General features: G+C 50.4%; 1 protein-coding gene and 1 long non-coding RNA gene across 6 annotated transcripts; one reads left to right on the top strand and one right to left on the bottom strand.

Annotated features, from left to right (window-relative positions):
• Positions 1–21,884: 21,884 nt before the first annotated feature.
• On the top strand, positions 21,885–60,914 carry B3GNT2 (UDP-GlcNAc:betaGal beta-1,3-N-acetylglucosaminyltransferase 2). 5 transcript variants are annotated; one of them, XM_089326378.1, is made up of 4 exons: positions 21,885–22,352; positions 25,064–25,122; positions 26,976–27,045; positions 58,391–60,914. In XM_089326378.1, exon 4 carries the CDS (start codon positions 58,400–58,402, stop codon positions 59,591–59,593), a length of 1,194 nt encoding a protein of 397 aa, XP_089182504.1. In that variant the 5' UTR covers positions 21,885–22,352; positions 25,064–25,122; positions 26,976–27,045; positions 58,391–58,399; the 3' UTR covers positions 59,594–60,914. The 5 variants fall into 5 exon arrangements, with proteins under 5 accessions (XP_089182504.1, XP_089182505.1, XP_002709896.1 ...); XM_089326379.1 differs by lacking the exons at positions 25,064–25,122; positions 26,976–27,045; XM_002709850.6 differs by lacking the exons at positions 21,885–22,352; positions 25,064–25,122; positions 26,976–27,045 and adding an exon at positions 30,366–30,595.
• Positions 28,854–30,176, bottom strand: LOC149128090 (uncharacterized). The gene is made up of 2 exons (XR_016229337.1): positions 29,530–30,176; positions 28,854–29,324 (listed from the first exon to the last, which is right to left on the bottom strand). It is a non-coding gene; the product is annotated as an uncharacterized LOC149128090 (long non-coding RNA).
• Positions 60,915–70,185: the final 9,271 nt, after the last annotated feature.

The following is a 70,185-nucleotide window of genomic DNA, read 5'->3' as shown; positions in this document are numbered from 1 at the left end:
TGGACTTAAAGTACTGTAACAGGGGCAGGTATTGTGGCACAACGTGTTAAGGCACTGCTTGGGATGCCTGCATCGCATATCAAAGTGCCTGGGATTGAGTCCTGCCTCCACTTCGACTCCAGCTTCCTGCTAATATGCACTCTGGGAGGCAGCAGGCAATGGCTCAGATGTTTGGGTCCCTGCTGCTCCATGCGATTCCTGGATGGAGTTCCAGGATCCTGGCTGCAGCATGGCCCAGCCTTGGCTGTTGTGGGTATCTGGGGGGTGAGCCAATGGATAAAAAATCAATCTCTCTCTCTCTTCTCCCCCCCTCTCTTCTTCTCCCTCTTCCTTCCTCTCGTCACTCTGCCTTTCAAATAAATAAAAATAAACTTTTTTAAAAAGTGCTTTAATAATCTGTGTACCACCCTAAACTAGTGATCACATACGTATTTGGAAAAGATAAAGCAGCAGCTGGGAAGTCAGGTGGCAGCATGAACATTGCCCAGGACATCGGTGAGGACTTGAGTTGGGGAGATCTGGTCCCAGTTTGAGGCAGCCTTGTCTTGGCACTGGGCTACAATCACAGGATTTAAAGTGTCCAAAGGGTCATTTCGTATGTGACTTTTTTGTACTGGATTTCCTTTGAAACTGGTAGCCTGTGGTCATTTCTCGAGGCTGAACAGCAGAAAGGGTTACTGTGTGCTAGGATATGTCTACTCATAACTAGTCGAGGCATTTCAAAGCTGCTTCAGCCAGAGTCTGCCCCTGCTAGTTCTATGTGATGGGCGTGGGCCAGGTTTCTATAGCCCTTAAGGAAGATTCCCATGGTGGTGGTGGGGGCTCTTGATTCTTCTGAAAGGCCTTAGCAGAGTGAGTCAAAACTCCCACCCACTGTTAGGTGTATGTGGCATGATGGCCCTTAAGTAGGCCAGGAGTGTGGGGCTCTTCGGCCCCTGATTCCTGTATTTCTACATAGTCCCTAAAGAATACGCTTAGCTTCTAATATCCAAATGCAGCAGCACTCTTTTAGAAAGCCATCATTTGTCTTTTCCCATATGATGTCTTCAAAATTCAATTTATGCTCCCATATTTTCCATTTTGCTATCTTGTTTCTCAATTACTGAGCTCTTAGTGGCTAATCACTTACATCTTAAAAAGGACTTTGCAGTCCTTCTTTGGCAGTATGCTGGTCAGGGAAGGCTCTCAACTCTCAGTAAATATTTGAGTCTCCACCGTGACCCAGGCATCATGTGAGGACACAGCAGTGGACAAGAGAGAAGACTCCTGCCCTCCGAGGTTAACATACTTTTTTTTGTCAGAAAGACTTTCTTTTCTTTTCTTTTTTTTTTTTTTTTTTAGATTTTATTTATTTGAAAGACAGAGTTACAGAGAGGTAGAGCCAGAGAGAGAGAGAGAGGTCTTCCATCCACTGGTTCACCCCCCAGATGACCGCAACAGCCAGGGCTACGCCAATCCGAAGCCAAGAGCCAGGAGCTTCTTCCAGGTCTCCTACATGGGTGCAGGGGCCAAAGATTTGGGCCAGCTTCTACTGCTTTCCCAAGCCATAACAGAAAGCTGGATTGGAAGAGGAGCAGACAGGACTCAAACAGGCACCCATATGGGATGCTGGTGCTTCAGGCCAGGACTTTAACCCACTGGCCACAGTGCATGCCCCTGATGTTACATACTTTTAAAAATTATTTATTTATTTCAAAGGCAGATGAGAGAGAGAGAGAGAGAGATCTTCTATCCACTGGTTCACTCCCCAAATGGCCACAACAGCCAGAACTGGACCATTCAAAGCCAGGAGCCGCAAAAACTTCTTCTGGGTCTCCCACATGGGTGCAGGGGCCCAAGGACTTGGGCCATCCTCTACTGCTTTCCAAGGCCAGCAGGGAGCTGGATCAGAAGTATGGCAGCCAGGACTCGAACCAGTGCCCATATGGAATGCCAGCACTGCAGGCAGTGGCTTTACCTACTATGCTACAGTGCTGGTCCCACCATATTTCTTTTTAAAGATCTATTTATTTATTTATTTGAAAGAGTCACAAAGAGAGAGGAAGAGACAGAGTTCTTCCATCTGCTGGCTCACTCTCATAATGGCTGCAACTGCTAAGGCTGGGCTGGGCCAGGCCAAAGCTAGCAGCCCAGAACTCCATCCTGGTTTCCTACATGAGTGGCAGTGGCCCAAACTCGGGCCATCTTTCACTACCTTCCCAGGCACATTAGCAGGGAGCTGGATCGGAAGTGGTGCAGCCAGGTCATGAACTGATGTCCATATGGGATGTTTGGTGTTGTAGGTGATGGCTTTACTCACTATGCCATGGTGCCAGCCCTGGTAGCGTTCATTAACAGGAGCATCTCAATATGTGTTTATTCATCAGGTGATCTGGCTGTCTTATTTAGTTTGGGCTGCTGTAACAAAATACCACAGATTAAGTGGTTTAAACACTTACTTCTCACGTTCAGATCCTAGGAAGTCCTAGACCAAAGTGCTGGCTGATTTGGTTCCAGGTAAAGACCCTCTCCCTAGCTCCCAGACAGTGGCCTTCTCCCTGTGTCAGATGGCAGAGAGAGAGAGAGAGAGAGAGAGAGAGAGAGAGAGAGAGAGCTCTTGTCTTAGTCCTACCCTGAGGCCCTTACCTTGTAGACTGCTGAAGAACCCCATCTGCAGCCATCCTCACATTGAGGGTTAATACTCCAACATACAGATTTCGAGTGAGGGTTGAGGGACACAGCTCAGTTTAGGGCACCGACCTGGTCAGATCTCTGCAAGTTTTCAACAGGAGGCTTTGGAGATGAATCTTGTGTGTCCAAAGAAGCCATCTGTGTTGTTTTCTAGAAGGGATAATGGTCATCAGCTGGAGTCTTGGTCCACTGGGAAGTCCTTTTTAAGATGTTTATGTAAGTGATAAGCCACAAAGAGGTCAGTAATTGAGAAACAAAATAGTGAAATGGAAAATATGGAAGTATAAATTGAACTTTGAAGGCATTGTATGGGAAAAGACAAATGATGGCGTTCTATGATTATTGTTGCATTTGAATATTAGAAGCTAAGAATATTCATTCAAGCAAAGTATTATTGTGGATGTTAAATGTAATTGTGGCCATATCTATTTTTCTGCTTCTTTCAATTCATTTTTGTTTTGTTTTAATCCTCCCCTTTTTTATTTGAAAGTCAGACTTACAGAGAGATAAGGGGGAGGTGTGAGAGAGGGAGAGAGCGAACAAGAGTGAGCTTCTATCTATTGGTTCACTCTCCAAATGGCCACAACAACCAGGGCTGGGCCAGACTGAAGCCAGGAGCCAGGAACCCAGCGCCCCCTCCAGGTCTCCGAATTGGGCAGCACTTAGGCCATCTGCTGCTGTTCCCAGGCCATCAGCAGGGAGCTGAATCTGAAGTGTAGCAGCCGGGCCACAAATCAGGGCCTTTATGGGATGCCGGGGTCATAGGCTGTGGCTTTACCTACTGCACCACAATGCCTGCCCCTGTTTTCCATTTTGTTATCCTATTTTATAGCAGAAAACAGTTTAGTGTTAAATTTCTTCAAAGAAATTGGAGTACAGCATAGTATAGATAAATATGTTTTCAAAACTCAGTCTGGAATGTGGACAATGGATGTCTCCTGGAGTGGAGGGCAGGAAGAGCAGGTGTGGAGGAGGGAATGCTGGGAAGAACAGAAAGTTCCCAGAGAGCATTACTGCTGTCTAAGGTCCTGAGCACAGTGTTCTGTGTCATTCCAGACAAAACCGACCTTTGTCTCAAGAGTTGTTTTTTTAAAAGCCAAGTATTTTTGATACATGCAGGCCCTCTGCTCTTTAGATAGCTGAGGTCCATTAATTGTAAGTAATGTGGTTTTACCCACAACTGTCAGTAAATGGAACTTACTGTCCAGGGCTTCATTCAGCAGACAGGAGTTGAGGAAAATGAGTTAGAGTTGGATGTGGGTGGTGACCTGGGAGTCTTCTCGGCAGGATCCAGTGGGGAGGGATGCAGTGTTCTCAGGTTGAAAATCCATCCCATTTGGCCATAGGTGAGCAGGAGCTTTTGTTAGCTTTGTCCTCTTTCTTTGCAAAACACAGAAAGAAGCTGAACCCCTTTTTGAAGATCAGAAAAGCATCTTCTTTGAATGCCATTTCTCTCCCCTAGATCTTCAAGGTGCTGATGTTGAGGCTGGGCTGGACCCAGACCGTGATTCCTGCTTTCCTCCTTCTGTAGAGTTGTTTTCCCCCCTGAGCCAGGTGGTCCACAGAGAGGCTGTGCTGGACGCAGGTTCCTCTCCGGTGCAAGGTTCATCATCCAACACACATCACTGCTGCTGAGTTCTGTGAGCCCATGGGGCTGGGAGAGCTGACTTCAGAGAAAGTAGCTTCCTTTTGCGCTCTAGTCTTGCCTCTCTGTTTCTTCACATGCAGAAGCTGGCTCTTTGCCACACGCAGAAAGAACCTAACTCTTAGCCAGGCATAGAGGAAATGCAAACTAGTTAGTATTGGCTCAGTTGCTTTAAGATCTGTGCTCAGCTTTATTAAAAAAAAAAAGTATGCACACATCTACCAGAACGACTACAACACAGTTAGTGATAATACCAAATTCTAGCAAGGATACAGAAACATAATCACTCATACACTGCTGGTAAGCATGGAAAGCAGCTCACATTTCCTTACAAACCTAAACATATACTGAGCATATGACCCAGCAATTAGTACTCCTGAGAAATAAAACCCTATGCTCACACAAAAACCTGTTCATAAATGTTTTTAGGAACTTTTTTTCATAATAGCCAAGATGTGGAAATAATTCAAATGTCCTTCAACAGGTGAATAGTAAAACAAACCAGCACTTATATATCATAGGATACTATACTGCAATAAAAAGGATTGAATTACTGATACATGAAACAATTGAGATGGATTCAAGGAGTCGAAGAAAGCCTATCCAAAATGATACATACCATATGATTCAGTTATATTCTTGAAACAGAATTACAGCAGTGGAGAAGAGTTGGTGGTTGCCAAGGATTAGGGATGCGGAGTGAGGAGATGGGTATGGCTGTAAAAGGCAACCAGAGATCCTTGTGGTTATGAAACGGTTAGGTTTCTTGACTGTGGTGGTGGATGTACAAATTGGTACATCCATACAATGGAATGTTATAAAGCAATAACATGAAATGAGCTGTTCAAGATGGAGCTGACTCTTCAATGCAAACACTAAGTGAAAGAAGCCAGTCTGAAGAAAGCAGCACACTGGATGAGTCCAGTTATATCACATTCTGGAAAAGACGCAACTGTAAAACTGGTGAAAGCTCAGTGGCTGCCAGCAGTGTAGGGCAGGGAATGCTTGCCTGGGCGAAGCACAGGGGATATTGTTTAGGGTGCTAAAGCTACTCTGCGTGATACTGAATGGTGAATACAAGGCAGTAAACATTGTTCAAAATCCACAGAACTTAGTATTGTATTGCAAAGAGTAAATTTTAATGTATCCAAATTTGGAGACTGGTGTTGTGGGACAGTGTGTTAAGCCACCACCTGGGAAGATATGGGCACCAATTTGAGTCCTGGCTGCCTTTATTTATTTATTTTTTCTAGTTTGGTTACGGATTTTATTTGACACACCAATATTTTTTAAAAATTTATTTTACTTTAAAAATATTTATTTGTTTATTTGAAAGGCAGGGTTACAGAGGTAGAGGCAGAGAGAGAGAGAGAGAGAGAGAGAGAGAGAGCAAGCGATCTTCCATCCACTGGTTCTCTCCCCAAATGATCACAATGGCTGGAGCTGAACTGATCCAAAGCCAGAAGCCTGGAGCTTCTTCCATGTTTCCCACATGGATGCTGGGCCCAAGGACTTGGACTACCCTCCACTGCTTTCCCAGGTCATAGCAGAGAGCTGGATCAGAAGTGGAGCAGCTGGGACTCGAACCAGTGCCCATATGGGATGCTGGCACTGCAGGTGGCAGCTTTTCTCACTACGCTACAGCAATGGCCCCAAGATTTATTTATTTATTTGAAAGTCAGAGTTAGAGAGAGAGATGAGAGATCTTCCATCTGAGCGAATCACAAGTAGAGCAGCTGGGACTTGAACCAGTGCCTATATGGGGATGCCGGCATCTCAGTGACTTTACCTGCTACACCACAACATCAGCCGCTGGCTGCTCCACTTCCAATCCAGCTCCCTGCCAATGCATCTGGGAAAGCAGCAGCAGATGGACCAAGTGCTTGACCTCTGCACCCACATGGGAAATCCAGATGGAGTTCTGGGCTCCTGGCTTTGGCTTGGACCAACTTAAGACATTGTGGCCATTTGGGGAGTGAACCATCAGATGGAAGATCTTTCTATCTGTCTTTCCCTCTCTCTTTGCAATTCTTCCTTTCAAATAAATAAGTAAATCTTTTTGTAAAATGTACACAGATTAAAAAAAATTATTTAGGAGATCGGAGGGATCCCAAGATAGAGTGCAGATCCCAAGGCTATTTTTTGTAACTTAATATAAATCTATGATTATGTCAAGATAAAAACTTAAGAACGAAGCATGTAGCAGAGGAGCTATGTATAGTGGTGACTCAGCCATTGTAGCTACCCTGAGGAGGTTTAATCTAGTGGAGAAGAATAGAGAGTGATAAGGAAGATGCGAGTATGTGCAGGTGGCTGCCTGCTGCGGAGATGAGAGGAACATGGGAGCCAGGGAGGCACCATCAAGGGCTCACTTGAATTGAAGAGCCAGGCTTTCATCATGGGAGTTCCACACTCAGAGGCCACCCCTGGGGAGGCCCTCATTTATTTCTTCTCAGATCTCTAGGTACTGCAGCTGAAGCCGTGTAGGACAGGGATGGAAGCACACTCTGATTAAGGCTAACGCTCCTTGCTGAGGCTTTTTCTCTGTAGCACAAGATGTTCAAAGACACCTCCGTCTCTGACCGAATCACTCAAAGAGTTCAAAATGTGCAGACTGACTTCCTTTACAAAGGACTCCAGGAGTGGTGTTTAAACAGCAAGGGAAAACAGGGTTGTGAATGCTGAAAACATGTTTTAAAAAGATTTATTTACTTATTTGAAAGGCAACGTTACAGAGAGAGGAGGAGAGACAGAGAGAGAAAGCTTCCCTCCTCTGCTTCACTCTGCAAATGGGGTTGGGCCAGGCCAAAGCTAGGAGTTTCTTCCGCATCTCTCACATAGGTGGCAGGGATCCAAGCACTTGGCCTGTCTTCTGGTGCTTTTCTCAGGCCATTAGCAGGGAGCTAGATCAGAAGTGGAGCAGCCAGGACTCGAACTGTTGCTCATATGGGTTGCCAGCACTGTAGGTGGTAGTTTAACCTACTATACCACAGCACTGGCCCCTGAAAACATTTCCTTTAACTTTTAATTTTGAGACAATTCCAGACTCACAGGTGCATTGGTGTATTTCCTTATGCAAACATAAACAAAATATTTTAACGCCCCCTCTCTCCACACACATAGAAAAGCTAGCAGCCTATGTGTACTGTTCTGGACTTGGCGTTATTTAACAATGTAGCTTAGAAATATTTCCAAACTAGAACACAGGAATGCCTGTCTTGAGTTTTGAGGCCTTTGATACTGACCTCCGCCCAGTCCCGCTGCTCTTCACCGTCACCTCCAACATTGTTTATGCTCAGATCCCCAGTTCTCCAAGCATAGTTCATTAGTTCATTCTCTGTGCTGACAAGCCCAGGGCTTCTACGGACTCCAGGCCGCATGACTGCAGCAAAGCCACTGACATGCTGTGCTATCAGAAGCTCAGGGCACATTCAGAAGCAACAGTAGGAGGGTGATGATTGCCTCAGTCTGAGCAACACCCCGAAGAGATCACTCTGGGCCAAGGAGAAGAGATGGTGTGGAACAAGGCCCTGTTGCCAGGCAACCCCAGAGGGGATGAAATTAACGCAGTCTGTTTTTCATGTAACTGCATCTCAAATGAAAGCTGAGGCCAGAGTTGATCCCATGCAAAATTAATAATTACCATATGATTCTTTCTCTTAAAGGGCTATTGCCAGAAGACTTCGAACTAAAGAAAACAGTGTATCCTGTGCCCTTTTTTTAAAACGGATGAGAGAAAGGGAAGAAGAGAAAACAAATAAATTCTGATCTTGTGTTTTTCCATTTGCGTCTGAAGTAGGAGCTCAGACATTTCTCTCCTAGATTCCTGTTGAACCTGCCTGGTGGGAAATGTGCTTTAAAAGCACATCTTAGGCAGACAAGATAATATGTACCAAAGAGCTGGGAAAAGATAATTTTTTAGCAATAAGAGAAAGCTTAGGATAATTGGAGACCTTTTTAATGTCCTTTTCAGAATATCTAAAATGTGCTTTTCTCCATTAGCTTGTTCAGGGAAAGCAAATTGTGGTAAAAATGAAAGTAACCCTCCTGCTCCTGGCCCCTCTCTCTAACCCTGTACTTAGGCTGAAAGGGCACAGCTTGAGATGGCTAGCCCCCCTTGCTTTCTTAGAGCTTATCAATATTAAAAAGGCAAAAATGGGATAGAAAAGAACATTGCACCCCCATCCTGCCTCTGTGGCATTGATTTGGGTCAGTTAACTGTATGATTGCAGCAGAGCAACGGCCCCTCATGGAGAGAATTTTCTGCTTCTGTAGTTGTGCAATAAAATGTAACTCAAAATAAGGCCCAATTTTGATCTAAGAAGGAAAGCTTTCTTGCATGGCAGGAGGTTGGACCCAGACTTCATTCTCGGGCATGGTAGCCACTGAGTCAAGTGTCCACCTCACTTTGTGTGGGCGCCTGAGGGGCAGCTCCTCGCTGCCCTCCTGCCCGCCACCACCCTCACCTCCCACTGGGCCAGTTTGAGCAAACGTCCTCCCAGCCCCCTTGCCCCTGGGAGGCTGGGCTGGAGTGGGTACAGCTAAGCAGAATGTACCAGCACTCAGAGCACCAGATAGCAACAAGTGCAAGCTTGAGTTCTGGAGCTTCTATCAGTCAGGGTCTCAGCAGGAAAGGGATGACACGCTCATTGTGGGTGGTTTGAGCAGTGTTTAATAAAGGGATTGATTGTTTATGAAGGTTGGTGGGGACACCACAGAAGACGGGGGTAACTCTGGGCTGGCAGCATTGGCCTGGAGTCAGTACCGTGTCCGGGCCTGAGAACGGGGAGGCAGGGGAGAGGGCTGTTTCACAGGAGTGTGATGCCACGCACCTTCCCTCTGACTCTGGCCAGGGTCCTCATCTGCCTGAACCCCACTGGAAGTCAGAGGACAGGGAAGCCCTTAAAGGGAGTGCCCACAGGGCAGCCTCGCTGTGTGACGCAGCCGGGAGAGATCAGGACCCACAGGCCACAGCCAGCACTAAGCTTCAGTAGTCTTTCTGGCTCACAGTCTCTCCAGTCACTCATTCAGCCAGCAGTTAATGATCACCCGCTCCGTGCCAGCCCAGCCCTGAGCAAGGAGAGCAGCAGTAAACATCACAGCCCTTGTGCAGCTCGCAGTCCCCGTGGTCTGGCAGGCCTGACAAGCTTCAGATGGCGTCCAGACGGGTGTCACATGGCACAGTCCTGCAGCCTGCACCAGGGCTGTCCTGTGACTTGCCCTGTCCTCTTCCCTCCTATTGGAGGGGAGAGTCTCTGGTTCCCATAGCAGTGGCAGTAACAGGGCGTGGCCATGTTGCTCTGCATTAAGGTATGGGTATCGAATGAGTGCTTGCTTATACAGAAGAACCCAGAAAAAGGAATCAGGGTCTTTGAGCTTCAGGAAAGGCAAGACTGCTGGAAAGCCAAGTTTCAGGAGCCTCAGTGCAGCCCATGGCTGTTGATGTGACCCAGGTCCTGCCTATGCTCTGACCCTGTGCCTCCTCCACATGCGCCCAGATTGTAGCTCCCACTCCCGTAGTTTTGGCCCAGCTCATCTTTCCATGCCAGCAACTCCCAAGGTCACTTCCTACCATAAGGTGGGGTGAGGGGGTGGCCCTTGGGCTCACCCCTGGTCCTGGCCCAGTAAACATCCATTCCTGGGCATAACACAGCTTGGTGTCATCTCTGAGCAGGGGCTATAGGTTGGGCCCATTCCCTCTCTATAGAGGACATTTGGTTTGGCAGAGCCCATAGCTGACATCCCAGGGCTTCTAAAAAGATGATGAATTCCTTGAGGTCGGGGACCTGGGTCTTAACATTAGTTTTCCAGTAGTGTGTGGCATTCTTTTGTGTAAGACAGCCACTAAGTTGCTATTTACTGAATTAGAATGGGTGAGATTGCCTTTCATTACAGTGGGATACCTCAAGCACATGGGTGCATAGAGATCTTTTAAAGCTCAAAGACATTTGTCGAGAAAGACACTGCTGATCCACAGATAGGGAAGGCAGCCTGTGTTGTGCTGATGAGGGGCAGGCTGGCGAGGGGTGCATCCTGCTGCAGGCAATGGTCCCCTCTCTCCTGAAATGCCTCCTAGGTGTGCAGATAGAGTTAGACTGAGAGAGAGACAGAGAGAAAGGTCTTCCTTTCATTGGTTCACCCCTCAAATGGCCACTACGGCCAGAACTATGCTGATCTAAAGCCAGGAGCCAGGTGCTTCTTCCTGGTCTCCCATGCAGATGCAGGGCCCAAGGATTTGGGCCATCCTCCAATGCCCTCCCGGGCCACAGCAGAGAGCAGGACAGAAGAGGAGCAACCAGGACTAGAACCTGGCGTCCATATGGGATGCTGGTGCCACAGGCGGAGGATTAACCAAGTGAGCCACAGCGCCGGCCCCCCCCTCTCTGTATTTCTGACTTTCAAATAAATAAACAAATCTTAGAAAGGAAGAGAAGAGGAAATCTCCGACAGTAGCAGGAGAGTAGGTGAAATGTCTCTTCATGCGTGATGATCCTCTCGTTCTGTTACCGTGATACAAGAGCTTACTGTGGGACACGGATGCCACCCATTCTTCCCTGGGCAAAACTAGTCTTTCTGATGGCCTTCCCCTACTCTGTACCAGAAAGATGCTTTCTCCCTGGGTGAATCTGGGGGATGGACTTCCCTTGGCTGAAAATGAGATCTGTGCAGCGAAAGCTGCTAGTGGAAAAGCCTCAGGACCTTCCTCCATGTCTGGTTCAGAACCTCCAAGGGAGAGAACACCTGTTTCTCTTGTAGGGACAGCGGGAATTTTCTACATGGCACAGTTTCCAAATCAAGTTCGCAGGTCCTTGGAAAACTCATTCACTTGGAAACTCACAGGATAGGAATCAGAAGGCTGTGCTCAGGAAAGAGGAGGCGGTAAAGAACTCCATCTGAGAAACGCCCAAGGACTTTTCAGCTGCTTTAGAATGCTCTGTTCCAAGTTGCTGCAGTGCCGAGGTCATAGCTTCCTCTTTCTGGGACCCAAAAGTGACTTCTGGAAGCAAAATGAGAACAGCTTTTGGCCCCCTACCCTGTAGCATATCAGCCAGGCTTGGGTCTTGCCACTAAACCGGGAAGAAGCAGTCTCTGGTGTCTCTTGGCCGGAGGGGCACGTTTGACCTCAGGCATGCGGCTCGGCAGTCTTGCAGCAGACTGCAAGTTTGGCTGTTGACCCTCTGCTAGGGTCTGCGTCTTCTCCCGGCGCTGGGGATTTGATGGGCAGCCACGTATGGAAAGGCCAGCACTGCTGTGCTGAACACCAGGAGTGGGAGGATGATGGCCCTTCATTACCGTGAGGCCTGACAGAGGGCACTCGTCGGCACTAACGGATCTAAATGCGGAGGAAAAGGGTGTATGGATTTTTTCTGGTGGAAATGCGGTGCTGCATCTTTTCAAACCTGGACATCCCATTCTTCCATCCAGGGAAGAGTAACTGAGCCCCTTCTGTCTGGCAAGCACCTGGCTTGGTGTTGGGGGATAGAGCAGTAAATCAGAGTCACACATTATAAGGACGAGGACCATGCTCCATCCTTCTTTGTTTTGCTCATAGCAGGTATTCAGGTGATATGTCGCTGAGATTAAATCGTCCCCACAGTCACCTGGCTTCCCCAGTGGGCGTCTTCAGCCTGCTCCCTCCTCTGACTGATCTCCCATCTCACCGAGTGAGACAAATGCAGTCTTCCCTGTGCAAGCTGCTGCCTTGCACAGAATCTCACCCTTCAATCAAACCAAAAGAAAACCAAAGGGGAGGGGAAGTAGAAGTGGTTTCCCTCTGAGCCCCACCTAGTTTCCATCCAGCATGTCCTGATTCTAAGTAGCTGCTGGTCACATAGGCAAAAAGCATTTCTCCTTAACCCTTCCTCCCCAAATTCCCATTCTATCATAAAAAAAAAAATTGACATTTCCTGACAATAAAAACAAATAAAACATTGTGCTTGGAAAAGAAAGCACAATGTCCCCATCCCCACTACAGGTGAAAAATGACTTTCTGGGAGAATTTCTGAAGCCATGGTTGGCCCTTCCCTCTCAGGGGTTTCCTGAAGAGATAGGCAAGTAAACTCCTTCATCTCTCTAATTTATGAATTTTTTTTATTTATCTGCACTCCTTTTGAACAGCTGGGAGACAGACAGAAATCTTTCATCCACTGGTTTACTCCTCAAATACCCGCAACATCAAGGACTGGTTCAAGCCAAAACCAGAAACCTGAAACTCAATCCAGGTCTCCCAGACAGGTGGCAGGGACCCAAGTACTTGGGCCATCTGCTGCCTCCCAGGGTGCACATTTTCAAGAAGCTGGGTCAGAAGCAGGAGAGCTGGGACTGGAAATAGACAATCTGATGGGAGATGCCGCTGCACTGAGCAACAGCTCAACTGCACCTCCCACCCTATCTCAGATCCTCAACTCCCTCATGATACCTGGTGCCCAGCGAGAAGCCCAGTGCCTGTGATTTCATGCAGATAATCACAGCTGCCCAGATGTTCATTTTAACCACATTTCACTCTTCAGAGTAAAGGAGAGTCAACCTACCAATCTGCAAGTGGCCACCATGGAGGCCTAAGAGCAGGCCCAAAGGGGCCCCTGAAGCTGAAAGGCATTGCAGAACCAAGTAGAGGGGCTGGTGCTGTGGTGTTGTGGCATACCAGGTAAAGCTGCCACCTGCAGTGCTGGTATCCCGTATGGGTGCTGGTTCGAGTCCCGGCTGCTCCACTTCCGAGCCAGCTCTCTGCTATGGCCTGGGAAAGCAGTAGAAGATGGCTCAAATCCTTGGGTTCCTGCACCCACATGGGAGACCTGGAAGAAGCTCCTGGCTCCTGGGTTCAGATCAGCACAGCTCTGGCCATTGCGGCCATCTGGAGAGTGAACCAGCAGATGGAAGACCTCTCTCTCTCTTTCTCTCTCTCTCTCTCTGCCTCTGCCTTTCAAACAAACAAATCTTTAAAAAAAAAAAAAAAAGTGGTAGAAGAAAAGGAAGGCTAAACTCCTGAAAGCAATGGAAACAAGTGGAAAAAAAATAAATGGGCAGAAGTGGCAGCACTGTCTGGAGACATGGACCCCAGCCTTGGGAAGCCTTCAAGAAAATGGCAAGAGGCAGGTGCTTTGGCACAGCGTGTTGAGCTGCTGCTTGGGTCACCCACATTCCATGTCTGAGTGCTGGGTTTAAGTCCCTGCTACTCTGCTTCAGATCCAGCTTCCTGCTAATGTGTATCCTGGGAAACAGCAGATAATGGCCCAAGTACTTGGGTTCGTGCCATCCACGTGGCAGACCTGAATGGAGTTCCTGGCTCCTGGCTTCAGCCTGGCCCAGCCCTGACTGCTCTGGGCATTTGGGAAGTCAACCAGTGGATGGAACATCTCTGTCTCTGTGTGTGTCTGCCTTTGAACTAAAAAATAAATAACATAAAAAAAAAAAAAAAGACAAGTGGAAAAGGTTGTGGAGAAAGCGTCCAGGAAGCTTTCTCTGGATCCCACCAGGAGCGTCCCAGCGCCCCCGAGGTCAGCAGGATGCCCTGCCCCAGCACAGCTATGGAGAGGAGTGCCGGGAGACAGAAAGGTAAGTCAGGCCTCCGCCCCCTTGTATTTTCTGGAAACATTCTGTTAGGTATGAACTTGAATCTTCTGCCCAGATGTTTCTTTTTGGAGCTGTGTGCTCTCATTCCGGAACTTGATTAAAGTTGACCTTTAGACAAATAAAAAGTGAAGGGGCCCAGTAGTGATATCTTTTTATAATGGGTGTAGCAGCGAGGGCTGACCCATCAGTTTGAGTCTGGCTTTGCCAGTAGCCAGCCGCTACCCTGAGCAGCCCCCTCAGGCTGCGAGCTGCTCACTTACCAGCTAATGCTGTTGATCCAATCCCCTCGAAGACCCAGAAGCTGCCGTGATAACAGCGTTTAGGAAGCAAACGTGTCTTTGGTTAATCTACTGCCTCCCCTACTGTGGCTCTTTGACCTCCACAGCCGCCATCCTGCCCAGCTCTCGGTAGCCAGAGCGGCACCGCAGCCGTTGGGTGAGGACTGGGGCGCCCTGCTTTCCAGCTGTTTGCGCCGTCTTCTGGCCCCATCGTTTTCAGCCTCTGCCTCTGTGAGCCTTCTGTTGTTTTCCCAGTCTTTTATCCCAAAGGAGGCCTCCCACCGGCAGGTTTGCCTCTCTGGTCTGTGGCTTTGTGGGCATGTTAAGCAAATAAGCAGTAACCACCTGGCCGGAGCCAGGAATCCATCCAGCAATCTAATATGGGATGCCAGCGTTGCAGGTGATGGCAATACTCACTGTGCTACAACAGCCTCCCCTTTGGTGCCACTTTTTGAAGAGCTGGGACTCGAACTAGCACCCATATGGGATGCCAGCAGTGCAGATGGAGGCACAGCATCATTCTATGCCATTGTGCGGGCCCCTGCTCCACATCTGATCCAGCTACCTGCTAATGGCCTGGGAAAGTAGCAGAAAATGGTCCAAGTGCTTGGGCCACTGCACTCAGGTGGGAGACCTGGAAGAAAATCCTGGTTTTGGCCTGGCCTGGCCCTGGCCGTTGCAGCCATCTGGGAAGTGAACCAGTGGATGGAAGACCTCTCTCTCTTTGTCTCTTTGTAACTCTTTCAAATAAATAAGTAAATATTTTAAAAAGAACAACAACAACAACAACAACAAAAAAGAATTACAGCAAAGACTATAGGCCTACATGAGAAGGAATGGCTTTTATCAGACCAGAGAGGGGAAAGCAAAAGCTACATTTATTTGAAGAATACACAATGTACACGTATATTGAAACATAACCTGCTACTCTGGGAATAGGTACATTGTTAACAGATCAGTTAAAAATTCAGAAGTTTCAAAAAAGGAAAAAGAAAGTAATTGTTCATTCTCCTTTCCCCAAGACAGTGAATAGCCACTGGCCTTATGTCTACAGAACCAAAGCAACCAATGGTTCCCTCCCAGGACATGTACGCGGCTTTCCTGCTAGAAGGAGGACACTTTGTTGTTCAAAAGATGATCATAATAAAGAAGGACTACCCGGGGCTCCCTGGGCTGGTGGCAGCCGCAGTGTGAGATTTGTGCATCTCACTCTGCCGTTCGGGTGGCTAACCTGTTTGAGGTTTGGTGCCTGATGGTACTACAGTCTCAGACACATGCTCGTGTAGATGGCTTTAATTTGTAGGTGTTTAACTAGACCCCAACAACGAACAAAGTCATTCTCCAGCCCCTTTCGGTGACCACTGTTTTCACACGCTTCTAGGAGCTGGCACTACGGCCAGATTAGCAACAGAGCCAGGGAATGTTCTGGGGGGTGAGGGGGCGGAAGCAGCAGGGCAGCAAGGAGAGCTGAATAAAATGTTAGTTTAGGATTTCTGTGGGGAGCAATCCGGACTAGACTAAGTTACTCGAATTAAGACTTATTCTATGCATCTGCTCTCCCACAATATGGCGCTGGGAGAGAAGTAAACAGCTTCCGCACAGCTGCCTCCAGTTCAACCAATTAACTGTAGGACTTGCTCCTGATTGGAGGGCAGCGTGCTCGGCGTGTGGGCAGCCGAGTTGGGATTGGCGGAGGAGGACTATAAAGGAGGAGAGAGACGGCATGCACCAGGAACATCTATGGGGAACATCTAAGGGAACCCGTGCAGCCCCCGAGAGAGCCGGCCGGCGGTGTGCCGCTCCCCTGCGGAAGTGGGGAATGTGGCCAGGGGGAACTGCCCTTCCACGGAGGTGGAAGGGATAGTAGCCAACCCGGGAAGAACCAGCAGCAAACCCGGGGAGGGCCGGGCAGACGAAAAGAACAGCGCAGGGTCCTGTGTTGCTCCTCCACGAAGAGGGGGAGCAAAATAATGGTGCCGTGACTCGGATAGGAAACCTAGCTCGGATAGGAAACCTAGGAGGGAAAGACCGGGAGGAAATGGGAAAATATCGGAGAGAGAAACTAGCAAAGAGCCTAGGGAAATTACCGGAGAAAGAGACTAGTAAACAGCCTAGGGAAAAGCCGGACGAAAAAGGGTGCCGGAAGAAGCTATTGAAAGCCTAGGCATAGACTCGGATACGGACTACGGGGGGAAGCTGGGAGAAATCTCTAAGGTCGAAAGCGAAAGTGAAAGCTAGAACAAACAGACTCGGATGCGGACTGTGGGGAGAGGCCAGGAGAAATGAGGGAGGAATATTGTTGGAAGAAAACTTAGGGAAACATACCGGGTAGAGAAAAATGTTAGGGAAATTGAAGCCGCGGGGGGCAGGCCAAGGCGGAAACGAAAGCCACTTTGGGATTCTCAAGTTAGCCCGGGAATAGGGGGCGAAAAGTTGAAACCAGAAGCTGAGACGCAAGCCAGGTTGGGATCCGTCTGATTAGCCCGGGGAGCAAAGGACGGGAAGCCAAACCGTGGGGCGGAGACGTACGCTGGGTTGAATTCGCCAGGCTAGCCCGGGGAACTTGGATTGAATGCTAGTGGTGGAGACGCAAGCTACGCTGTGTTACTCGCGGAAGCCGCCGCGTGCAGAGAGAGCACGGGGCGTGAATAGATAGGGAACGCTGGCGTAGGCCGTGGTTCAGACGCGAAAGGGTTAAGCGTGGAGACCGCGGAGCGCGCAAAGCCGAGCCGCGCAAAGCCGGGAAGCTGCGCAGATGAGAGAGGCGCGCGGGCTGAAGCGGCGCAGAGCCGGGAACCCGCCGGCGGGGCGAGGTGCCGGGAAGCTGCGGGGATAAGAGAAACAGAAGTTTGGAAGTGAAGTAAAAGAGAAATGGGAATGCTGGAAGATAGAAGTGAAATGGGAGAGGTAGGAATGCCCGGAGATAGAGAAATAGAGAAAAATAAGGCCTCCCCTCAACATGCCAATTAGAAGGCTTGGATTCGGTCTGCCCGATTAGTGAGGCGATGAGCACCTGGGCGGCTAGCCGCAGGTCACCGAAGACAGGCACGAATTAACATCAGTAAAGCTTCCCCACAATACCGCAATTAGGAGGCTTGGATTCGGTCTGCCTGATTTAAGGCGGTAAGCGCCAGCAAAGCTCGACCAGAGTATGAGCTGCAGGTCACCGAAGATAGGCACGAACCAACACTAATAAGTCTCCCCCACAATAAGGCAATGAGAAGGCTTGGATTCGGTTTGCCTGATAGGTCTTGTAAGTCCCCTGCAGGCAGAGCAGAGCATGCGCTGCAGGGCACCGAACACAGGCACGCATCAGCGCCTAAAAACCTCCTCACAACACGGCGAAGAGAGGACCCGGATTCGGTTTTCCTGATTGATAGGACTTGTAAGAGCCTGTGGCAACTCTAGCAAGTAGAGCAGAGTGTGTGCCGCGGGACACCGAAGACAGGCGCGTATCAACGCTAAAAAATAAAAAGAAAGGGGGATCTGTGGGGAGCAATCCGGACTAGACTAAGTTACTCGAATTAAGACTTATTCTATGCATCTGCTCTCCCACAATATGGCGCTGGGAGAGAAGTAAACAGCTTCCGCACAGCTGCCTCCAGTTCAACCAATTAACTGTAGGACTTGCTCCTGATTGGAGGGCAGCGTGCTCGGCGTGTGGGCAGCCGAGTTGGGATTGGCGGAGGAGGACTATAAAGGAGGAGAGAGACGGCATGCACCAGGAACATCTATGGGGAACATCTAAGGGAACCCGTGCAGCCCCCGAGAGAGCCGGCCGGCGGTGTGCCGCTCCCCTGCGGAAGTGGGGAATGTGGCCAGGGGGAACTGCCCTTCCACGGAGGTGGAAGGGATAGTAGCCAACCCGGGAAGAACCAGCAGCAAACCCGGGGAGGGCCGGGCAGACGAAAAGAACAGCGCAGGGTTCAGTGTTGCTCCTCCACGAAGAGGGGGAGCGACAATTTCCAATGAGACAGAAAAAAATTCGCAGAAACATCTTCTCTCCCTCCCTCCCTTTTGTTTTGTAAAGCCTGTCTTTGTCCAAAGCTCAGTTTGGGATTAGACCCTTGTTGACTATGTCTGTTTAAGTCCTAGATAAAGGCTTATTTATTTGACCTGTGTATCCATAATTGCTTGAACTGCTCATTTTGATTTTCCTATTGTGTTGACTGTGTTGGGAAGCTTGGCAAGAGGCGCACTATGGAAATGTGGAACTGAACAGTTTAATTTGTGTGATCTGGGAAGTTCAACAGATGCCAGGGCTCAGCGGGCTCCTGGCTTGTGCAAGACTAATCCTGTGGATTTTCATTCTTGTGGGCATCATGCCCCTTAAGTCTGAGGACTTGGGTTCTGCATAGCTGCCTCCTGTCTGTCCTACTCTTAAAGACCAGGATAGTGGCTGCTGCTTGGACACGCTCTTGTTTGCTCTCTGTCCAGGAAGTAGAGGAGAGAGACAGTGAGGTTCCAGAGATGATCCTGGTCAAAGCTGCCATACGATGTTTTCTCTGGACATGAGTGTGGACAGGGTGGTTTCCAGGAGGCCCTAATAGACCACCCACCCAGTAGCCATCTCCCCTGTAGTGAATGTCATGTTGTGTCACCCAAATGCACCCTCCAAAACTGAAGCCCCTATTCCCCCATCTGCTAGGAGTGTTGATGACAGACCTGCCAGCCGAGTCCCTCTCTGAGACAGGTCCTCTGCTGTAGAGCCACCCTGCCAGAGGTCGCCATCACGTGGACGGTGGGCAGCCCAGGTCTGATGAATGATGGATGTCAAAGGCGTCGTCCTCTCCCCTCAGTTCGGAACAACTCTGAGGCATCCCAGCACCAGAGCCCCCGAGGATGAGCCGAGGCCTTTGTCCTGATAGCATTGGAGGTCATTTTCTTTCCATGTCCATCCTTGCTTTCTTCACTTCCCAAGGCACTGATACTGAGATTACGCCTCAACAAACTTCCAACATGCAAACCTGTGTTACAGAGCTGGGAAACCCTGCCTGTCACACCTTTTCCACTCTACTTGGTCAAGCCCTGACTGTGTGAAGGCCCATAGCCTCTTCATGCGAAGAATCAGGAGTAAATGCTAATTGGTTAAGCTATTCAGGGTGGTGCTGATCACTTTTGCCAAGGATTGGCTAGGGAAGCGTCATGTGTCTCCATCCCAGTCAATGAGGTAAGAAGAGAAATCTGGTAGGGAACTATGGAAAAGGTTTCCTGGGCCATAAAAAGAGACAAGGGGAGAAACAGTCCTTCTGTTGAATGTTGGTTTTGAGATACCTAAAATAGCTGCAGAGAGGAAGAGACATGGGAAGAAGATGGAGACGAGAACAGCAGAGAAGACCAACTGAGGCAAAGCCACAATCCGCTGGGCTGAAGCCTGCCCTGCCTACCCTCTTGTCACATGAGATAAATTCCCTTCGCCATCACAGAAGGGATTTGTCATGGAGGTGCTTAATAATGGCCTTGCATCCACAACTGGCAATTTTTGTTCTAGGTCCAACTGCCCATTCAACCCTACCACATTTTAGGTGACCTTGCTTTTTGAAATGCTTGATTGTCAGGATTCTTTCTATCTGGGATTCTCCTGGTGACCCAAACACTCTTTTTCCTGATTTTTAATGATCATGAATATGTCTTTGGTGGATCAACCGAACCGCTGTTTTTCTCTGTCGAATTATGGACATGACATTTAGAGAGCCGGTGTTATGCAATGATGTGTATGTACTGCCGGGGATGGAAGATGCTGATTCTGGAAAATCATTTCCTGGATCACCTTGGATGAGAAAAGGAGGAAAAGGTCATGAAAATATTTTCAAATCATAGAGGGCCAGAGCTTGAATCCAAATTGTTAACCCAGTCTCGGATATTTTTAGAAAAACACATTCCTAGGGCTGGTGTTACGGCATAGAGGGCAAAGCCACTGCCTACAACGCCCGCATTCCATATCAGCACCGGTTCATGTCGCAGCTGCTCTGCTTCCAATTCAGCTCCCTGCTAATAGCTTGGGAAAAGCAGCAGAAGATGGCCCAAGGGGTTGGCCCCTCCTAGTCATGTGGAAGACATGGGAGAAGCTCCTGGCTCCTGGCTCCACGTGGCCATTGCAGCCATCTGGGGAGTAAACCAGCAGATGGAAGATCTCTCTGTCTCTGTTACTCTGACTTTGAAATAAATCCTCAAAAAATAAAGGAAAGAAAAACGCATCACCCTTCTCCAGTTGATTTTGAAGTGTCAGTTCATACTGGCAGCGGGGCAGTTGCCTGACAGGGGAGCTGCGCTGATGGGTAGGGAACAATCTTCTTCTCCCCTGGCCCATGCTCCCCCCTGCATAAAATCAGTTGCTCCTTTTTTTCCCCTTAATTTAAATATAACAAATACAATGTCCCAATGTCAAGCAGCTAACTTATGAAAAAGATTTATTTTTTTCTGGAAAAAGTGCACAAATCTGAAGTGTATAGTGTGATGAGTTGTGACAGGAATGCTTGCTTATAATCACATATTTTCCATTGAAAACACAGAACATTTCTGGGATAAAAGAAATGTCTCTCATGTCTCTTTCCAGCTAATTTTCTCCTTATCCCAGAAGGAACTACCATTCTGAATTCTACCACCATGGATTAGTTTTCACCTGTTCTTGAACTTCGTATCTGCTATGTGTGCTATGTGTGACTGCCTTCACTCAACATGTTTTAAGATTCATTCATGTTGTGTATATCCCGATTCCCTTTTAAGACTATCCACAGGGTCTCTTGTTCTGTAATTTCCCTGTCTATCTTCATGTTGAAATTTATATAATGTATTTTAGAGACAGAGAGCTCTTCCCCCTGCTAGTTCACTTTCCAAGTGCTGGCAACGGTTGGGGCTGGGCCCGGCTGAAGCTAAGAGCCAGGAACTCAATCTGAGTTCTTATGTGAGTGGCAGGAACTCAACTACTTGAGCCAGCACCTGCTGCCTCACAGGTGAGCATTATCAGGAAGCTGGAATTGGAGCAGAGCCAGGACTCAAACCCAAGGCCTCTAATATGGGATGGAGGCATCCCAAGCAGTCCCTTAACTGCTGTGCCAAACACACATCTCCCTTTCTAAAAACAAAACAAAACACAAATTACTTGAGAGAGAGGGGCTCCCATCTACTGGTTCAGTCCTCAAATGCCTGTAACAGGGGTGTGGGGGGCAAAGGCAGGAGCTGGGAACTCATTTTGGTTCACCCATGCAGGTGGCAGGCCATCACTGGTGCAGTGTAGGGTCCTCATTAGCACAAATCTGGAATCAGGAGCTGAAGCTGGGAATCAAACCCAGGTACTCTGATGTGGGATGAGGGTATCCCAACTGTCAGCTTGACTGCTAGGCCAGACACTTGCCCCATCAGTTGGCGCATTTGAGGAGTAGGCCCTCCCCTTCCAGTGATGGTTTTACTGGAAGACAAACTTGCCAAGTAAGTTTCATAGGTCACAGTCCTGAAGTGGCACCTCCCCAGGATAATCAATTGTTTCCTACATTCTGGGTTGTGGGGAGCAACTGGGAGCAACTCGGACTAGACTAAGTTACTGGAATTAAGACTTATTCTATGCATCTGCTTTCCCACAATATGGCGCTGAGAAGGGAAACAGCTTCTACACAGCTGCCTCCAGTTCAACCAATAAACTGTGGGACCTGCTCCTGATTGGAGGAGAGCAGCGTACTCGGCGTGTGGGTAGCAGAGTTGGGATTGGTGGAAGAGGACTATAAAGGAGGAGAGAGACGGCATGCACCAGGAACATCTGAGGGGAACACCTGTGCAGCCCCCGAGAGAGCTGGCCGGCGGTGTGCCGCTCCCCCGCGGAAGTGGGGAATGTGGCAGGGGGAGCCGCCCTTCCACGGAGGTGGAAGGACCAGCAGCCAACACGGGAAGGACCAGCAGCAAACCCGGGGAGGGCCGAGCAGACAGAAGAACAGCGCAGGGTCCTGTGTCGTTCCTCCACGAAGAGGGGGAGCGACATAATGGTGCCGTGACTCGGATAGGAAACCTATGCAGGGTTTAGTGTCGCTCCTCCACGAAGACGGGGAGCGACATGGGTGATGATGATGATGATGCTGTGATGATATCAGAACCCTCTGGAAGGAAAACAGAGTGGTTCTTCCTTTGAGCAGCCTAGGACAAATGTTGAGAATCTCAAGGATTCTACGCCGAGATACCATCTGTACTTCATTCTGGTAAGGACTTTGTCCCATGGCCAAGGCCAAGGAGGGAAACATTTATTAAGCACCATGAGTCTGCAGGAACTTGGTCATGAGTGACATTTCCTTTTCCTGGAAACTTTGAGACAGGTGTTACTATCCTTATGAGGGTCACACTTGGCTTCTTTCCAGAGTAGGATTTTTTTTTTTTAAGATTTATTTATTTGAAAGGCAGAGTTACAGAGAGGGAGAGAGAGAGAGGTCTTCTAACCACTGGTTCATTTCCCAGATGGCTGCAACAGCTGGAGCTGAGCCTATCCGAAGCTAGGAGCCAGGAGCTTCTTCCGGATCTTCCATGCAGGTGCAGAGGCCCAAGCACTTGGGCCATTTTCTACTGCTTTCCCAGGCCACAGCAAAGAGCTGGATCAGAAGTAGAGCAGCCAGAACTCAAACCTGTGCCCATATGGGATGCTGGCACTGCAGGCAGCGGCTTTACCCAGAGTAGGATCTGAATCTGGATTCGGAGACTCCCCTGCCATGACTTCTCACCAGATGTAGCCAAGTCCTGGACCACGGCGTCCCCCTGAATTGGCTCATGCAGATGTCCAGGTGGTGGTCTGACCTCACATTTAGTTCTGTCCATGACTGGGCTGCTGCGAGTGTCTGTAGGACTCAGAGCCAGACACACTTCCTTTCTCAGCAGCAGCCAGCTTGAGCTGGTGGACAGTCTTCATCTTCCTTTTCCAGAAGTGTTTTCGCCTTAGCCAGATGGCTTTGACCTTTGATAAAGGTCAGCAGATTTTTGTTATATCCCTTGGAAGTCACTGTTTTGCAACAGTTGTGTTTACAACTGAGACGGTTTCTACTCCCCAGGAAGCTTTACACAGGATGATGCCAGCAAAGAGGCATTAAGTTCTCTAATAGGCTTATGTCCAGATAATCATATTAAAGGCATCATCTCACGCTGGATGCTGCAATTATGCGCCTCTCCTCTTGAACATCATGTTGCAGTTTGATGAGCATTAAGAGTATGATGTTTGCATTTCTCTTTAATGAGGGCTCCATTTCCCAGATAGGCCGATGACCCCAATAGAAACAGCTGTTCTTGCTGACCTTACACAGCACTCACAAGGTCAGGCCATATAGGAGCTGGATTTTACCTATCTGGAGGTTTTGAGTTCTCGCTGCATCTGGACTATGGGCAATGGAAGGAGTCCTCTGGGAATCCCAGCCTTTGTTTCTGGTCTCTGCATCTGCTAACAAGGTGCTCTGTTTTTCTGCTGTTGCAAATCCACAGTAACCTTGGGAGGTGAAGTTTGACTTTAGGAACCAGGTGATTTTTAACCTGGAACTTAATTGTGCAACATTCAAGATTTTATCTCTAGCATCAGGTGTTTGGCCTCCAGAAACTGAGTTTTCAAACCTCTTCTTATTTGCCAGTTCCAAGGGATCTGGAGTAGAATTCTAAGAATTCCATACTTGCCATCAATAATGAGTCTCTCGGCCCCTGCCAGAGGTGGTTGTTCCTTTCAAGGTCCCACCTGGGACTGGTTAGCAGACTGACAAAACACTGCTGTCCTTCTGAGGTTCACAGTGAGGTTCATAGTGTGGCTGAGCTTTGGGGACTGCTGTTGCCGATGTGTGCCTGGCCCCTCAGCATGCTGGGACCTTGCTAGGCCTGTGATAAAGGAGGAGGCACCTGTGGGCCGAGGCACAACCATGGGGCTGGCCCCTGGGGAAAGAGGCCTTCATTCTGAACTACATGCAAACATCTGCAGGGGTTGGTTGGTTGGTTCCAACAGAACCAAGGAGTAGAAGGCAGCTCTCAGCTTGTAGATGCTTGAGCTCTGAGCCAGCAGATCTGTGGGGCCTGTACTGAATACTGGTTACAGGACACACCTGGCTAGTGAAACAGAAGCCGTGAAAACCGAAGGAGGCAGGTGTAGCCCAGCAGGTGCCCTGGGCTAGTCAGGTGAGCCGCAGGCATTAAAGGCTAAGAAGTACATCCAGGTCTGCTTGCTCAAAAGCCAGGCAAAACCCAGATGGGTGCTAGCTAAAGGGGACACAGGTAACTTGCTGAAGGTCAGCCTCGGTTTCCTCACCAGAAAAATGGTGACACTGGAAATCCAAACATGAGCAGCCTGGGAAATGCACATAGCATTCTTTGTGTAGTGCAGGCCGCTGTCCACCTAGGAGGAGCACCTGGCAGGACTGAGAGGGGCTGGGGCTACCAGAGTGACAACAGGCTGGGAATCAGGGTGCGAAGAGAAATCCATGACTTGGAAGCTTTTGTAGACTCAAGTCACACAGTCAGATCCGCATGAGGATATTTGCAAAGGTTCTCCTTGGGGGCCTAAGCGAGCAGTCTGGCACCTCCCACCCTACCTGTTCCAGGAAGCCTCCGGACTTTCCCAATCCTGGCTAATTTTCTCTTTTCTGATCTCAGAGATCTTATTGTCTGTGCTTCACAATTTAGCACTTAAACAGACACAGCTCCGCCTTCCTCGCCAGTTGTTCTGAGCGTGTTTGCCTTGCATCTTCCTCCGGGAGCAGAGATTCAGTCTTCTCGGAGGGCTCCTGAGAGAAACCCAGGGCTGTATTTGGGGGTGCGCGGGGACTGTGACCCAGGGGAGTCACTCACAGTCACACAGGGCTTTCCAGTGTGCAAAGTGCTTGTCCTGAAGTTCCCTCCTGCTCCTTATGGCAGTCCTGCCAGATAGTTGTGCCTTACCACCTCCATTTTACAGATGACAAGACTGAGGCCCAGAGCCCAACAACCTGTTCAAGGAAGAGAGAAGGAGTCGAGGTAGGCTCAGTCCTGGGTTCTCTCGAATCATGACTGTACAGCACCCACAGAGGCTCAAGGCCCCGAGGGAGGACCACCAGGAGAGCACAGGGTGGGGTGGGAGCCTCAGCTTGCCTTTCCTTGCTGGGAGTCAGGGAAGGAAACGAAAGTGGGGGGCATCGGACCCTGACCGGCGACCGGAGGAGAAATCCGCGTGCCACTCCCTCCGCCATCATTCCCTCACACGTCCTCTGCCCTCTGGCATTACACAATGCCCTGCTCTTCCTGGCACCGCCGGCCCTTCTACTAATCCCCCCAAACCCTTTCACGTGATCCTCTGCAACTGCTGATTTCAACCAGCAAACTGAGTTGAACTTCCTCCTTCCATGCCTCCACCCATCCGCCTCTGCTCGGCATTAGGTTCCCCCCTTCCTGACCTTCCCTGAAGCGCTGGGAGATGAGGCTGCTTTCACCCTGTGCCCCGGAGCGCAGAGCTGGGCTGGGCCCTCTACCTGGTCCTCTCCACCACCCTGCACCTCGTGCACGCGCCTGTTCCTCTGGGCAGAAGCCGCTCAGACATCTTCCTCTCTCCTTCCTCTCCTCTTCCTCCCACCTTCTGACTTCCTAGTCACTCCCTCACCACCCGCGCCTAAACTTTAGCTCCTGGCTCCTTGACTTTCACACCATAGCCCCAATTCCTTCTCAGATCTGGGGGTGGGGGAGGGGCTTCACTGTCCTCAACACCCCAGCTGCTCCCCAGCACGTCCTCGTTTTGCCACGGCCTTAGACTGCATTCAGACCTTGGGCCCCACAGACACCTCTCACAGCCGAGTCCTGACCCTTTGATTCTCTATTGCTTGGACTGCTGTCCTTTCTCTCTGACGACGCATCGTGGTAACCTCTCCTTTGCTAAGGCTTGCGATTCCTTGCTATCTTGCGCCAGCAGACCTGGACCTGCACAAGAGGAGGCAGCTGAGCTGCTGGAGGAAACCACACAGGAGGGCCTGAGGGCACGGTCAAAGTTCACAGCCATCCACCTCCGTGGGCTGCCTCACTCTTTCTCTGCGCATCGCAGCCCTTGCAGTCTTGCGCAATGGCTATTGTGGAACTTCTGCCGTTCTCTCAGATATCCCGTCTCTCCTTGACCCATCCCTGCCTCCTCCATGCTACAGAGAAGAAGAGACCAAGTGGGAAGATTCAGCTACCTACAGCCCCTCTCCCCTGCTCCCTCCTCTTCCATCAGCCTCCTCCCGGTCCTGTCTTCCCAGGCATCCTGTGGCTCCGCCCTTCGTGGGCACATGCACCTTTAGGGTCCATTGACCTCTGTCTGCATACCTCATTTTCCTGTCTTTGGGATTCCCTGCTCTGCATTTACGCTCTGCATTTAAACCCACCAAATCCCTGCATCCTACATAATAGTGGCACACATACACAAACTAAGAGAAACCCACTGCCGACCTCTTCCTTGCCAGCCATTTCCAGGTGCAGATGCCTCACGGTCAAGCCTTTTCAGAGTCGTCTGCACTCCGTGGCTTTCTTCATCTCCTCTCTCCTTCACCCCTCGGTCCACCCTGTCCCTCACCAGTGTCTGCTCTGGAAAAGACCTGGTGACACTGAGGTTACCAAATCCAGCGGGCAGACTGCATTTCTTGGCTCTCACAGCCATTTTGATAGCCCCCTACTTACAGACTGTGTTCCCACTCCCCCTCGTTCTTCCTGCCTCTCTGGCTGCTCTGCCACCTCCTCCTCTGCCCAGAGAGTTTGCATCTGTCCAGCCCGTGGATAAGGGCTCCCCCAGGCTTCATCCCAGCTCCTTTTCTGGTCTAAGTTGTATTCTCCCTGACCGCCTCACTCCTGTGGCTTCTTTACCCCAGCCCAGCCTCCCCTTGGAGCACCAGACTGCACCAGCCACCTGCAGCACATCCCCACTTGGACATCTCACAGGTACGGCAATGCTGACCTAGGACCTCGGGAGGTTGTTCAACCCTCTTCTCCCCAGGTCAGTTCGAAATGGCAACACAGTGTACTACCTCCTTAAGGAAGCAGAGGTCTGGGAGCCTTCATTCCTCCCCTTTTCTTCCTCTGTTCTGCTCAGTCTGGACATTTACTTCCACTCTGCCCCTCCCCCATTCCTTTTCACAGTCAGAATGATCTTACCAAAATGCAAATTTCACTTCTTTCTCTTTTCAAATAAGGAGACCATGGGGACCCACCTCCAGAGCTGTGACTCCCTGAGCATGGGACGAAAAGCATGCAAGAGATGAAGTTCTTTCTTTAAAAAAAATTTACTTGAAAGGCAGAGAGAAAGATACGGGTATCTTCTGTCTGCTGGTTCACTCCCCAAATGTTCCCAACAGCCGGAGGTGGGCCTGGTCAAAGCCAGGAGATCAGAACTCAATTCAGGTCTCCCATAGAGGTGGAAAGGGCTCAAGTACTTGAGCCATTACCTGCTGGAACCAGGAGCAGAACGGAGACTTGAACCCAGGCACTCTGATATGGAATGCAGGTATTCAAGTGTCTTCTAAACTTCTGCACCAAATACCCACCCATCAGATGTCTCCTAGGATATAGACTAAGCTCTGTAACATGGCATGCTAACCCCTGCATCCCTTGCCAACTTTCGTCTCAACCACCTCTCCCTTTGCAGCCTGAATCAAGTAGCAACTTTTCTTGCACTCCCATTGACCCATATCATGATTTTAATTCTATAATTTAATGATATAATTCTATAATTCATTTAATAGGTAGGCCTCTCTTTAGGCTAGATTGAGAGCTCCAAGAGGGAAGTGTGTCTACCATGGGCATCCCCTCCCTTGCCTAGCCCCTAGTAGGTGGTCAGCATATATGAGATTATGTGTTGAATAAAGGAATACTGTATCCACCTCTGCTGCTGCTGAACCCTGGTTCCAGTCTCAGAGAAGGCACTAAAGCCAGGTGGGCGTGGACTCCAGCACTGAATGATTCCCCAGAAGACAGTGTAAATGCTGCAGCTACACTCCCAGCTGCATTAGTTAATGGCACCACCGAGAGAATGCCCTTAGTTTTTTTAAGTTTCAGGGCCTGGGCAGCCTTTGGCAGCTGTGAAGGACACAAACTTAATTTCCTTCTTGGTTGCCAGCTGACATTGGAGCAATTCCTTGACTAAAAACTCCTTGGCTGGCAGCCTGCAAGCGTGTCTCCAGCGTGCTCCGAGTACATTTCAAAGGAAGAAGACAGGCACGGTAACAATATATCCATGTGATGGCGCTGAACCTCTTCAGGTGTCTGCCTTGCCCCATCACAGCAATTTAAGGATCCCAACAGTAGCCTAGAGACATCTTTTTTTTTCTTTAGATTTTTATTTATTTATTTGACAGGTAGAATTACAGACAGTGAGAGGGAGAGACAGAGAGAGAGGTCTTCCTTCCACTGGTTCACTCCCCAAATGGCCTCCACGGCCGGCGCTGCGCTGATCCGAAGCCAGGAGCCAGGTGCTTTCTCCTGGTCTCTCATGCGGGTGCAGGGCCCAAGCACTTGGGCCATCCTCCACTGCCTTCCCGGGCCACAGCAGAGAGCTGGACTGGAAGAGGGGCAACCGGGACAGAACCCGGCGCCCCTATGTGATGCAGGCGGAGGATTAACCAAGTGAGCCAGGGCGCCGGCCCCTAGGCATCTTTCTGTAAAGTAAGGAGCAGGACTCAAGATTAATTTGGCACAGAAATTCACCTCCTTTATCTGCTATACTTTCTGTAGAGTTCATAGATAACTTCCAGTTTTTAGCTCTTTCAAAATGTTTTATTAGCATTCTACATCATAAAAGTAAGCAAAACCGGAAAAATACAAAATCCACAGTAGGTAAGTCTACAGTTGACCTCATCTCCTTGCTGGGCCCCAGCCGCACGGCCGCTCGGCCGGCGTGTGTCCGTCCAGGCGTTTTTTCTGTGACTATACAAAAACCCAGCTTGTGTCTTGGACTTCCACGGCGCAGTCTTCAGAGACTCTCGTGAGCAACGTAAAAGCAAACAGGTCTGCAGGCTGCACAACCGCACATTTCCAGGTCTCTGCCCGGGAATTCCGTTCCTGGAGGACAGCACTCAGGGGCTGTGCACATCCAGCAACAAGGTGCTCTTCCTTCGCGGTTCCGAAGAGGGAGGACCCACACGGAGCGGGCTGAGCTGGCAGGGGTCTGGAATGCCTACCTTGGGAATTCCCTCTCTCTGGCTAATTTCGCCTCTGAGAACTTCCTGGTGAAAAAAAAAAAAGCAAACCGTTGGGAATGCAGTGTCCTTAATTCCTCAGTCCCATTATCTAGAGGGGATCCTTCGTGGCCTGGGAAGGGGCGGTGTCTGCCTCCCCGCGCGGCCGCGCAGACCAGGGCCACTTCCCTATCCGGTCGCGCGGGCCTCACCAGGGGCGCCGAAGCGGCGTCCACAGCGGGTTCGGACTCACCTCGGGACGCAGTGCTCTGGAGAGCCGCCAGGGGCGCCGCGTAGCGGGGCGCGGCGAGGGGTCCGGGGCTCTGGCCGGTGGGCGTGGTCGGCTTCCCGCGGCGCCGCGAGCTGCTCGGCCGCGGTCCAGCCGCTGGGGCCGCGCCCGGGCGTCTGCCCTGCCCTTTGGGCCGCGGCGCGGGTTCGCGGCCGGGGCCGTGTACTTTGTTTCTTTGCTTGGCATCACGGGGAGAACCGCGGCACGGCCTCCTCCCCCCGGGTCTCCGACGACTTCGTAAAACTGTCAGTGTCAAGGCCTTGGGCACCCTAGGAGGTGGCTGCAGGTGCTGGGCTGGCAGGGTGAGAGGGTTGGGGCCCCCTTTCGCCCGGGCGTCCCTGTCCCCCTTCCTCGGTGGGACCTTTCCTCACGGGCCCCAGCACGTGCGGAGAGGCGGGCATCCGATCTGGGCCCAGCTGCAAACTGGCTCTGGGCAGCAAAGGTCCTTAGTGTTCAGGCGAAATGCCTGGCGCCCACTCCGGACAACTCGAGGCAGGACAGTGTTTTGGAGTTCAGGCTGCTCTGCTTTTCTGGGGGAGGGGTCTACTTCTAGGGGGCCCCCTCCTCTCCCAGCTTAGCACCTGGCTTTCCAGGTGTGGGCGTGGGGGCTGGCGGGTCCCCGGAAGCCGCAGGCGGCACGAGCCTGGGCGGGTCCCGGGAGCCCGGCCTGCCCAAAACTTGGGGCGCCGGGCGGTGCCGGGCAGTGACGCGAGGGGCGGCGCTGGGCCCGATTGGCGCTCCCCGCGGGGGCGGGGCTGGGCTGGACGCCCGGAGGCGGCGGCGGCGGCGGCGCCGGGAGCCGGAGCCGGAGCCGGGAGTGAGGCGCAGCGGCGGCGGCGGCGGCAACAAGTGCCGGAGGCGAGCCGAGCCGGAACCGGAGCCGACGCTGTCGGGCCGCCCGTCCCGGGCCCCGCGCATGGAGCGTGAGCGGCGGCGGTCGCCGGGCTGAGCCGCGCCGAGCGGCCGGGACGTGCATGCGGCCGCGATCTCCCGCCCCCGCCCTGCCGAGCTGGAGCCGCTCCTGGACAAGGTAGGGCCTGGGCGGGTGGGCGCCGCCGCCGCCTGGCTCCCTTCCTACTCTGCGCCGCCGCCTCCGTGGGGCCACGCGGCCCGATCCCCCTCCCTAACCCCAGCCTCCCCGGTCCTGGCCGGTTCCGGCTCAGTCCTTGCGCGCCGGCGGTGGACACCGTCCCTAGGTGGCTCCTGCCGCATCTTAGCCGCCTCCACCTTTCCCGACCCCGAAGGGAGCCGGTAACAAAACCGCCAGCAGCGTCTTGGGCGCTTCTCGCCCCATCTCACTCCCGCCGCCGAGCCTGGGGACACCCCCTCCCTGCTGCGCCTCGACTTCCGGGGACCCCGTGCCAGGCGATGCGACTTGCGGGAGGGAGGGCGTGGAGCTCGCACTAGCACCCCGCGCCAGCCCTCGCGCGGCGCGGGCCCGGGCGCCGCAGGGGAGATCAGGTGCTCCGCGCCCCGCCCCCACCCGCCGCCGCCTGCGGGTACCCGAAGACGGGTTTCGGCGAAACTTGGGGCGCACATTTAGCTTTGACCTCTAAAGACAGATTCCTCGTCGTCCACCTTGAATGATTAACCAGGCGGCTCCCCTGGGGCCGGAGCGTGGTTCAGGCAGGTGGGCGCGGGGCTGCCCCAAGCGGCGCGGGCCCTCGGAGGGCCGCGCAGCCGACCGCGCGGTGCGCTCCAGGCCCGGCGTTTTGCCCTCGGGGTTGGGGCTCCGCCAGACCCCGGCGCCACCAGGCGGAGACGCGGACGAGAGGCCCCCACGAGTGTCGTGGCGCGGTCATTCCCAAAAGCCGCACGTGTGTCTGTAGCCCTGGGCGGCGACCTCCTGCCCAGCGCGTGGGGGTGCTGGGGCTTCGCTCCCCGCCGGTCGGCCACCTCGAGCTCCCCAACTTCGTAGGGCTGTTTAGAACCGCGGAGCCGCGCCTGCCCTCCCATCCCTCGCTGGAGCCTGGCCTTGGGTTCCCCACTGCGGAGCCGGCTGGCGAAGATGGGCTTCTGCTTGTCGCAACAGATTCTTGCCGTGTAATTACTTGTGGCTGGAGAGGCTCCGGGACGGGTGGCGACGGGGCGCGGGCTGGGAGCCACGGTGGGGACCCCAGCTGCCGTCCTGCCTCTCGCTTCTGTTGCTTTTGAAGAGAGGTTGTGAGGGCCGGTGGGAGCCGGGAGTTTGTGCTCTTCAGCTGGACTCCGTTTTCAGCCCAGAGAAGTGCGGAGCCCTGCTCAAGTCCCCCGAGTCCCCCTTTCGCGCCCTGCCCGGCTGCTCCAGAAGCGGCTGCTGGAGACCAGCTCTTCAGTGGCAACCTTGCTTCTCCCCCTGGACGCTCCCCGTCGCGACTTGCTGTGGGTTTTTTCGGCAGACGGTATCTGTGTGAGGAAAGGCCTTCAGACAGGAGGTTGCCACCCTCACCTTTCGCTTGCCTTGGTTCTGCCGCCTCTGTTCAGCGACCTTGGGCGAGTTACTTGTCCGCAGAGCCTCGTTGTCTGTATCTGCTTAGAGTGTCATAGTGTCTGCTCTTACAGGGTTGCTTCTGAGGACACACAGGACGCCTGCCAACTCCTGGCGCTGCACCATGGGCCTCAGAGCGCCTCATGAGTGGTGGTCATTGCTGTAATTAATATAGAAGTTTCTCCCCCGCAGCTTCCCCTTAGCAAAATGGGAGTCCTGTGGGAGGTGTGCAGATTGGTCGGCTCAGACTGAAAGGTGCCACATTTGGCAGCTGCAGGTTGCAGATTTTTTTTTTTAAAGATTTATTTATTTGAAAGGCAGAGTAGAGAGAGAGAGAGACAGATCTTCATCCACAGATTCACTCCCCAGATGGCCGCAAGAGCTTCCTTTGGGTCTCCCTCGTGGGTGCAGGGGCCCAAATACTTGGGGCATCTTCTGCTGCTTTGCCAGGCGCACTAACAGGGAGCTGCATTGCAAGTGGAGCAGTCTGGACGGGAACCTGCACCCATGTGGGATGCCCGCACTGCAGGCCCCGACAGAACCTGCTCTGCTGCGGCGCCGGCCCCCAGGCTGCAGGTTTTTTAAATCCAAGCAGTTAAGTCATCTTCCGAAGAAAATAAACTTAATTTGCTTGTGGAAAATTATGAATTTTGGGGGGCTTTTTACGAAAGCTTTGTAGTTTTCCTTGTGCTTTAAAAAAAATCAAACCATAACTTAGATTTATTCTAACATATTATGGTTATGCTAAAAATACTAAGGTGGAACTAATAATTCATGGTTGATTCACTTCACTATACTGTGAAATAAATGTGTGTTTTTAGAGTTGTATTAGGAAATGAATGAGCATCCCAAAATTATTATTAATCACCTTACTTTACATGATACGTTGCTGGGTGTAAAGAATTGATAACAGCAAATGGCTGCTTTTATAGACATTGAAATCTTGCAGCCAGGGTGCTCTTTGGTTATGCAAGCTATTGCAGCACACTTGGGGGCGGTGCATAAATTACCAATACTGAGAAAGTCTCCTAATGGTCTTTGGAGCTTATGTGTATATATGCGTGTGAATGCCCAGGGGAAACTAAAGTCATTTCTGTCAACGGTCAGGTATTTTTTGGGTGCTTACAGAGGGTTAAAACATAAATTAGGCTGTGGTCATTTGAAACGGCATAGGTTAAAGCACCTAGCAAGAAAGACAGCAGGTACCGCCCAGCCCAGCCAGCAGGGCCCCAGCTCTCTGCCCCTCTCTCCAGTGGACAGCCGTTACTAGCTGCTTGCCAAAGATGCCTCCCAATTGTAGGATGAACAAATTCCTGTCTCTGGAGAGGCAATTACTGTTTGAATAAGAGGTGTGTGGGGTGAGGCTTTGCAAAAATTGATGTAATGGTTTCATCACCACCCATTGGTGATGAGGCTTTGCCAGTCTGAACAAGGCTTCGGGGAGAATTGTCTGATCGCACGATTGCTGCTGTTGTACCAAGTTTCCTATGTGTCCCACTCTCCCCGTTCTGATTGTTGCACTTAGTGGGTGCCCCTGCCCTGATGAGTTCCATGCCCTTTGCTGCAGCTTTGTCTTCATTATAACAGAATCTGCACATTTGAGCCAGCACCATTGATGAAATTCTAACATGTGTCTTGACATTTTGTGTAGTTTTAGCTGTAGATAATTCCGTGGATAACTCCAGGAACTTCCTTACTATTTCTTTTCTGTGCAAGCATAAACATTGCCTTCTAGCTGAGTTGATTTAAAAAAAAAATCTGTTGCGGCTATAGCAGGGAAATCCCCGGTAGCTAGGAAATCGATACTTTTTCCTCTTTCTGTGGCATTTTAAAACAGGTGTCTTGTTCACATGTCTTCACCCTGTTGTGATAGGTTGTGTGTTGCTTACCAACATGTTTTTAAAAACTGATTATCCAGAGTGATCAGTTCTAGGGTCTGGCTGGGTTCTGTCGGAGCGGGTGTGCGGGGGTTTGGTGATTATGAGCAGGAACTGGGGTGGATCATAGGAGGAGGTTTTTACCTGGAGGTCCAGTGCACTGAGAGTGGGTGTAGACATGTGAACGTGGGTCCACCTCCCAGCTGGAGAAGTGAAGGTTTCCACTACCAGGGCAGGTTCCAGTGGTCCTTTCTGGTCAATAGCCAGAGGAAATAGAGGAAACTGATACTCTTCCTCCAGTCAGCACAGTCACAGATCATCATAGGTGGGTTTGCCTGTCTTGAACTTCTTGTGAATGGAATCACAGAAACCTTGTGTAGCCTTTGTGAAACAGAGCTGGATTTGAATTCTGTTTTTTTATGGCTTGCTGAGTGACACGTAGCTTCGGTCTGAAACTGGTAAGACAAGGCCCTGTGTGATAGACTTGCCAGGGAGATGGTTGTGAATGCCCCAGCGCTGTGCCTGGCGTGCAGTTTCCGCTTCCCCTTTTCGTTCTTTAAAAAGATAAGCAAAGCAACTGTATTTGCTGTGTTGAAATAAGCTATCTCATTACAAAAGTTACGCAAGTCTGTACTGAAAGTTAAGAGGCCAGGTCCATGTAGATTCAACCTCTCTTGGTGTAGCATTCAGCTTGAATGAGTTATTTGTTGATAGCTGGTCCCCTGTTACTGGTGACTGACATTTCCTCTCTAGTGACAGTCACTGAAATGTCCTCTCCCGAGCTGTTTGGTCACCGGTGTGATAAGAGTGCAGGTGCAGAAGGTGTCCAGTGACGAGAGCTGCTTAAGCAGGGCATGGAAGAGTTTAGTTTACACGGGAGTCAGCAGTGAGTGCTCAGGATGCTTGGCCACTTACTGCTTCGTGTTTTGTGAAATAATTATTTCAGAAGTGAAAGCACACAGCCGGCCGGTTGTTTCAGTTGCGTGAGTCAGGCCATTTAAAATGTTTTCAGCTTTTGTAATCCGACTTCATAGGTGATGTTGTATGTATTCAGGGGTGTCGTGTCTACATTTTGTGGATGCGTTTGATTTTTATTTTTGAACCCATTCCTTAGATCTTATTTGGGTGGTATTTGGGCATTCTTTCTAAAAGCAATTTTCTTATGCTTCTTTAGAGAGAAATATTCAAGATAAGGTAAAGGGAATTAAAGTGAATCCCAGCATTTCTGAACGCTGTGACAGCCATTAGTGATTTGATTGGGATGCTGCTAGGCCCTCTTCTGCATCATTTATGCCCTGCTAGAGTGACCTTAGGGGAAACACATCCCCGACACTCAGGCAAGTCTCAGACGGGGTACAGGGGCCTGCAGAGGCAGGAAACGGTGAAGGCCTCTGTTCAGATCCTGCATGCTCTACTCCCTACTGCGCTCTCATGTGTCAGGCATGCTGGGTACACAGTGCCCCGAGGCTGCAGCCGGGGCCTCCGGCCTCCAGATTATATGGTACATGAGTGGGGAAACCCCTCTTTGAGTCTGCCTCCCCCATTGGGACCTCAAGATGGTGTCTAGCAGAATGGATGGCTTGCTCACTTAGCCAGCACGTGTTGATGCAGCACTCAGTGTGTGCTTAGCAGTGCTTTGCCCTGTGTGTGTTCACAGATGGGTCAGGCACATTGCTGCCCCATGGAGCTGGCAGCCTGGAAGGCGCTGACCAGGAACTGGCCAAGAGGGCTCCAGTAGAGGTGTGAGCAAAGTGCATGCTGGGGACAGCCAAGAAAGGCTTGCCAAGGAAGCGGCATATGCTTAGTCTTGAAGGATGAATAAGTAACACTTCAGGGGCAGAGAAAGGAAGGCAGAAGTGGCCAAAGGATTGTGGGCTGAGAAAATGCAGGGCGCAACACAAAGGCTCCTGGAGTAATTTCCTGGGGGACACATCAGGTGAGTCTGTGGGTTTGGAGTGCAGGCGGTTGAGGGCTGTAGTGCATATATGTGGCACTTGATGGCTATGATGGCATTGGGGAGCCATTGAAAATTCTTGCAGTGCAGAGAAGGTCATGGTCAAGTGTGACATGTCATGGTCAGGTTTACATTAAGGAAAATGAGCTGGAGCCCGACAGGTGGAGGAAGGGCAGGTCTGACCCCGGGCCAGGGCCGTCTTACAGTCTCTTGAGGGGCTCTCTGCCACCCGTTTGCCACCGTTGGTTTATTCTCAGACACTGGGCTATCATTAAAAACTGAGATGACTGGAGGTGAAGCTTTCTTCTCTAATTCAGAATCTCCCAGTGGCTCCCTGTCTCCCTTAGAGTAAAGCCAGTGTTCTTAGGTCACGTACAAGGACTCTGTCCTCCTCTCCTTCTCCCCTCAACTCATTGTGGCCACGCTGGCCCAAGCTTCCCCACGTCTAGCCTCCGCTGGGATCTGTGAAGAGAGAATTTCTGATCACCCTGCTGCCGCAGCCTTCCCCTTAACCCTCCTTCCATGCTTTCTATTCCATCTAAGGGCCTATCAGCCTTGTAGCTCCCAGCCGTGTGGCTTCATTCTTCATTGTGTGGTTCTAAACACTGCTTGGTTTAAATGGGTGCTTGATACTTGTTGAATTAGGCCACTTTAGTAGTTGGAATGGAGAGAAAACACTGCCCAAACCAGGACAGGGATGACACACATCGAAATGTGTTTGTGCTTTATTTGAGAGAGGTGAGAGATAAAAAGACTCGGGGTGAGTGGGATGGGATTTGGAAAGGAGTTAAGGGAGGTGTGACAGGCAGGCTGTGGCCCCAGGTATGTTGGGGGTGTGTTTTAGCATATGGTGAGTTGGAGTTGCAACATGCCGGAGGACCTGGGGCTCCAGGCGCATGGGGTAAGGTAGCGCCTGGCACTAGACTTTGGCTCCGCACTGTGCAGGGGGCCCCTCCAGGGGCTGAGGCGAGGAGAAAGGCTGCCAGGAAGCAAGGAAGCCAGGAAGAAAATCAAGGGGCTAGACCAAGGCATGGTCCTGAATGGAGAGTGGGGGTAGTGGCGGTGGCAGCAGTGTGGGTGCCCTGGAAAGCCAGGGGAATGAAGGACCATGAAGGGTACAGGGAATTGAAAGGTCAAGGTAGGACAGCGGGCATGACCAGGCGCGGAGGCCTTTGAGGTAGAGGAGTAGGTGGAGATGCAGTTGGCACAAAATCCCAGGGGAGCGAGGTCTGTGGGGGAGCCAGGAATCCGGGGAGGGAGCATTCCCAGGGTGGGCGTGAGAGTGTCTCAGGCTGATGTGAGACCTTTGAGAAGTAGGTTTTGTTCTCCAAACTGACATCAAATATCTTTGTAACCATGGCAACCCACTTCTGTTTCCCACCCCTACAAAATGGAATAAAACCTGCCCAGAATCAACTTGTTTATTGTTCGAATTCACTGAGATCATGACTGTGAAAGCATGAACACTCTAGTAAGGTAGGTCTATGGACCATAAGCTTGCTGCAGCTTATAACTTGTGCTTCAGGCTTTTTTTTTTAATTGTTTGTTTTCTTTGAGAAGCTTTTTTTTTTTTTTTTAACAGGCAGAGTGGACAGTGAGAGAGAGAGACAGAGAGAAAGGTCTTCCTTTTGCCCTTGGTTCACCCTCCAATGGCCGCCGCGGCTGGCGCGCTGCAGCCAGCACACCGCGCCTATCCGAAGGCAGGAGCCAGGTACTTCTCCTCGTCTCCCATGGGGTGCAGGGCCCAAGGACTTGGGCCATCCTCCACTGCACTCCCGGGCCACAGCAGAGAGCTGGCCTGGAAGAGGGGCAACTGGGACAGAATCCGGCGCCCCGACCGGGACTAGAACCCAGGGTGCCGGCGCCGCTAGGTGAGCCGCGGCGCCGGCCCGAGAAGCTCTTAATGTCCAAATGTTTGTCTGAGTCCTGATCAGGGAGTATCACAATTATTGAGCATGCTTTTAAAACAACCCCTTCAGCTCTGGCTCTGGGTTGTTCAATGGGAAGCCTAAAGATGTTTTCAGGATCAAATGGAGTTTGTTATAAGCGCCATTCTTTCTAAACACAGTCCTGCCTCTGGATCTTCAATTTCTACATCCACAGAGTCAACCAATTACAGATGGAAATATTCAGAAAAAATTAAAATGGTACAAATAAAAAATGTTTAATAGCTATTTGCATATCATTTATATCATATTCCATATTGTCAGTAATCTGGAGATGATTTAAATATGTGGGATGGAGCTGGCCTTGTGCAGCAGGTTAGGTTGTTGCTTGTGATGTCTGCTTCTTGTATCAGAGTGCCAGTTTGAGTCCTGGCTGCTCTACTTTTGATCCAACTTCCGATCCAGCTAATGCAGCTGGGAAGGCAGTAGATGATGGCCCAAGTGCTTGGGCGCCTTCCTCCCATGTGGGAGACTCAGAGTTTCTGGCTCCCGGCTGTTGTGGCCTTTTGGGGAGGGAAGCAGCAGATACAAGATCAATTAATCTCTCTCTCCCTTCCTTCCCTCCCTCCCTCCCTCCCTCCCTCCCTCCCTTTCAAGTAAATAAATAAACAAATAAATCCTGGAAGTGTATGGAAAGGGCTATTTGGTACAGCTGTTAAGATGCCACCTGGTGTACCTACGTCCCATATCTGTACGCCTAGGTTCTAGTCCCAGCTCTGCCTCTGATTCCAGTTTCTTATTAATGCACATCCTTGGAGGCAGCAGTGATGGCTCAGGTAATGGGGTCCCTGCCACCTGTGTGGTAGTTGGAATTTGAGTTTCCTGCTCCCAGCTTTGGCCTGGTTGAGCCCTGCCCCTGCTATCTTGGGCATCTGGGGAGTGAACCAGCAGATAGAATATCTATATTTATCCATTTCTCTGTCTCTCTCTCTGCGTTTCAAATAAAAAATTTAAAAATGAGATACTTTTTTTTTTTTTTTTTTAGGATTTATTTATTTATTCGAAAGGCAGAGAGAGAGAGAGGTCTTCTATCCTCTGGTTCATTCCCCAAATGGCTGCAACTGCCGGTGCTGTGCTGATCCGAAGCCAGGAGCCAGGAGCTTCCTCAGGTCTCCCACGTGGGTACAGGGGCCCAAGGACTTGGGCCATCTTCTACTGCTTTCCCAGGCCATAATAGCAGAGAGCTGTATCTGAACTGGAGCAGCCTGAACTCCAAACGCCCATATGGGATGCGGCACTGCAGGGGGCGGCTTTACCTGCTATGCCACAGCACTGGCTCCAACAAGATACTTCTTAAAAAAATAAAGTACACGGGAAGATAAGTGTAGATTTTGTGCATTTTAGGTAAGAGACTTGAGCATCTATGGGTTTTGGTATCTGAGGAGTCTTGGCACCAGTTCCCTGCCACTGGGGGAGATTGTATGTGACCTTTGGAACTAATGAGATGGCTTTACATGTAGGATTTTATGGCTGAGTGTGAAGCTTGTTTGTAAGAAACTTTTGTTACTTTTATTGTTTAAATGAGATGCAGCCAATTTTTCTTCTCTCCTTTTACCACATAAGGAATTATTTTCTTCAAATGAACCTAAAATATCTCTCATGAATACTCCTATTTTTAACTGAGTGTTTCTCTCTTGTTCCTCAAGGTTCTGATGGATCTTTTTTTTTTAAAGACGCCTTATAATGGAAATGTTTCAAACAAGTGCAGATGCAGAGAGGTGTGGGGGGCCTGGGGTGGAGCCTCACCCTTTCCCGAGAGCTCCACCTCTGCCTGGGGCGCCATGGGCACCTTCCGGGGCGAGGCAGGTCCTCTGGACTGCGGCAGTGGATGCCCTCTCTGTGGGGAGAGCGGAGGCTGGGAGGCAGTGGACGCTCAGGGCTGCCTGGTGGTGGAGGTTGGACGGCTGTGGTTCCCGAGTTCCCACGTCATGATAGCTTCCTGTGCAGGTTGAGCATCCCTGGTCCAAACATCCACAGTGCTCCAAAACCCGAAACTCTCAGCACCGACATTATCCCACGAGTGGAAAATTCCATACCTGACTTCCCCTGGCAGGTTTCAATCAAAATGCAGGCATGCTAGAATTACTGTGTAAAATTTCCACCAGTCTATGCATATCAGCTGTATATAAAACATAAGTGAATTTCATGTTTTGTCTTGGGTCCTATCCCCAAGATATCTCATTATGTATATAAAAATATTCCCAAATCTGAAGAAAAAAATCCCAACTGCGAAACACTTTGGGGCATTTGGAGAAGAGATCCTTAGCCTGCATATGAGGGCAATATTCAGCCATACTTTTGTTTTGTTTTGTTTTGTTTCTCTCTGTAACTCTGCCTTTCTTTAAAATGAAAGATTTTCCACCTGTGAGTTCACTCCCTAAATGGCTTCAATGGCTGGGACTGGGCCAGACCGAAGCCAGGAGCCAGGAGTTTCTTCCGGGACTCCCACATGGGTGTAGGGGCTCAAATATTTGGGCCATCTTCTGCTTTTCCAGACACATTAGCAGGGAACCGGACCAGAAGTGAGCCCATATGGGATGCCGGTGCCACAGGTGGCAGCCTAACCCATTATATCACAACATCAGCCCCATGGATATACTTAAAGCTGGAGTGGTTCAGCTGCTTGGTAGAAGAGGTCCAATTTCTAAGCTGCTCAGTAGTGTGTCCACATAGTGAGCAAACAACATGTTCTCTTTTGCTTTGGAAACACAAAGTTTTCTCTACAGAGAAAGCTATGTTACTGTTTCACCTCTAACTCAAATATGTACACATAACTCTTGGTTGAACGATTGAACCTCCAACCATAGAATATTGGAAGATTCTAAAAGGCTAAAATATCATTGATTTGAGGGTATGTATTTTAGGTCCATACAATTTATTCCATTTATTTTTAAATTTTTAGTTATTTGAAAGGCAGAGAAGACACAGAAAGATCTTCCATCCTCTGGTTCACGCCCCAGATACCTGCAAGAGCTGGGACTGGGCCAGGCCGAAGTTAGGAGCCCAGAACTCCATCTGCGTCTCCCATGTGGATGGCAGGGACCCCAGTACACGAACCATCACCTGCCACCTCCCAGGGTGCACTTTAGCAGGAAGCTGGAATTGGAAGTGGAGCTAGGACTCGAACCGGCTGTGCATATAGACCAAGCAGTGTCTTCACCACTGTGCCTAACAGACACCCTGAATTGTTTTGATAGTCGAAAAACAGTGGCCTAGGTGTCGGCACTGTGGCGTAGAAGATAAAGCCGCTGCCTTTAGAGTTACAGAGAAAAGATCTTCCATCTATCCGCTAATGTCCGCAGTGGAGCTGAGCCAATATGAAGCCAGGATCCAGGAGCCTCTTTTGGGTCTCCCATGTGGTTGCAGGGGCCCAAGCACTTGGGCCATCTTCTGCTGCCTTCCCAGGCCATCAGCAGGGAGCTGGATCAGAAGTGGAAAAGCTGGGACTTGAACCATCACCCATGTGGGATGCCGGCATTGCAAGTGGCAGCTTTACCCACTATGCCACAGTACCAGCCCCATATGCTGAAATCTAGCCAGCATTTGAGAAAGGCAGGAAAGGTCCCCGAGAGACAAGGTCCGGGGAGGAAGGGGAGGTTTTGTTGCTTGTTTGGTGCTCTTCGTTGAAGTTGCCACCCCAGGGCCCCATGTCACAGAAAGGCTGTCTTCTGGGAAGAAGATGGTCTGACTCTGGAGAAGAGAAGAGGTGGTGGCCCGGGGCGGGGGGTGGGGGGGTGGGGCGGCGGCAGCATAATTGGCTTCTCTTGGTGTGAGGACGGGGTGCTGTGCAGCCAGCCCCTTCATGGCAGTTGTGGCACTTGGGGGATGGGGTGCACAGTTCCTTCCTCCCTCAGAGTCAAGAGCTGGACTTGGCTCTTCTGGAACCTTCCTGTCTGGGAGGCATTGCTGGAGCAGGAAGGGGGATTCCAGGTGACTTTGTTACTCCCTCTGACGGACCCCAGGAGGAGAGAAATGCAAGGCACTGGGGCAGCTGAGGCAGGCCTCGTGCCGGAGGAGGCAGGGTTTGAACCTGGCTGTCCGGGATTGGACTGGGACTGGATAGCCGGAGAAGGGGCGTTTCAGGCTGTGAGGTGCCAGCCGGAGCCCAGGCGGGGGTGGGGGGGGCAGCCTTTGGTTAGGGTGCTGCTGCCCAGAAGCCCTCGGGGAAGGATCAGGTTTTTGCGAGAGGGCCTGATGAAGATGAGGCTGGGTTGCCTTTCTCTCCTGCACCGGGAGCATGGCACCCCTACCCCCGCAGCTCCTCCACTCTGCTTGGGTGTGTCATGCAAGTTTCTGACCCTGGCAGCTGGCTTAACTGACCTGTGGAGTGAGGACCTCAGCCGCCACTTTGCAGGGCTGTGTATCCAGCTGGGCCATTGGCACTTGTGCTGGCCCACGGACAAGCCCTGTTGAATGGGTGGAGACCGGCGTGCAGTGGTTAGCTTGTCTCGTTACAAGGAGCGTATGTGACACCTCTATCTCTCTCTTCCCTTTCTTCCATCCCACAGGGTGTCAGACTCTTGAACAGCCTTCCTGTTGGTTCCCTTTCCTCAAATGCATTATTTAAAAATCCCTGCACAGGCCAATTTTGCGGAATTTTCTATGCTTTCCGTGCCCGTTTTCTGAGAGTGGATCAGACGCGCTCTCTGCGAGTCGCCAAGTCCTGGGTGCTTGGACCCCTGGTGCCGGCTTCCCTGGCTGTCAGGGCCAGTTCTCTCTGGAGAAAGCACATCACTGGAGAGCTTCGTCCTAAGGGCCGAGACACTGAGACTTCCCCAGGGAATTTATGAAATGACTTAAAATACACACAGTGAATGTCACTGGTATAAATTTAAATATTTATTGAAGTTACAGAAGAGTGCTATTTTTAATAAGCTGTATGTAATCCCGAGTTGTGGCCTGTTCAAACAATGCTTTCCTGGCCACTGTGTTTATTCTAGAAGGGAAACAAGTGTGAGTATTGGAGGAAAATGACAGAGATGCTCTCGAATTGTGTTTCCTGGGGAACGAGACTTGGCAGATATAATTTAAAGGCCCTGGGAAGGGCAGTGATTATTTTGAAAGAGTATTTTGTAGAGCGCTGACTGAAAATAATATACATAGTCCTTTATGCCAGGGAAATTGGCAGATTGAATTTGGGTGCCCAGCTGCTTAATAATAAAGTGTGATCATGGCATTACCACACCACCTATGAAACTAAGCCGTGGGAATTCAGGTACTTTTGGGAGTCAATCTGAAAGATTTGAGGGGGTTGACTTTTAGTTTTGTTAATTGGTCATCTGTTGAAGTTTTGACGTGTCTTATTACGTAAAACGACGTAATCGCCTTCCAAGTACCTATGTGAAAGTATTCTTAACCGATGTCACCAGCTTTTCTGCGTGTGTCTGCAGACCGAGTAGCCCAGGTGACAGTCACCAGGTCTCCCTCCCATGCCCGTTGCCAGCACACCAAGATTGCCCAGCCAGGGCGCGTGGCCTACTTACTTTCAGAAGCCTTTATGCAAGGTCAGTTGATAACTTAGTTTATGTAATGAGCTTCTGTTTCTAGCTCAGTACTTGTAATTTATGCTTGTGCATTTCCATTAATGTTTAATGGGCTTCTGCCTCCCCTCCCCCCTCCTGGGGGGCCTGTGTGTTTATAGATGGCTCTAATTGTATGTGACTGTTTCCTGGGAAGTGTGTTCAGGTGACTGTTGCCTTGAGATGCCACCAGATAAAGCTGACTGGAGGGGGAGGGGGAGGGGTTGCCGGGAAGCCGGGGTTCTGCACCCTTATGGCGAGGAGGGGTGGGAGAGGGGTGCTCTGTAGGGGCCTGGAACGCAGGGCTTGTGTGTGAACTTGTCCAAGAATGCTGTAAAGACTCCTGCTGGGAAAGATCAAACAATGAAACCTTTCCTTTAGCTGGGTGCTGGCTCCTCCCCACTCCTCCCCTGTGTGTCCTTTCCTGTCCTCACATTTATTCTCTGTTGAGCGGCAGACACTGGAGTCCGCCTCTCTGGGCGTGGGTCCTGTGGGTGCCTGTGACGTGTTATCACTCGGCATGATAAGTCAGATGGGTGGGTGAGGTGTGGAAATCGCAAGGGGAAGTAGTGGTGGCCTGGGATTGAAGCTCTAGACTGAATGAAGCCTTTGTCGCCACTGTCCTCTGTCCCGGGGCCTGTGGGTTGGCCATCCCTTCTCTGCCGGCGACCTCAGGTGGCTCCTGCCACGCTGTGCCTGGGCTGCCACCTCTGGAAGCCCTGTGGTGCTCTGTAAGGCTCTGAAACAGAAGTTCTTGTAGCTTCTTTCTGGTAGCAAAACCGGGACGTGATCTGTGTTTGCAGTATGTGTGCGTGTTGTTCAGAAAACAAGAGTGGAATGGTTCATTTTGTGGCTCACGAAGGTTCTCTGGTCTGGCTGGCTGATGTCTGTGAACAGGGGAGCTGGGGGCTGGGCCTGCTCTTCTGGCCCCTGCAGTTGGAGCCGGTTGCAGGGCTGAGCTGGCTCCCTCACCTCGGGCTGTGGAGCCAAAGGGGAGTGTGAAGGGGAGCTTTCTCCTGTGTCAGCAGCTCTGCCCGAGGTGTTGTGATGAGGCTTGGCTCTGGCTTCCTAGCGTAGGTGAGTGATGAGCAGATCACAAGTGACTCAGGACCCACATCTGCAGGGGATTCTGCCCGTGGTACACACGTGCCCCTGGACACCTTCAATCAGGGAGTGGTGTCCCCTAGCCACTTTGTTGATGCTGCTCCTTTCTCTGGTTAGAATAAACATCTCAATCTCTTTGGCTTTCTTTGGAATTATCTGCATCTTCCTGGGTTTCCACAACTGCCGTGCTTTCCATTCCTTGATTGTTTTTGAGAAGTGCAGCTTTATTGGGAGAGTTGGGAAGTCCTCCTTGAGCTTTGACCAACATTATCACATGGTAAAAGGTTTAAGAGCTAAGGTTGGCATTGTGGCGGAGCAGGTAAAGCTACCGCCTGCAGTGCTGACATCCCATATGGGTGCCAGTTCAAGTCCTGGCTGCTCCACTTCCAATCCAGCTCCCTGCTAATGGCCTCGGAAAAGCAGCCGAGAATGGCCCAAGTGCTTGGGCCCCTGCACTCATGTGGGAGACCCAGAAGAAACTCCTGGCTTTGGTCTGGGATAGCCCTGGCCATTGAAGCCATCTGGGGAGTGACCCAGTGGATGGAAGATCTCTCTCCCTCTCTGTGACTCTTGACATCCAAAAGTGTAAGAGTAGACTGGGTGGGGGAGTTGGGTTCAAAGTCCCAACTCCACCAGGATTAGCTCCTATGACCTCAAACTAATTGCTTCACATTTTTGAACCTGTGAAGATTAAATGAGATGAGAACATCTCGGCATAGAAAAATGGGCAAAGGGCAGAGGGAATGGGAGAATCAAGAAGGAAGCACATGGAGAGAGGGCGTGAAGTAGACACGGGGACGTGCTTCTTTGGGACAAGCTCGTCCACGTGGGAGACTTGGTGCCTCTTGGTTTGGAGGGTAAAGTGGACTGGCCGCTATCTTCAGTGGGACATGGGACTGAGGGAAGAACAGTAACTTTTGATTATGTGCTAAGTGACTTTGAAAGTTCGTGTTCCCTTTCTAGTTTTTCCTTAGGAAATAATCTCATGATGAAAAAAATGTGCAGATTATTCTTCACCTTTTTTTTATTATAGGAAAAATCATAAACAGCTCGTACCCATTCGTTAAAGGTTGATCAGACCAAGTGTGCCTGTTTTTTTTTTCAGAGGTGCATTAGAGACCTGGTGGTAGAAGAGAGACTACCGTGAACTGAATCTGCTTTGCAGAAACTAAATCTCAGAGAACACAAATGCCAAATATATTTGTAGTCAACATGGATATCCAATTTGGAGTGCTTAGTTTTCCCCTTATTTCATATTTCTATAATGTGTAGTCAGGTTTTTTTTTTTAATTATTTCTTTTTATTTTATTTGAAAGACACAGAGAGAGATAGAAATCTTCCATCTGCTAGTTCACTCTGCAAATGCCCACAACAGCCAGGGCTGGGCCAGGCTGAAGCCAGAAGCCAGGAACTCCATCCGGGTTTCCCATGTGGGTGGCAGGGGCCCAGACACTTGAGCCATTACCCGCTTCCTCCTAGGGTGCACATTAGCAGGAAGCTACGGAGTAGGAAGTGGAGGAGCTGGGATGTGAACCTGGCACTCTGCTGCAGTATGCAGGTGTCCTAAACAGCGACTTAACTGCTGTACCAGGCGCTGCCCCGTGGGGTGTTTTTAAATAGAGGAGATGTGAAAGAAAACACATTGCTTCAACCTGTCCAGTAGCAGCATTTGTCAGGTTAGATGTTGGCCTGGCCCATCTTCTAGCAGAGGCTGCTGCCTGCTCTGTCACCTGAACCGACCGCCCATGTGCCTCACTGCCCTGCTTCCCCCCGCGTTCCTGAAATCGGCCCTGTCATAGGCACCACTCAGGTCTTACGGCTCCCCTGCTGCTAATGTTGTGTGTTTCTTGCCTGTCTGCCAAGGACCCACGTTTTATGCCCTTTTGCTTGGAGATGAGTTTGGGTTGGTGAAACGGAGGTCTAAGCTGGTGCCAGTTTTCAGCGGAGGATGTAGCTGGCCTTACGACACTCACAGCCAGCGTGTTTTCCAAGATAGGTTCGTAGCAACCCTGGGTGGAGCAAGTCTGTCAGCACCACCTTCCCAACAGCTCAGCATGTTTTTTTTTTTTTTTTTTTTTTGACAGGCAGAGTTAGATAGTGAGAGAGAGACAGAGAGAAAGGTCTTCCTTCCGTTGGTTCACCCCCAGATGGCTGCTACAGCCGGCGCTGTGCTGATCCGAAGCCAGGAGCCAGGAGCTTCTTCCTGGTCTCCCATGCGGGTGCAGGGCCCAAGCATTTAGGCCATCCTCCACTGCTTTCCCTGGGCCACAGCAGAGAGCCGGACTGGAAGAGGAGCAGCCGGGACAGAATCCGGCACCCTGATCGGGACTAGAACCCAGGATGCCGGCACCGCAGGCGGAGGATTAGCCTAGTGAGCTACGGCGCCGGCTGCTCAGCATGTTTTTTAAACAAAGTATTTTTAAAAAATTTATTTATTTACTTGAAAGAGTTACAGAGAGAGATCGATCTTCATCTGCTGGTTCACTCTCCAGATGGCCACAATAGCTAAGGCCTTGGGTGCAGGGGCCCAAGAACTTGGGTCATCCTCCACTGCTTTCTCAGGTCGTCAGCAGAGAGCTGGATCAGAAGTGGAGCAGCTGGGACTCGAACCAGCACCCTTATGGGATGCTGATGTCACAGGCAGCGGTTTTGCCCACTGCGTCACAAGGGTGGCCACAGAAAGCATATTTTGATGAAGATATGTGTGTTGTTTTTTAGACATAGCACTGTTGTGTACTTAATAGACTGCAGTGTCCTGAAGTATAACTTTTATATGCACTGGGAAACTGAAAATCAAGTGACTCATTTTATTTTGAGATTTGTCTCATCGCGGTGGCTGGAGCCCGGTATGAAGTTGGTCCGAGGCACACATGGTGCCCCTCGAGCCACAGCCACCCTGGGCCGCCTCATCTCCGGAAACGGAGCCGCACCCATGTACTTCCCTTTGTCCTCTGTAAGTGCCACAATCATCTGACAAGGACCTCGGAGGTGGAAGGGGCTTTCCTGGCCACTCCCTGTGTGTGCATGGGACTCTGGGCTCCCACTCCCTGTGTGTCCAGGGACTCTGGGCTCCCACTCCCTGTGTGTGCATGGGACTCTGGGTTCCCACTCCCTGTGTGTGCAGGGACTCTGGGCTCCCACTCCCTGTGCATGCAGGGACTCTGGGCTCCCACTCCCTGTGCGTGCAGGGACTCTGGGCTCCCACTCCCTGTGCGTGCAGGGACTCTGGGCTCCCACTCCCTGTGCGTGCAGGGACTCTGGGCTCCCACTCCCTGTGCGTGCAGGGACTCTGGGCTCCCACTCCCTGTGCGTGCAGGGACTCTGGGCTCCCACTCCCTGTGCGTGCAGGGACTCTGGGCTCCAGAGGCCCTGTTTGCTTTTCCGCAGCTTGGTGCCTGCAGGGCACAGTGTTCTCCAGCATTAGGCTGCTCTGCTCTCTCCCGCCCTGGCAGTAGTGCTGGCACTGGGTGCCTGCGGCAGGCCAGCACGCCCAGCCTGGTCACTGCTGCCTGTGCCCTCTCCCAGGCTCCCATGGGTACACACCCTGAGGCCCATGCTGCTGGCCAAGCAGGGCATCCTGAGCCTGGCCATGAGCTGCTTCTGTCCATGCCCTGCCCTGACGTGGAGAGGCCCTTGGGTTCCTGGTTCCGGCAGCACCCTCAGCACGCCAGTGGGGGGTGTGTGAGCTCCGCCCCTCCACGGCCCTCCATCACTGACCTGCAGCACTGTTTGTGTTCTTACTCCATCTTCACAGGCGCTCAGTTATCATCGTCTCGTAGTAAACTGCCCTTGCTTACGTGACAGCCTGGTTTCCACCTCCGTGGAAACTGTTCCGTGCAGCCCTGCTAAGCCCGCAGCAGGCCCCATCAGAGAAGTCTGCTCACACCCGGGTCCGAGGAGTGTGGAAACATTGACCAAGCCCTCACCACCTCTTACCCAAGGGCTTCCAAAACACGGCCAGCTCCTCAGTAAGAGGCTGCCCGCCTCGCAGCATCGCTCTCCTTCCCTTCTGTTTTTTTAAATGTTTATTTAATTTGAAAGGTAGAGAGAGATCTTCCATCCACTGCCCGTGACAGCTGGGGCTGGGACTGGCAGACGCCAAGAGCCTAGAACTTCATTGTGTCTCCTATGTGGGTGGCAGGAGACCCAACTACTTGTGCCATCACAGCTGCCTCCCAGGGCAGGAAGATGGAATCGGGAGCATTTGGGACTCAAATCCGGGCTCTTGACGTGGGCTGTGGAGCATCCTAGTGGTTAAAATGCCACCCACCTGGGCAGCATTTCTTTCCCAAAGTGGTCACTCCACCTTAGGTCAGCAGGTGGCAAGTCAGGACTAAGGCCCCTCCTTCCTTTAGGCGCACACGCCTAGCCTGCTGCCGTCATGGCCTTGTGGGTAATAATTGCCGGAGATCCGCCCCTCACCTGGAAGCGGGTGGAGGGGCCTCGGTTTCAGAAGAGGATGGAGGGAGAGGTAGCGTGGGTGTGCTGTGTGGGAGGGATGGAGGCCTTACCTGCAAACTCTGCAGTGCCACACACCTGCATCCTGCCTTTGGCGGGTGGGGCTGCCTGGGAAGGGAGGGCCATGGCTGCACTTCCCACCCCAGTTTAACCTGCGCAGAGCTCGCCTCTCTCCCCGCACAGGTCTAAGATGAACTCGCTGCTTCTGCAACTCTCATCTCCCCTAACTCTAGAAAATCCTCTAAATGTTTTCTGTTGCCCTTTAGTACGTAATAAAGTGAGATAGCTTTATAGAAATGAGCATGCGTGTAAATGATTCACCAACACACCCCTAGTGGTTTTCTGGCGTCCTCTCTTCCGGGAGAGGATGAGTATGTTTCATTCATCTCATTTGTGCCGAACATTCACTGTGTTCAATGAACTTGACCAGCTGACCAGAATATCTCTTTGTTCAGCAAATACTGAGGGACTGTCGGGTGTAAGAGTGGTAGAGTGGAGGCCTTGGTCATGGAAAATGCCCTGGGATAGGCCAGCCCGGGCAGGAGAAGGTAGCCAGCTCGTGGGAGGTGAGGCTGGTGTTCAGACTGAGACCTAGCCTAGGGGGAGATCTCACAGGAGGGGCGAGGAGGCCCTGTGAGTGGACTCTGGCAATGGAGAAGCAGCGTTCTAGAAGGCAGCATGAATTCAAGCTCAGGTTTAAGGGATCAGTGGCTTGGTGGTGGTGGTCTGACCAAACTGGGGTGGGTGGGGTGGGGAGCGTGGGCAGGGAGGGTACGTGCCAGGGCCTGAAGACTGGCTGGCTGGGGAGTAGGGTGTAGTTGGAAGCACAGTGGAAAATGAAGCTTTAGGCTGTGCTGTTTGCCAACATCAGCCTGAATGCAATAGAGGAAGGTGAGGAAGAGGTGCAGGAGACGCTATGGAGTTGGGAACAGTGTGAATGCAGGCAGCAGGGAGAAAAAACAATTCCAAGTCGGGCTGGAGTCTTCACCCAGAGGCCTGGGGACTTGCTGCATTGCACACGGGGCACCCAGACGAGGAATCTGGCAGGCATTCAGAAGCTAAGCTCAGGGGTTAGGTGGGTGGGCCTGTGAGCCCTGCCTCTGGGGTGATGTTCGTGGCAGCAGATGGGTGTAATTCTAGAGGGAAAACTTACTGAGGAGAGCGTGAAGGACACGACAGGAGCTGTGCTTGGCGCTCAGTGTGTGGTGCAGGAAGTGGAGCCCCTGAACTCCCCAGTGCCCGTCGTGCGGTAGGCAGCACACGTCACGGCAGGTTCTTACGTCCCCATGTTGCAAAGCAGGAAACCGAGGCTCAGAGAGGTCAAATAAGTTGCCCGAGGTGGCACAGAGTAGGTACCACATGTGGAATTCAGCCCTGGTCCCACTCCGGGTGCCACCCTGGTTTTCATCTCCTCCTCCGGCATCAGCTAGCCTTAAGGACCCAAAACCCTTTTGAGTTTTACTAAAGGCAGGGCGAGGGGGCCCCTGGGAGTGTTGATTTCCTGCCTTGGTTCCTTCCCTCTGTCTGCTCTGAAAGGTCTCTGTGTGTCTGTTTGAAGAGTAAAGTTGGTGGTTAATTTTCCCGTGAATGACCAGTATCGCTCGAGCTCTGGGGGTGTGGCTGTGAACAGGGACCAGACCACGCGCTGCTGCGGACACTTTGATCTGTGGCTTTGCCTGTGGGGTGTGTGGGTGAACAGGGTCATTATAAGTACTTTTTCTCTTTTAATTGTGGACATGAAGGGTGAAACTAATGACTAGGAACCAAACTTCTTGAACTTGGCTGGCAGTTGTTCTGTGACTTACGACCAACATGCAGAAGCAGACACATCTGTTCAGCTTAGTGTCAGCCTCTCGGTGTGGGAGTGGGGGGAGTCCCGGGGCTCCCCTGCGCCAGCCCTGGTGAGAAGCCAGGCCAGGTCTCTCACTGTGGTGGAGGAATGTGCTGGAGGTCTGGCCCTGCTCTGCTTCCTGGGGTGCTGCTGCCCTCACACCCCTCGGACTCGCCTGTGTGCCCTGCGTGCTAGGAGCTGTTCTCTCCCCTAGAACCATTTAGCTGCAAATTGCCTCTGTCTCTGTTGGTCTGAGCAGAGCCTGGGAGGGGTTGGCAAGGAGCAGGCAGCAGATGGGACAGCCCAGGAGGCGAGGATTTAGGTAAGCCGTGCTGGGCAGGCTCCTGGAAGAGCAGGGCTGGACACGATCCTGTACAAGTGCTCCAACCCGCGCCCACGCTGGTGATATCGCACAGGACACTGGCTCCTCCCTTTAGAGGATCTGTGGGTTGTGAGTCAGCAGGGAGCAGGGCCTCCCTGCACTTGGAGGTGGATTGCCAGCCTCCTCATCTCTGCCCGATTGGACGGGGATGACTAGGCGTTTTATATCATCGTTACAGGAAGGCCCTGCCTTTCTCTGATCCTTAACCTTGGCCCAGATTTGAGGTCTGGCTGGGTTGTGTTGCTGGGCATCTGCCTGACTTTCTGAGCCCTCAGTGGGGGAGGTCAGTTTGGGGAGAGAGTCCTGTGGCCCTTGATGGCCACACTGGCCATGCGACACGTCTTGTGGCCAGCACGTGGCTTTAAGCCTTGTAGAACTCTCAGGGGACCTTCTCAGATCAGGCAGTCCGGTGGTTCCCGGTCTCCGGCCGGTGAGTGAAAGCTTGGAGTGGCTTCAGTGTTCCTGAACCCTGGAGAAACCAGAGGCGTGCGTGGGCTGAGTGCGGTGGAGGCTGCCCCTGGATGGAGTGTGGCCTCACTGTCTCCCTCGACGGCGGGATGGCGGGACATACGTTCATAGCACACGGAAGAGCAGGAAGGTGCATGTCTTTGAAGCCACGGAGGGAAAAACAAAACCAATCTCTTACTCAAGAAACTAAGGTCTTGAGAACTTGGCTTCCCAAGGTCAGAGTGACAGTCTGAATGTGCGTCAGTCTGTCCTCCGAGTGTGGTCATCTGTCCATGTTCCAGTGCACCAGGTAGCAGCCTGGAAACAGATGCCCAGGCCCAAGTCCTGACCTCGTCACTCCCGGGCCAGGAGCCCAGAGCTCCCGGAGCCAAGTTTTCCCTCATTTATGAGAGAGAGAGAGAAACGCAGACTGCACTGTGCCTGGAGCTTTGCCTGTAGAACAATCATTCAGTAAATGTTACTTACGGAACCGTCCTGCCTCCTGTAGCTGGTTTTTGAATCACAGTAATTTTGTGGGTTTACAAATGTATAAGTGTAAAGCCTTTTAAAATAACTGCTTTAAGAAGATTAACCATTGAAAATAAGACCAGCACCCCTGCCACAGCTTCAGTCGTAACCCAGTGCAGCGGCGGTCACTTGGGTTGGGATCCTGGCTCTGCTGTCTGCCAGCTCCATGACCTTGGGCAAGTTCAGTCACCACCCGCCTCTGCCCTGGGCCTCAGCTTCACTGGGGTGAGTGAGAGCAGGGGTGTGTGGAGTTATCTGTCTATAGGAGTGACTGCTGGTCCCTGGCACGTCTCCATCAGAATAAAGTGAGTGTGTTTGTATTTTATGATTATGTTAAGGAGTCCTTTTAGGATTTTTTAAAAAAGATTTATTTTATTTATTTGAAAGTCAGAGTTACAGAGAGAGGTAGAGATAGAGAAAGAGGTCTTCCATCTGCTGATTCACTCCCCAAATAGCTGCAAAGACCCAAGGATGGGCCATAATGAAGCCAGGAGCCAGGAGCTTCTTCCAAGTCTTACACATTGGTGCAGGGACCTAAGCATTTGAGCCATCTGCTGCTTTCCCAGGAGCATTAGCTGGGAGCTGGATCAGAAGTAGAGCAGCTAGAACTCGAACTGGCACTACATAAGATGCCAGGGCTCTAACCTGCTGCACCACAGCACTGGCCCTAAGGGTTTTTAAAAAGATATTTTTGTTTGTTTAAAACACAGAGTGACAGAGAAGAGAGAGAGAGAGAGAACTTCCATTTTCTGGTTTGCTCCCTAGCTAGGTCTGGGCCAGGCTGAAACCAGAAGCTAGGAACTCCGTTCTAGTCTCCCACATGAGTAGCAGGGGCCGAAATACTTGAGCCATCTTCTGCTGCTTTCCCAGGTGTATTAGCAGGAAACTGGACCAGAAGGGAGAGCAGTTGGGACTCAAACCAGCACTCCCATATGGGAAGTCGGTACTGCAGGTGGCAGCTTACCCAGCTGTGCCACAGTGCCAGCCCAATGAGTCCTTTCTAATAGATGGTGCCAGCATAATGAAAGATATGCATGACATAGGGCTGGGAGCTGTGATGATGTGATGCAGGATGGTGGCTGAGGGTGTGAAGCCATGGATGGGCTGGCCGTGTAGGGCACAACAGCCGGGCTTGAAGCTGTGCATCCCCCAGCCCCTGGCACCTAGAAGTTTGCAGAAGGGGGTGCTCAGAGGGAGTGGTGGTGGCAGAAGTTAAGATTGCTCAAACAGCCTGTAATCCTACCACGCATTTTGTCTTGTGTGGTATTTTATCTGGATTTTCACCTAGTTTGCACATAGCAGCTGTGCTGTTTCGTAACCTGTTTTCAGCTGACATTTTTCCTGTTTCTACATATTATCTTTCTAAATATTTTAATCATAAAATAAAGAAGGAAGTTGTTTTTTCCTTAAACAGAATTAACTGAAGTACATTAGAAGTTTTTAAACTGTTGTGTCCTTGTTGGGGACAAGGTAAAAAGCAGAGGTGGCTCTGTGTTTGCAGTTGGGATTTTCTTGATTCTGTTAGGATAAAAACTGTTTCGCAGTGAGGGTTTTTATAATGTTTTCCCCAGCTTTGGGGTAAGTATTCTTACTCAAATTCTTTTTAAGCAACGTAACTTCCTGCTCCAAAAAGGACATGGAATTGGGTTTTATGTCTGCAGTGGGAATATGTGGCAAGATATTTAGAGAGCCTTTTCCCACAGATATTTTTATGGGAGTCAGAGCTTTACCCGGGCTTCCATGGACTTCAGTTTGTTGTAAGAGTCTGCCAAGAGCAGAGTTCTCATGCACGAGACTGTGCCCTGGTCACAAGTGAAAGATGACATCCGCCCTTGGTGGAAATGTACAATGGAGAGTCTTGGCTCTTGCCCCGTCCCGCCCCAGGTTGGTTGGGGAGAAATGCCCTTTAGCAAGGGTTGGGAAGAGTTTCCCCGAAACAGAGCCTTTGGGGATGGGAAAGGCTGGCCCATTTTCTGAAGAGGGGCTGGGAGGGAGCTTCGTGGCAGCTCCTCTTTGTGCCTCCGGGGAGCCTCTTTGTCGTGCTCTAACGTGTGCCGACTCCATACCACGATCTTTTCGGCCATGAGCCAGCCCTGGGGACTTCACCACAGTCCTGGACCAGGTGAGAGAATGTGGTGGTGCCTTACAGATCAGCAGGGGCCCCCGAGAGCCGTGCACTGGGTGGGAGCCGGAGGCTGTGTCATCTCAGCTCTGTTGCTTACCTCTCGGAACCTCCATCGCTCACCCTTCAGAGCGTCCCTAGGCGCCCCTGCCTGGTGAAGCTGCAGAGGAGACACAGGCACGTGGAAGGGGAGGATGCTGTTCCTTAGCCCCAGGCTCTGTCTTGGGTGGAGGTGATCTGGGGTGTGCCGGGCTGGGTCCCCATTGAGGAAATGAAAGCCCAAACTGTAGCAGAAGTTAGAAATCTTGGTCAGGGTCAGCAAGCCCAATCAGCCCTTAAAGAATTCTCAGAAGAAGGGCTGGGGCTGTCCGTGATGGAAACTTCAAGTGGTTATGACTCTCGATACCCACAGCCTCTCGTGTAACCTGGATGCACAACTTGTGATGTTGCCTCAAGTCATTTTTGAACACATTCTTACCCTTATTTTACCATTTTTTTCTTTTTTCTTTTTTTTGACAGGCAGAGTTAGACAGTGAGAGAGAGAGAGACAGAGAGAAAGGTCTTCCTTTTCTATTGGTTCACCCTCCAAATGGCCGCTATGGCCGGTGTGCTGCGCTGATACGAAGCCAGGAGCCAGGTGCTTCTCTTGGTCTCCCATGGGGTGCAGGGCCCAAGCACTTGGGCCATCCTCCACTGCACTCCCGGGCCATAGCAGAGAGCTGGACTGGAAGAGGAGCAGCCAGTACAGAATCCGGCACCCCAACCGGGACTAGAACCCGGTGTGCCGGCGCCTCAGGCGGATGATTAGCCTAGTGAGCTGCGGCGCTGGCCGTATTTTACTATTTTTTGAAAGACAGCTACGCACGTTTCCATCTACAGCTGGAAGCTGGGGACTCTCTGGTTCTCCCATGTGGGTGACAAGAACCCAGCCACTGGACCCATCGCCCGCTGCCTCCCTGGGTGTGCCTTAGCAAGGAGCTGGAATCAAGGGCAGAGTCAGGGCTCAAACCCAGGCACCCTAGTATAGGGTATGGGCGTCCTAGCTGGCTGTCAATCTCCAGACCGAACGCCCGCCCTTTGGCCTGCTTTTTTAGGAGACTTAGCTCTGGAAGTTCACAACCTGCTCAGTACTGTACTTCCCTTTATCCTTAAACTGCCTTCTGTTACTCTAGAAATTTCTATAGCCTCTTGGTGTCTAAATTCCTTTACCGAAGCTGCAAATTTCTGCCAGAGACTTAGCTGTTCTTAATGTGTGCTGCTTTTTTTTCCCCCCTGATGACCTTTGCAGATCTTTTTCCTGACTAGTTTGCTCCATTTGTCCTCACACCTGGTTGCTCTTCTTCCAACCTAGGAAGGGCCCATTACTGATTGGCAGGACTGGTCAAGTGCTGTGTTACCTTTAGGTGGGTTGTCCTAATTTAGAGAGAGCTGTTTACTTTTCAGAAGGATTTCGTTTCAAATCTTGGAAGTCAGAAAAGATGCTCAAGTGGATTTATGATTTTCTAAAAAGGTCACTGATTCTTCATCTGCCCCAGGTAGCCACACCAATACCTTCTTAGTGTACTGTATTCTACCTGGCTGCAAGTTAGGCCCCTAGCAAAGAGATTTAGGCCTCCAGAGATGTGCCAGAGTCAGCCCATGTTAGTGAACTCTCAAGATTTGTCCAGAAACTCATTTGAAAGGAGTTGACCTAAGAAGATTGTGGTCCTGAGATGCGGGTGTGGCCATTTTCAGTGACTCAGGCTGTGACTTGGGGTGCTTTCAAACTGTGATTAGGGAATAAATAAGAAATGTCTTGTGGCTGACTTTAGTGGAAGGAAGATTATGAAAAGCCTTGTCGCTGGCTCAGTTGGTGAGCTGCTTGAGGGGTGGAGGGAAGACCTGGGGTGTGAGGGGAGACTGCTCAGTTGGTGGGTCGAGGGCACCTGCTGCACTTCCCAGTTGGCATGCTTGCCGGATGTGCAGGCTTCCAGGAGAGATAAGGGCTGGCTTCAAAGTGAATATAACCAGAACCTTTACTTACGTGTTCATACTTGAAGCCACTAGATTAAGATCTGCTAGGTGGATTTTAAGACACAGAAGAGCTTGGGAATTCCTACCGGTCTAATCCAGGTTATCCAACATGTGATAGTTTCACAGCATTCTTCTGCCTTAGGACTGTTTGTAAGAACTCACCGAATGGAAATATCTTCTAATGAAAAAACTTGTGAATACTACTCCTGATTTAAATAGTCACACAGGGGCAGGTGTTTAACCTAGCAATTCAGAGATTGGTTAAGATACACTCATTGTCCCAATGCTGTGGTGTAGCAGGTAAAGCCGCTGCTTGCAGTGCCGGCATCCCATATGGGTTTCAGTTCAAGTCCTAGCTGCTCCACTTCCGATCCAGCTCTCTGCTGTGGCCTGGGAAAGAAGTTGAAGATGGGCCCTGAACCCACTTGAGACTCAGAAGAAGCTCTGATTGTTGGGACCATTTGGCTGTTGGGACCATTTGGGGAGTGAACCAACAGAGGGAAGCCGGTCTCTGTCTCTCCTCTCTTTCTCCCTTTCAAATAAATAAATAAATCTTAAAAACAAAACAAACAAACAAAAAAACTCATTCTATATCGGACTGCCTTGGATTTAATTATTTAATTCCTGGCTCTAGCTCCTGGATTCAGCTTCTGCTAAGGCAGATCTTGGGAGGCAGCAGTTATGGTCCAAGTGGTTGTGTTCCTAACACCCATGTGGGAGACCTGGATTAAAACTCTGGCTCCCAGCTTTGGTCCTGGCCAGGGATCCTTTGCAGGTTTTTGCGGGAATAAATGGATAAGTTCCCAGTTGTAGAATTATAACTTCATAAGGATATTGCCCATTCACTTTTTAGGCTTGTCTTAATGTCTTTCTTATCCAGATGGTTGGTCTTGGGCTGGTCATCCTTGTCAGTCATGTGAGAACCCTGGAGCTATCCCCCCAAAGCATTTATGACTCCTTCTAGGTTATTCTGTGGTCCACAGCTTGACTTTTTTTTTTATATTTCACTTTAATGTCATTTGCATTTCTCTTTTTCTTTTACTACAAGCAGCAGAAATTTATGTATACAGTTTATGTGTTTTGAGACATGAACACAGCCATGATGCCAGCGCCCAGACCAGGGCAGGTGTAGTAATTCCAGCACCCTGGGGAGTTCGCTCCCGCCCCTCTTCAATCCACCCTGTCTCTGTCACATTCAGATTTTGAGGGCATAGGTTAATTTTGCCTGTTGATGAAATTGAAATAAATGTGGGGCCTGACTTTCACTCACCATGTAATGTTGCTGGTAACAGTTGTTTTCTTTTGTATTTGTTGTCTTGATATACTGAAATTTGATAATTCCATTGTTTGAGTCTACTGAGACTTGGGGAGTTCTCAGTTTTGGGCTACTGTAATGAAAGTATTCAGAGTTTCTTTTTATGTTATCTCTGAATGGGCAGAATAGTTAGTGTCTCCTATAGTTCCTAGCCCTGTAACTCTGGGCAGACATTGTAATCTCTCTGCCTCGGTTTCCTGCGTAAAATGATGGTTTGGGAAATAATTTAGGAATGGGACTAGCATACTGAGGAAAAAAAAAAGATATTTCAAGTAAATGGCATGGAACTATATATATAGTGTATACTCTGATTTCTCTTCAGATTGTATAACTCTTCCACCTTTTACTCTATAGTGTAATACAACTTTAAATACAGCTGTGTGTGTGTGTGTGTGTGTGCATGTGTATAATGGATCACAGTATAAAATATGTTTGCTCTGAACTGTAGGCAAATCAGTTTGCTAAGCACTGATTTGTATGTGCCCTTGTAAGCAAGGAAGTTGAACACTAGTGAGGTTATTTGGTAATCTATATCCAAGGGCTCTGTCCTTGGGATAGCAAAAACAGCAATGCTAACAGTCATTTCCTTTGTGCTTGCTATGGGGCAGACACTATTTTAAAAACTTTACATATAAAGTCATATATTCCTCACAACTGTCCTCTGAAGAGGACTGTTAGTCCCATTTTGTAGATGGAGAAGCTAAGACATCAGTGATATCATGTGTGAAGGTCATAGAATTAGAAAGGAGGTCTGGAGTCTGTGCTCTGAATCACTAAGTCTAGGGGAGACAAGGAGGCAAGTAAAGTGCCGATGCAAATTCCCAATACCTAATTAACGCACTATTCCAATCCTTTATTCCAGATATGAGAAATGAGTGTTGGACGTCGAAGAATAAAGCTGTTGGGTATCCTGATGATGGCAAATGTCTTCATTTATCTGATTGTGGAAGTCTCCAAAAGCAGCAGCCAAGAAAAAAATGGAAAGGGGGAAGTGATCATACCCAAAGAAAAGTTCTGGAAGATCTCTAACCCTCCCCAGGCGTACTGGAACAGGGAACAAGAAAAGCTGAACAGGAGGTACAATCCCATCTTGAACATGTTGGCCAACCAGTCAGGGGAGGCATCCGGGCCTTCAAACATAAGCCATCTGAACTACTGTGAACCTGACCTGAGGGTGCCAGCGGCCGTGACGGATTTTAACAACTTGCCGGACAGGTTTAAAGACTTTCTGCTGTATCTGAGATGTCGAAATTACTCTCTGCTTATCGATCAGCCGGGTAAGTGCGCAAAGAAGCCCTTCTTACTGTTGGCCATCAAGTCCCTCACGCCACACTTCGCCCGGAGGCAGGCGATTCGGGAGTCGTGGGGCCGAGAGACCCACGTGGGCAACCAGAGCGTGGTGCGCGTCTTCCTGCTGGGCCAGACGCCGCCGGAGGACAACCACCCCGACCTTTCCGACATGGTGAAGTTCGAGAGCGAGAAGCACCAAGACATCCTCCTGTGGAACTACAGAGACACCTTCTTCAACTTGTCTCTGAAGGAGGTGCTGTTTCTCCGCTGGGTGAGCACCTCCTGCCCGGACACCGAGTTCGTGTTCAAGGGGGACGACGACGTGTTCGTGAACACCCATCACATCCTCAATTACTTGAACAGCTTAGCCAGGAACAAAGCCAAAGACTTGTTCATCGGCGACGTGATCCACAACGCGGGGCCTCACCGGGATAAGAAACTCAAGTACTACATCCCGGAAGTGGTGTACTCGGGGGTGTACCCGCCGTACGCGGGGGGCGGCGGCTTCCTGTACTCGGGCCGCCTGGCGCTGCGCCTGTACAACGTCACCGACCGCGTGCACCTCTACCCCATCGACGACGTGTACACTGGGATGTGCCTTCAGAAACTCGGCCTCGTTCCTGAGAAGCACAAAGGCTTCAGGACATTCGACATCGAGGAGAAAAACAAGAATAACATTTGTTCCTATGTAGACCTGATGTTAGTGCATAGTAGGAAACCTCAGGAGATGATTGATATCTGGTCTCAGTTGCAGAGCGCTCATTTAAAATGCTAACATAGATGCAAACTAGATTTTGCTGAACTAGTTCCCGTGTGTCCCGCTCCCGTGAGGGCGATTCCCCTGTTAGCCGGCAGAATCGTCTAGAGAAGTAATTTCCCTTTGAAAGCCTCCAAACCCTTCCAGTTGGTACTTCGGTGAAGGGGGAAGCAAAAGACAATGATTTTTGACAGAGAAGGGGGCAGGACACCTGGCTTTGATCCTTTCTGCTGGCAAGTTGGTGGTCACTTTTCTAATTATCCCCCTTCTCGTCAGAAATCATTAAGTTTCTAGAATTTACCGCTTTAAGTTATTTTTGGTTTGTCCTCCTGTGTGGATAACATTACCCTTATAATACTGATTTGTGTACAATCCAGGTATTTGTAAACATATTGGCAACAAAGACTTTGTTATATGTGATTCAGTGGTTTTTGTAAAATGGAATTATGTTTATTTTCATGTAATTTGGTTGAATTTTAAAAATTGTCCAGAAAATTGACTTTTGTCAAAATTTTCTGCCACCCAACAGTATTTTCTTGTGTTAATCTAATTAGTTCATTTTGCAAAAATAAGAATCACTGTGTGACCCTCATCCAGTTTATCTTGTTGTGGTCCTATGGCCGTAACAAGAGACAGAGTGTGTGTAAGTTTAATTTCTTCTTGTATTTGGTTTGCTGGGTGGTATCGTAATAGTTACCTACTTTTAGTATTTGAAAATGATGAGTATGATTCCAGAATAGCCAACTCAAGATGAGATCGCCCCTAACAGCCATATTGGGTTTGTGAATTTTCAGTGTGGACCAGAAACGCATAGAAGTAACCGTTGAACCCGAAGTGAAAAGATTGAAGTTGCAGACCTTTTTCATCACTGAGTTGTCAGCTTAAGACTCCAGGATTCTATCCTTGCCATATTTTCACAAGTTGCTTATACAGAATCCTTACTCTGAGTAGTGATGGCCTCCCTGTCTCAGTGTAGAAGTGCCTGTGTTTTTATTTATTGCTCAGATCAAAGACCAAAACATTTTCTTAAATATATTTTGTGTAATATTTTATTTGTATACAGTGTTGTTGATGAGATATTTAACTAGAGCATGATATTTTAAATGTTAAGGTGTAAAATATGTTAAATAAAGCTAACTGTTATTTTTGGATTTTAAGATTGTTTTTTGGGGGTGTGAACTATTAGAGTTGATAAAATTCTGCCAAACTATTGCTTATATGTACTATCTTGTAACATGCTTTCTTGAACTATTTTTGTGTTTATAGAGATGAGGGTCTTATCAGATGCGAGAGTGGGGACTGTACAAAAGTGGAAATAAAGTTGATGTATTTTTAATTAGCATGTGTAATGTGTAGTCATCTCTGACCCCTTTTTGTTTCTGATTACGTTTTCCCTGAAGAGGCTGTTCCCACCTCCGAAATACAGTTATATTGATTATATAATTATATTGAATTATACCTTCTTCTTTGTCTTGGAGGGAGTCATAATTCTTTTCATTTTAAATCTCAAAGATGCTTTTCTACTTGGAGTCTTGAAAGGGAAACGTGTTTATTTCTGCTTCCATGTTCCGTGAGTATAAGGAATTTCGTTAGAGAACGGGGCAGCGGCGTTCCCGCGCTCTCCCAGAGCCCTTTCCGGTTGGGGTTGAAGCCACAGTAATGAAATATAGAGGCAGCCTTGACCACTTGAGTCACTGTCACAGCCTCCTGTCCAGAAGCAATGGCTTGTGTTCAGTTAAAAACATGTAGACTTTGAAGCTCAGAAGACAGAAGAATGAGTGTTAGAAGACTCAGTGGCTGGCCGACACCGCGGCTCACTAGGCTAATCCTCCACCTGCGGCGCCAGCACACCAGGTTCTAGTCCCAGTCGGGGCGCTGGATTCTGTCCTGGTTGCCCCTCTTCCAGGCCAGCTCTCTGCTGTGGCCAGGGAGTGCAGTGGAGGATGGCCCAAGTGCTTGGGCCCTGCACCCATGGGAGACCAGGAGAAGCACCTGGCTCTTGGCTTCAGATTGGCGTGGCGGCCATTTGGAGGGTGAACCAAGGGAAGGAAGACCTCTCTCTCTCTCTCTCTTCCTCACTGTCTAACTCTGCCTGTCAAAAAAGAGTCAGTGGTGTGGAGGACGTTTGTGGGCAAGGGTGAGGACACGGGCCTGGCGCGGCGGCCTGGCTTTCTCGGGGCTCCCGGGGCGTGCTCCAGGGGTAGTAACCACTGCGTTAAGAGCCGGAAAAGGATGCCCTCGGAACATTCACAGGTAATTGCTTCACAGTCAGCGTGTGTCCATTTAAAGGGCACTTAAAAAATGTGTGTGGAAAAATGAAATTAAAAGTTTAGTTTGGTTTGAAACCATGTGGGAACCCGTGGCTAGTTTGTTCCTCATTCATGTTTTCTGGGAGTTCCTGGACCATGCGTCCTCAGGCAGGAAGTTTCTCCTCTGAGGGAAAAAATGTCTTTATTTTTTTCTTGTAGAGATTCTTCTCCCCTGAGGAAGCGCTGTAGCAGAGGAAGCAGAGAGGTGGTAGGTTTCCAGCGGGTTTGGCGGCCTGGCGGGGTGGGGGGACGGCAGTGGGCCTCCCCGTGCCCTGCGTGCTGCTGTTTTTGAGGGAGTCCTTGCTGTCGCAGTGGCTGCCCGAGCCCTGGCTGACCTGAGAGGCTGACCTCACGGGTTTTGCAGCAAAGGGAGCCTGGTGCTGGAATTTTACCCCGGCTTGGGTTCAGTTGTAGGACTGACTGAACCTTACCTCCACGCGGCCTTGTCTTGGCTCCGGGCTTATGGGTATAAGGACCACGAGTTGTTCATTTCTCTGACAACTGCTCAACACTGGAGGCACCGTGCAACTGGGTGTTGTGGGCCTTTTTTGTGGCTGTTGCTAAGTCATGTTGATTTTGAGTTGAAGGTCAGAGGGCTCAGTGAGCATTGCTAGGGTTTAAGCTTTTCCTAAATCCAAGCAGGTCTTCCTTAAGAGGAAAAGGAGGAAAGAGACCAGAACAGCTCACTCCCGTCCCTGGGCCTGGTTTTACACCACCTCCTTTCTTGAATTGGTCAAGGGAGACTGGAAAAGAGAGCCAGGAAGTTGGGGGAATGCACTGTTAACAATTGGACGTTGAGTCCCGAATTAAAAGCTTCCTAAGGGTACCACCTGCTTTTCCACTCCGGACTGAATGATGGTGATGTAGGCTTGTCTCAGCCCTCTCAGACACAGAGAGGGAGGGTGGCTTTATTAGGGCAAAGGCTGTCTGATTTTTCACTCCAGGAAAGCTGGAATGGATGAATTTTATTTGGGCTAAAAACAAGCTTCTCTGATTTACCTCCTGATGAAAAACGCCAGGTGAAGTCAAAATTCTTGTTTAGAACCAGAAAATAACACCAGTGCTGGCCTTTTGAGGTTCAGATATCTGCTTAATTTTTCCAAAATGGTAGTTCTGTGTTGGTTTTGGTAGAGGCCAAGAATGAGGCACTTCAGTTCTTAGAATGCTCAAAAATACTGTAAGCTATAATACTATATATATATGACTTTAAAACACTTCCAATCAATATGATTAATACCAGTTTTATGATGGGGTTAATTTCAGGAAATTGAAATACAGCGTTAGTCTCTATGCAGTATATGTGTTTTGTTTTGATTTTTTAAAAAATATTTATTTGAAAGGCACAGTTACAGAGATAGGGATCTTCCATCTGCTGGTTCATTCTCCAGATGACCACAATGGCTAGGGCTGTGCCATACTGAAGCCAGGAGCCAGGAACTTCTTCCAAATCTTATGAGTGCAGGGGCCCAAATACTTGGGCCATCTTCCACTGCTTTCCCAGGTGCATTAGCAGGGAACTGGACTGCAAGTGGAGCAGCCGGTACTCAAACTAGTACCCATATGGGATGCTGGCATTGCAGGAGGCAGCTTTACCTGCCATGCCAAAATGCTGGCTCCTTTATTTTGATTTCTAAAACTATTTATGTGAGAGACAGAGAGAAGAGAAGGTATCCCCCAAGTATCTGCAACAGCTGGGATGGGGCTGAAGCTGGGAACCAAGAACTCAACTCTGCCATGTGGGTGGCAGGAATCCAATTACTTGAGCCTTCACCACTGCCTCCCAGGGTGTGCGTTAGCAGGAAGCTGGAGTCAGGAGCCAGAGCCTGGGATTGAACTCAGGTACTCTGATGTGGGGTGCAGGCATCCTGACCCCATGACTCAACTGCAAGGTCAGACATCCACCCAGTGTATTCTAAAAACACCTTAGACGGAAAAATGGCGTTCTGCTTAGGTGTGCTCCCTGCTTTTCTGTCACTTTGATCTATGTTCAGGAATTTTCATCCCAAGCAGCAGTGATGGCCTTTGAACCTTGGCAGCAACTTTCTTCCTGACCTGGTGTGCATTGTGAAAGGGGATGTATTGATTGCTTGGAAGCAGCAAAAGCAGTTTTTAATTTGATTGTAATCCAACAGTTTATTTCTAAATCAGGGGCCTGGCTGTTGAAGAGTTGCTTCCAGAGTGCTCTTTCATGTCCCGGCGCAGTAGGTCACATGGAGAACCCGCATCCTCAGTGTTAGCCAAGGGCTCCTCACTGCCCTGGAAACTTTCCATCCTGTGGCTCGCCCTTGCCCAGCCTGCCTTCAATCAATGTTCTCTGTTCCTGCTCATCACCCAGCCTTGCCTGAAATTGGCTTCCCTAACCATCCTACTGATAGATCGTCAATGATCCTGACCTTGGCGTCAGCATCAGCCACTTCTTAAAAAAAAAAAAAAAAGGCAAGAAGAATACCAAATGGAAATACTATCCAACCCTTGATTTGGGTTCTTCTGGAAACATGAGTACTCTGGCATCAGTGGTGGTTTGGGAAGTGCAGGTGTAGGTGGGGAAGTGAATTGGGAGGGAAAGGCAGCCAAGTTGTGTTAAGCCAACACTGCCCTCAGGAACCTGGAGACCAGTGTAAAATATTCACTCCGATGCTCGAGTCTGAAGCCGGAAGGAGCTGGGCTGTATGTTACAGCAGCTTTTTAGAGGTGTAGTTTTCCTCCTACAACATTAACTTATTTTGTGTGTACAGTGATTTTCAGTAGAGCATAGAATTGTGTGGTGACTATCATCACTACAGTCCACTACAAAACCAATTTGGTTTTTGAAGCATAACCAATCCATAACTTAGCTCTCTGTAGAAATCTTTATTTTGGTCATCTTTTTTCTTTTAAAAATTTTTCCAAAATAATGCCTTTCTTTCTGATTTCTCCTTTCTCCATTAGAGCTGATTCTTAACTGATAAAAGGACTTCTAAGAAGATAAATTAGACTTTTATTTGATAATTCTTTAAAATTTTTTTGATTTATTTGAAAGGCTGGTACAGAGATCTTCATCTGCAGGTTCACTTCTCAAATGCCTACAGTGGCTGGGGCTGGGCCAGGCCAAAGCAAGGAGCTAGGAACTCAATCTGGGTCTCTCACAGGAGTGATAGGAACCCAACTACTTGAGTCATCACCTGCTGCCTCCCAAGGTGTGTGTTAGCAGGAAGCTGGAATCCGAAGCAGAGCCAGGACTGGGATCCAGGCACTCCAGTATGGATGCAGCTTAATCTGCTGCACCAGAATGCCTACCTCTAGTTTGAAGATTCTTAAGGAATTACAGGGCTTAGTCATGCTACGTTCACCCTAATTCTCAGGGAGGAGAATACTTAATATCTGTGGCCATTTTTATGAATGAGGGCCTAAGCTGCCATGCAGAAGTTCCTGGGAAGTGTTTCTGTTTCAGGGCTGTTCTGCCAGCAGTTCCCTCCCTGCACTGGAAGGTGGACTGAGGGTCCTTGGTCCTCTGAGTGGGTGTCCTGGTCTTAGAATTGCTCAAGAATGTAGCAGGTTGGCTGGCGCCGCGGCTCACTAGGCTAATCCTCCGCCTTGTGGTGCTGGCACACTGGGTTCTAGTCCCGGTCGGGGCACTGGATTCTGTCCTGGTTGCCCCTCTTCCAGTCCAGCTCTCTGCTGTGGCCCGGGAGTGCAGTGGAGGGTGGCCCAAGTGCTTGGGCCCTGCACCCCATGGGAGACCAGGAGAAGCACCTGGCTCCTGGCTTCGGATCAGCGCGGTGCGCCGGCCGCAGCACCCTGGCCGCGGTGGCCATTGGAGGGTGAACCAACAGCAAAGGAAGGCCGGCGCCGCGGCTCACTAGGCTAATCCTCCACCTAGCGGTGCTGGCACACCGGGTTCTAGTCCCGGTTGGGGCGCCGGATTCTGTCCCGGTTGCCCTCTTCCAGGCCAGCTCTCTGCTGTGGCCAGGGAGTGCAGTGGAGGATGGCCCAGGTGCTTGGGCCCTGCACCCCATGGGAGACCAGGAAAAGCACCTGGCTCCTGGCTCCTGCCATCGGATCAGCGCGGTGTGCCGGCCGCAGCGCGCCGGCCGCGGCGGCCATTGGAGGGTGAACCAACGGCAAAGGAAGACCTTTCTCTCTGTCTCTCTCTCTCACTGTCCACTCTGCCTGTCAAAAAAAAAAAAAAAAAAAAAAGTAGCAGGCAGCCTCAACTCCAGTTGCTAATGCCACCTTTCTTTCTTTCTTTCTTTCTTTTTTTTTTTTTTTTAAAGATTTTTTATTTTTACTTATATGAAAGGCAGGGAGACAGAGAAACAGACAGAGCTCCCATCAAAATGCCTTTAACAGCTAGTGCTGGGCCAGGCCAAAGCCAGGAACTTGGAACTCCATCAATGTCTCAGGTACTTGAGCCATCGCCCACTGCCTCCCAGGCTGGGCATTAGCGGGAAGTTAGAATCAGGAGCAGAGATGAGACTTGAGCTCAGGCCCTCCCATGTGGGGACGTGAGCACCCCAAGTTCCGTCTTAACTACTGCACCAAATACCTGCATTATCTTCCCTTCTTTTTGCTCTAAGTCCGCTTTGGGGTGTTGTACTCAGCTTCTCCAAACCTGAAAACGATCCCTGCTCTGTTTAGGTAGCATTTCCAGGCACATAAGCTAGGTCATATTCACCCAACTTTGTATGTGTGTGTGTGTCTTTTGGGGGGGATTGGTCCAGCTGTTGAGCTGGCAGCACCCAGTTAATTACCCCCACCATCTCCTTAAACTGGGAGCCTTTCTGAGGCTTCGCTGGGAAGACAGCCCCCCCCAAATGCCTGCAGCTTTCTCCCTTTCATGTTCTATGCTGTAGTTATCTAGTTTATCATTAATAAAATTCTGTGTATTTCCCATCTCTTAGAAATGAATTTTTTTTGTTTTTTTAAAAGAATGTATTTATTTGAATGACTGAATTACAGAGAGATAGAGAAGTGGCAGAGGGGGAGCAAGATCTTCCATCTGCTGGTTTGTTTCCCATTGGCCACAATGACCAGTGCTGAGCCAGGCTGAAGCCAGGAGCCAGGGCCTTCTGGGTCTCCCACATGGTTGTAGGGGCCCAGGGACTTTTGGGCCATCTTCCACTGCTTTCCCAGGCCCATAAGCAGTGAGCTGGATCAGAAGTGAAACAGCTGGGACTTGAACCAGCACCCATGTGGGATGATGGCATTGCAGGCAATGGCTCAACCTGCACCACGCTAGCCTAGACCTCACCTTGGGCTGCAGCAGGTCCACCCCTGCAGAACCTGCCTGTCTGGTTCTCCCATCATGCACTGCTGCCTGACCTTTAAGCCCAGCCCAGATTCTCAGGGCCTGCTTGTGTAGACTTCTCAGCATCTGGGTCACACCCTGCCAGTATCCTCCTGCCACTCTCCCCATCCTGGGGAAATGAGTCTTTCTGAGTCCTCTGGAGGAGTCCATTTTGTAAGAAGTGGAAGGGGCTCTGTTTTATGGCTCCTAAGGTACTTTTCCCCCTGGTTTAAAGGCATTTCCCTTGGCTCTGGCCTCTGGGGCAGGCCAGGGATTGGCTGCAGACCGTTAGCTTTCCCCACCTCCCCAAGCGGCCCCATTTGCCCAGGAGGGAGTGGACCTCCTGCAGGGACATTAACTTCTTAGATTAGCACCTTTCCCTGTCCTTGCCCACAGCTGCCCTGTGCTCAGGGTCTCCCCCTACTCCCCATACCACTCCACATGTGTGAGCTGTCCCCCTTTGGCTACTGTGGGCTGAGCTCCCTCCCTCTCATTTGTGACCCTGTTGGTGACGCATGGAATTGGCCTGAAAGGACCTGGGACAGAGCTGTCTCCTTGTGTCCTGTCTTCCCCATTGGCCCCTCTGCAGAGCTCAGTAGCTCTGAGCTGGCCTTGGGAAAGAGGCGCTGGGGCTAGTTACAGACCCGGGACCCTGCCCAGGCTGCACGCCTGCAGCTGTTCTGGTCCTACCCAGGATGCCCCTGCACACTAGAGGAAGGCCCATCATTCACCTCCTTTGACTCAGCAGCCCTTTGGGCTTCTCCTTTCTCTTGTTCAGGGTTCCAGACAACTGGGTCAGAAGGCCTGTCTGCACTTGTCCTGCTGCATTGCAAAATGTGGCACAGTAATGAGGTCTTAACTGATTGCTGGATGATTTACTTCCAGTCTGAGACAATGACATTGTAGAACTTGGTTGGCACAGCACTAAGATGGCCAAGGAGACTGCTCTTAGGGAACCTGAGCAATCTGACAGGATGTGCCAAGATCCCGCGCAGGCCCAGGCCCAGGCCCAAGTCCTGCCTTGTTGTGGCTGTTGGAACCCTTGAGGACCAACACACCTGCTCTCTGAGCTGCAGTCGGCAGTCACCAGGAGGCCAGGGCTGTGCACTGGGGCGTGCGATGGGCAGACCTACGGAGGAAGACCTGTCACAGAGCAGCAAACTCGCCTCTCTTGTTCCTTCCCATGGGGTTGGACAGAGAAGTGGTGGCCACTGAAGGATGAAGCTGCTGGCTTCAAGCTGGTGGGAAAAGCCTGTATTTATTGGATTGCAAAAGCCTCTACAGTGAGTCACCAAGAGCGGAAAGAATGAAACAGCAGGGTTGTGAAGTGCTGTCTAGAAAGCTGGAGAACTTACCCAGCCCTGCCCGCTGGCCAGGCTGGAAGCAGCGTCACTGTTGGGGGCGGCCTGTCTCATTGGCACTCCTCCCGAAGCTAGAGAGGTTACCACAGACAGGGTTTCACACTTGTCCCTGCTCATCGAATGGGACCACCGGAGCAGCCAAACAACCAAACAAAAACCCAGCTGGCAGAGTGTTGACGATGTGGCAACCAGTGAAAAATGGTTTCTGCTTATACTCTTCTGGGCCCATTTCTGTGTTGGGGAGACCAACCCAATGAGTTACTTTTCTGAGGTGGAATTGATTTGTTAGGTGAATTGTCTACTGAAAAAACTTTTAAATTCAAAATTGAGAACATTTCAAGAAAAGTTATAAAAATACTAGAGTGCCTGTGTACCCTAATGTCCACCACATCTTACATTAGCCACATTCATTATAATGATCAAAATCAACTGGGCCAACCAACAACAGTAAATGGACATTACCTGTTGCCCCTGCTGCAGACTTTATTGAAATTTGACCGACATTTTCCACTGATGTCCACTTTCGGTTCCAAGATCCCATCTAGGTTAGTTCCCACGTTGCATGTTCCTTGTTCTCCTTCCATCTGTTTCTCAGTTTCTCTTTGTCTTTCATGACCTTAAAGCTTTGGGTGAGTGTCAGTGACTGTAGAATGTCCCTAAGTTCGGGCTCGTCTGGTGTTTGCTCGCGTTGAGAATGGAGTTACGCAGTGTTGGCAAGGATCTCACGGCAGTGGGGCTCTGTCCCTGCAGCACCACGTGGGAGTTTATGTGTTGCTGTGTCGTGGGGCTGCTGACGGTAACCTAGGGCACTGGGTTCCTCCGCAGTACACGGCTCTTTTCTGTAGTTAAGAACTCTCTTGGGGGAACATTTGTATGTTTAAAATATACAAGTAAGTAAATGAGTACATGCTGGTAATGCGCTTCGAGCTTTGCACATAGTAAGTGCTTGGTGGAGAGCTGCTGCTTGTCCCGCTTCTTTCCCGTATGCTCCTCTGGGACCAGATGTTTTTGCTGTGCGTTCACTGTCTTCTGCCTCGAATGCAGGTCCACCCTTCACCACTCTTTTTTTTTTTTTTTTTTTTTGTAAATATTTATTTATTTATTTGAAAGGCAGAGGCAGAGAGAAACAGAAGTCTTCCATCTGCTGGTTCCCTCTCCAGATGGCCACAATAGCTGGAGCTGTGCCCATCCGAAGGCAGAAACCAGGAGCTTCTTCTGGGTCTCCCATGCGAGTGCCGGGACCCAAGCGCTACTGCTTGCCCAGGCCATAGCAGAGAGCTGGATGGGAAGTGGAGCAGCCAGGACTCGAACTGAACCATATGGGATGCTGGCATTGCAGGCGGTGGTTTTACCCACTGTGCCACAGCGCCAGCCCCCACTGGTCACTCTGCAGTTAGCTGTCTCATTCAAAATCTCTGTGACCTTAAGGAAGGCACAGAGCTCAGTGCTGCTCAGCACATGGGGTCGGGACAGAGAAGAGCCTCTGTTAGCCGAGGGCAAGGGCAAAGCCATGCCATCAGGAGGAAGGATGCCTCTGTCTTTGTAAGGCATGCCTACCTCCCAGGTGACCTGGGCTCCCCACCGGCCCACGTTCCAGGTGGCGGTGGTCTGGACCAGAATCCAGGCAGCCTAGAGAAGCAGCCTAGCTGAGTGAGGAGTGGACCTCTGCCTGTA

Source organism: Oryctolagus cuniculus, chromosome 2, assembly GCF_051225735.1.
Source record: "Oryctolagus cuniculus isolate XC-2025 breed Fujian yellow rabbit chromosome 2, ASM5122573v1, whole genome shotgun sequence".
In the NCBI taxonomy this organism is placed as follows: domain Eukaryota; kingdom Metazoa; phylum Chordata; class Mammalia; order Lagomorpha; family Leporidae; genus Oryctolagus; species Oryctolagus cuniculus.
The sequence above is the reverse complement of the archived record's forward strand: the minus strand, read 5'-3'. Positions and strand labels throughout refer to the sequence as shown.

Bases quoted from the DNA above. Each gene is read 5' to 3' on its own strand.
- B3GNT2 (XM_089326379.1), top strand. From the start codon at position 58,400: ATGAGTGTTGGACGTCGAAGAATAAAGCTGTTGGGTATCCTGATGATG.